Source organism: Gordionus sp. m RMFG-2023, chromosome 5 (genome assembly GCF_954871325.1).
Source record: "Gordionus sp. m RMFG-2023 chromosome 5, tfGorSpeb1-WG-v2, whole genome shotgun sequence".
Taxonomy (NCBI): Eukaryota; Metazoa; Nematomorpha; class Gordioida; order Chordodea; family Parachordodidae; genus Gordionus; species Gordionus sp. m RMFG-2023.
The window spans coordinates 15,185,305-15,247,165 of record NC_088779.1 but is presented as its reverse complement, the minus strand read 5'-3'; the positions used below and the strand labels follow the sequence as shown (position 1 = coordinate 15,247,165).

The window sequence follows — 61,861 nt, the reverse complement described above, 5'->3', positions numbered from 1 at the left end:
TTATGAAATTGTACTCACAAATCTCGAGTAAATGGGTTAGCTCTTTTAAATATCTACAGAGATATGGTACTACAACAAATGAAATTCTTGATGAATTGGCAAATTCCCAACGAAAATTAAAATTCACATTATAATTATAATATTTAAAAAAAAATTTGTATAAAATTGTATTTGAAAAGAAGTTATAAAAACTTGTCTTTTAAATTATTTTCTAGTCAATATTTAATACACACTACAATTTATTCAATAAAAAAGTTGTTCTACTTATATTGTATGAGAATTTTCTAAGCTAAGGCTAGTTTTTAAAGCAAATATAATAAAAAAATGCACTACTTAAACTTTATTTCAATTTAACATATAAAATTTTCTTATTTATACAACTTAAAATAATTAAAAATTTGGTTATAACCTTTATTTCTTTTTCAATATCCATGTGTGAATTATTAAATAAAAGCGAAATATTTTGATATGATTATTGAATTATGAGTAGTTCAATAGAATATAACAGTGGTTTGGGGGGGGGGTCCCCTCCCCATAGGAAAATCTTGGATATGCCATTGATCTGAAGGCCCATTAAGAATTTAAATGGTATGAAAGATTCATTTTTATGGATAATCTTCCAAAAAATACAATGGAAGCATTGCATATATAAGTTTTCCAAATATATTAAAATTAGAGTACCCCTAACCCTAAAGGGTGTGATATATATCTTAATATTAGGATATATTTTGGCAATGATATAATTAAAATTTGGTTATAACCTTCATTTCTTTGCGTGAATCTATTATAATAATCCTCAAAACCTTCAATCAAATTTAGCCAATAGTGTTCTTTTAAAAAATATTTGTCTAATAAAAATCATCATACAAATGTTTAGCTAATAGTAATTTCTATCATGTGATGCTAGATTATGTATTTTATTTTTAATGGTGATTTTATATACTACCCAAGATACTTCACCAGAAGACGTTAAAGATATTGGTAATTTATGTTACAGATGATTTTATTTTAATAAATATTTCATATTGATGCCTCAGATTTAGATAAATTATCAAATTAAGAAATATAGCCTACCCATTTCATCAGTGGGTTAGGATTTAGATTTTCACAGTATCAGTGTTTAAATTCTCAAATACATTTTCTTACAATAAAGATCTTTTTGAAGAATGAATCCATGTCATGAGAAGATGTGAACTTACTCAAAATTCGGGAGAACAAATAACGAGGGAGTGCTTTGTGACTTCCATTATTAAATCCCTTTAAGAAAGGATCTAATCCAACAATCTAATAAATATTTGAATTTTATAAGATTATATATTTTTTAATAAGGTAATTTTTACGTATAAGAATTGCTAGCTGATACATCATCAAGATTGCATGGAATTAGAATTTTTTCCTTAATTTGATGATGGATGAATCAAAAATTCCCGTTTATTGATAGACAAATTTGAAATAAGCCTATATGAGGTGTGAATAAATTTTCATTATTCTTATTATATATGTATGAAGTATATAAATTTATTACTTTCAATATAAACAAATAATTGGAAAATGTGTGAATATGCTTTTTTCCTTATTTTTTTTTTAAATTTACGTTAAATTCAAAACCATGCTTTATGAATTATCACTTTTATGTAATAACCTAGGTCTGTAATTTTTCAACTTGGTAAATCAATAAAATCATGGAAGCATATTTTGGTTTTGGACTAATTAAGAATGTATCTTAAAATTGACTTCAAAGAAATTTAAGATTTTAAATTTTTGATTATAAGTGAGAAGGATGAAAACCATCGCGTCCAGATGTAAAAAATTTGTTAATAGAATTGATAAATCCAATTATTTCTTTATTAGATAAAATTCATATAACTCACAGATCATATTTTTTTTATTCCATATTTTTCATAATATATTTGGCCTTTTTTCTAAAAATTTATAGAAATCTTGGCAGAATGCACACAGATAATCTATTCCTCTTTGTAGCCCTGCGATTATGCGCTGACATAGGAAAAAAATGAATGCTATAATAGCAGTTCGCTACATTGTTTAAGGATTGGAATATAAGAGAAATCAGACCAATTTTTGGTGAAGAGCATATTTTGCATATTCAACACATCAGATTTTATTTGTAATAAACAATTTAAAGTTGCAAAATTGGTTGAACAACTTTAACTCATTTAAAGAAACATTTTTATTTTTTTAACTATAAACTTTTCTAAATCTGACTACTTGTGAATATTTTTAATTTCTATCCATTGGAAACTTTCCAATCTAGAGGTTCTGACTAAAGAGCAAAATATAAAATTTATGTCTTTATACATTAAATTAAATAAATTATCTTTCATTGCACCTATTTAAATTTTTTTGTCCATTTTTAACATTTATATCAAATATTGCTAAATATTGCTACTTAATGGATTTTTTAAAAATGCTTTAAAATTTCAATCAGAGATATTCATGGGCCGGCTTGCGACCTATGGGGTGCCAGGTATAATATTTTTTCTAACGCGCTTGGGTCAGGTCTGGGTTTTTGATGCAAAAATTTAATGGCCTTGGGTCTTAAAATATTTTATTTGAATTTAGCTTATTAAACTGTAACTTAAAAATATATTGTATTATTTTTCTTCTAATAATATTAAATTTCAGTAAAACAAAGTGATTGCCTAAATACAATGAAATATTGTTTTTTTTTCATTCAAAACAATAAATGAAATTTTTGGATATGGGCTTAGACAAAATATTTGTAACTTAGGATGGGCTTGGATTTGGATTTTCTTATCAAACATGGACTGAGCCTACAAATTATTTTTGTTGAGGCCTGATGAATAAATTAAGCCCATGAAGGTTAATTTCAATAATTGAATTATTTCATTTTTCATCTGACTTTATTTGAACTAAAGGAATGGACAAACCACAGATATGCTTTATTTAAATCATTGCACAAATTTCTAATAATTGCTGAATTGTTAATTGAAAGAAATTACGTGAACCTAAAATCCTTTTTATTTATTTCATTACAAAAAAATTTTCTGACCTATGGTGAAAATACCTTCCCACTTTAGCTTACACGCTGAAAAGACTCCACCATCTCCAGTGACACAGACTGCAAATTCTCATCCACCTCCAATACTCCACTATTTAACTTTATTGCTGCTGCGGGTCTATCCCTCTACGTAATTGGTCTTGATGCCTCATTCCCACTTTGCCATCTTGAAAACCGACCCTACGCAACTTCTTCCCAACATTTTTAATCAACACATCTGACTGTCACTTCCTCCTTTCCCCATATACTCTTGCCCACACTGTCTGTCCCACAGTGAATTTTACTGTACCATCCTTCTTTCGTTCCATTTTTGGACTATCGGACTCCGGTTTTAAAGCATCCAATCCAATTCTGTTCTGCGTCCTACAAATTTCTCTGACGGTTACATCTCCTCCCCCTTCCAACTGTTAATATAGTACGCCACAGATATCCACACTTCTCCTTTCCCGTACTTAGCCTTTCATAGCCATCCTTCACCACTCCAACCATCCGCTCAGCCTGTCCATTTGAGCTCGGATGAGCTAAAAGATGCTTGATCTCAATTTCTTTGCAAAACCTTGCAAACTCTGCACTGCTAAACGCCAGTCCACCATCCGAAACTAACACCTTCGCTACTCCGAACTTCGCTCATAGATTTTTCAATTTTCTGACCACAATTTTCGTTATCCACCCACCATCTCAAACTCCACCCACTTGGAATATGCATCTACCACGAGGAAATACTCTTTCCTTTCAAATTCAAAGAAATCTACATGGATTCTCTCCCAAGGTCTTGATGCTTTCAGCCATGTTATCTTTTTATCCCTCGCTGGCATACTTGCCCAGGTATTGCAAACAACACATTTCCTAGCTAGCCTCTTAATTTCTTCATTCATTCCCGGCCACCACACATACTCTCGGCCCCATTCATCCGTTTCCCTCCCTGATGTTCCGCATGTAACATCACCATTACTGCTTCTCTCAGCCTATTTCCCCGCACTACACAATCGTCCATCATGGTCAATTCTTTTCCTACATTCTAGTATCCTTTATCACTTTCTCGCCATGGCCTACTCTTCATTATACACTCCTTTATCTTGCACAAATCTCTGTCTTTCATCGTTTCTGCCCGAATTTCTTTCTAATTTAACGGGCCACCCTTTAAAATTCTTGACATCGCCCTCACCGTGGCCATCTCCCTTTTATCGTCCACTGTCTCACCTTTTTTTTCAACCTCCTCACCTGCTCCACATCTTGACATAATGTTCGGCAGATAGTTTTCTCATTCTCTTCGTCAAATCGAAACTTCCTACCAATAACAACCACCTTTGCAACCGCGGAGACATCATCAACTCTTTGTTATCCTTTTGAACAAATGTATCAAAGGTTTGTGATCCTTATATACAATGAACCTTCGCCCAATCAAATATTCCATGCACTTGGTCAGTCCAAAAATCACTGCCAAAGCCTCCTGTTCGATTACGGAATAACTCGTTCCCGCATTCCGGAATATTCTGGATAAAAATAATACCAGCCTCTCTATTCCATGTATCTCAGGTAACAACGCCCCTCCTACTCCTTTACTGCACGCATCTACCTCCAGAACCACCTCCAACTCATTGTTCAAATATACCAAAATTGGCTCCTCTCCAATTTTCTTCTTCAGACATTCAAACGCAGCATCCTGCTCATCTCCACACTCAAATCTTACCCCGGTTTTCAATAGCTTATATAACGGCGCTGCCATTTCGGCAAAATTCTCCACAATGATAGTAATTTACCATCCCTACCAAGGATTGTACCTCCGCCTTGCATCGTGGCTTTATCATACTTCCAATCATATTTTTATCTAGTGGTCTCACTTCTACTCCAATAATCCGATGTCCCAAGTATACAACCTCCATTACTCCTAAGACACTCTTCTCTCTACTCGCCCGCAATCCCTTTTCCTGGATTCTCTGAAATACTTCCTTAAATCTTCTATTGTGCTGCTCTGGCATAACCCCCTTTATTAATATATCATCCATATAATAAAACACTCCCTTTAATCCCTGAAAAGCTGTTGCCATCGTCCGTTGAAATATGTACGCCGTTACACTCAAACTAAACGGCAACCTTCTAAAAGCAAACAGACCCTTTGGCGTTGTTATAGTGAACAATCTTTGCATCTCCTATTTGCCCGTAATTGCAAATATGCTTTCGAAAAATATGTGTTCTCTTCTAAATTGGCCAATATTTCCTCTATCCTGGGTAACGGATACTTCACCTTAACTACACATGGATTCCATGTTACCTGAAAATCCGCACACAACCTCAACTTCCCGTTGGCCTTCTTTACGAGTACCAAAGGCGTCGCCCATTCGCTGTACTCCACAGGGATCACTATGCCCTCCTTTACCCAGCGATCCAACTCTTTCTCTACCTCCTGCCTCAACTCAAAAGGACGCAGAGCACAATATTTTGGTTCACATCCCTCCTTCATCCGTATATCCACTTCATAATCTCTCAAACAACCCAACTCTTCACCAAAAATTTCATTATAATCCTGGGCTCCCATTTTTTTAATTTGAAAATTCGCACTAATTATTTTGGACGCTATACTCCTTTTTTTACAAATCAACTCCCCCAAAGACTCCTCTGGTCTACTCATTTCTCTTCCTTGTTCTTGCAACTTCTCCCCTTGTAATTCTCCATTTCCTACACCTAGCACTTGCAGCCCAACTTCTTCCTTTCTCACTGTTGAACATCCCATTTCCATATTCCTCAATATTTGACCTTCTCTCACCGCATCTACACGATCCTCCATTGTAATCCCTTCACTTTCTCCCCAAAACATGAATTCTCACTCATCCACTTTTATATTGTCTCGGCTCCACCCATTCATTATTTCTCTTGGAAATTTCTCCATCCTTCTTGACCATCTTTATAATGTCCTCTCTGATATCTTTTTTGACGACCAGAAATACTCCCCACTGCGCAAATACTCCCCAAAAATCATACTCCGGCACCACACTCGGAATCCAGTCCCATCCCATCACTGGCTCTACTCTTCTATAAATTATCCAAAAATCCAACACTTTGCATCCATCACTCCCTACATATTTGCACTCTTCCCATCATCTCCATTTCAGATCCATCAAACTGACTCACTTGAATTCTCTTCCTAATTATTGCACTATTCGGCCAAAGTCTTCTAAAATCTTCATATCCCATCACCGAAATAGCCATCAAACAACATAGATATCATTTTTCCATTTATATTAAACCACACTTTCGGACACGGAAGATATACTTGTTCCTATTTACCCTCCTCCCGCAACATCTTCACAACACTTTCTTACTTCTCTGTTCTCAACTCCTCGGCCTGAATTTTCCGTTCCTAACAACAATATAGTCATGTCGCAATCTCTCACCCAATGTCCTCATTCTCGGCACTTAAACATATGATTTTGCATTCGGCCCCCATTTATCCTTTTGCTGATACATCGGACATACTCCTCACATTAATTGTATTCGAATTCTCTCCCCTTTGTGGAAATCCTCCTCTTGTTTCTACCCTTCCAACTCGGCAATCATTTTTAGCATGCCCAAACCTTGCACATCCTGCGCATCGTAATCTATTTCTTTTACTCGGACAATACGTTGAAATATGGCCCTTTTCTCCACATGCAAAACATTTGGCATCTCTACAATTCACCGAAATATGTCCCCTAACACCGCACTTAAAACAAACAATATTTCTATTCCTCAATTCCGCTCTAAACAACCTTGATGATTCTTTACGACCTCGATACATTTCCATTCTTCTATCTTCACATCCTTTCCCCTCTTCGCTCTTCTTCAAATCTTCATTACTCGCTCATCCATGCAACATCTCCTGCACAGGCAACCACGTTACTCTTCCATATCTATCCTCTTTCCCCTTATGTCCTTCAATCAACAGCGTCTGTCCACTTAATACTCCTGTTTCGGCACTTTCCGAAATATAGACTTCCCAACCAAATTAGCACCACCACCACTGCTCCCAGTATATTATACTGTACTTCCACATATTTTGCTATTTTAAAACTTTTCATTTACAATTTTTCAAAATATTTAAATTTCAAAAAAAAACTTCTATAAAAAATTTAAAATCCAAATAATTTAAGTTAGCACTAACTATATTTAAAATATTCTCCAATATTATTTATAAAAATTAATAATTAACTTTACCAAGAATATTTTCGTAACTTGTAAAGTCAAACAATAGGAAACAATTAATAAAACTAACACAGAAACGATACAACAGTACATAACACTGTTACCCACTTTTTCACTTCTACCAATAATAATTGACAGTTAATTGTTTTTAATTCCTTGTTACTACTTCCTCTAATTAACGATTACTTGTTTACAATTATTCGCTACTACTTCCAATAATTGACGGTTACTTGTTTTCAATTCCTCTCTACTACTTCCACTAATTGACGGTTACTTGTTTTCAATTCCTCGCTACTACTTCCCCTAATTGACAGTTACTTGTTTTCAATTCCTCGCTACTACTTCCGCTAATTGACGGTTTGGTTACGGCACCACTTTTACATTATGCCGTATTACACAGAAAATAAAATTACTCCGAATTTTATTATTAAAATAATATGAAAATTCAAATTAATTAAATTACAATTTCATAAACGCAAAAAAATATGAATGAATAAAATTACAAATAATTTTATAAAATATAAAAATATATAATTAAAACAAATCCATAACACAATCCATATTTAACATAACACATTTATTCAAAATTATATTTATCCATAATAAAACAACAATCTAATACCTATCCATTAAAAAAATATAAGATTATAAATTATCATAATTATTCAGCTTCATATATTCTTCATCCCATAAGTCCATTCCTTGTTCCTCCCAGCTGATATCTGCTCCAATTAATCCAATATCTTCACTCCAAAATAGCTAACAAAGAAATCCTTAAAAACCAGACATGTAATGATCACGTTTTCCCCCTATCCACCAGGAAAACTTAATTCCCCTGTCAGAAAATAACTGACATTTGATGTATTAAATACAATTTATTTCTTCTTTTTTTCAACAGCTACAATTAACGCGATTAAAATAAAATTAGATATAAATCATCATGAATTAACTAAAAACACATAATTATTTTTGAAGGAGTAAAAAGAACCTTTATAAATGAGCTTAACCCGGTTTCCACCAAAATAAAGTAAAAATTTTACTAAGGTTTTAATTTTATATATTATTTATAAAATTTTGGCATTTGAGTGTATTTTAAAACATTAGTATTAGCCTTTATTAAGAAAAATAAATTTTGTGTTGTCTTGAAATGCATATTTGCAAAGTTGTTAAAATCTGTTTTTTTTATCATTTCCTATATGTGAGGCTGATAATCTTTAACTAATAATAACTATATGATGTGGCTTTACATATTGATGGTGAATTCTAATTAGTTTATCAATATAATAATCTTAGAATATTTGTTTGTTCTGACCTTATTTATGTTGATAAATTTATTTATTACCTTTAAGAAAATTTAAATGGTTCGAAAAGAGTTAACCCAATTCATTCATTTTTTACTTATAAAATTCCCTTAAATAAATAAGCCTGTAATATAAGTGCAAATCATATTTAAAGTAGACCATGGAGCTAATTTTGTTAAGAATTTTTAAAGGCATCATTCAAAAGAACATGAATCTTTAACTATAAAAATATTAAAGCTTTCCAAATCTATTTTGCCATCAATATCAAAATCTAGCCATAATTCTGATCAGGGTTATAATGGATAAAAACACATTAAAAAATTCTTGCACAGAGTTATGATTCTTATATATTTTTTATATAATATTCATATATACTTATAATAAAAATAAATTAAAACGGTATACTAACTTAAGTGGTGACAAAATTAATAAAATCATATACGATGGTGTTGCTTCAATAAAAATAATTTAAATTTTTTTAAATAACCGCAATGAACCTTTACAAACCCTTACAATTAGCCGAACCAAACCTTTACAAATTTTTTCTTAATCGAACGGTAATCATTATGAATATTTTTATATTGAACTGTAACCAAACTGAACCATTATAAATAAGGTTCAGGTCCCTGCTTTTTTTCTCTGAGAACTAAAAAAACAATGAGTGATCGTCGTATTGAAAAAAATATAAATCCTTTCAAAATAATTCTCATAAGTGGTAAGATGAAATAAAATAATTCAAAGGGTAAGATGGTCTCCAACTTTTAATTGCTATATTTCGATATGTTTTGAAGATCTTAAGCTAAAATTTAACATAATATCTTAAGACAGGCCAGATTCTACCTTCACCAATTTGAGGGGAGGGGGCAGTCAAAAATTCTGGAGGGGCAGTTAAAAAAAATTCCTAACATTATAGAACGAATATTTGAGTTATTTGAACACAAAAGAGAACTATATGATTTTATTTGAAAATGCCACATGTAAAAATATATAAAAAATCAAATAAGTTTATAAAATTAGAAGGAAGTTGAGAATTGACTTATAGCTGAAAAGAAATATGCTGATGATTCTGATGCTTAGACTCATTTTCCTAATTCTGAATCTTGACATCTTTATCATTTTCACTTTTATTCACCTTGTTCCTCAATACAATATAGGATGCAGTTGGCGCTATTAGGTATTTAAAGCCGACATATGAATTGTTTTTTTAAACTTAGTTTGAACATCAGTTATTTATTTCCTTTCATTCTTATTTTTTAAAAATTTATCCAAAAAATATTTTCCAGGCACCAAACGAATTTTTGAATATTTTTTTTGTAAATGTGTATGTGCGAAGGGCGGGGGGGGGGCAGTTAAAATTTTTATCAAAATAGGCCTAGATCCGGGCCTGAAAGAAAGAAAGAAAGAGGACTTTAGGCCAGGCCTTGCCAACTAATATTCATACATGCAGTGCACGGTCTCAGCATAAATTTTTATAAAACAATTTTTATATTCTATACATTTTTATTTTAATGATTGGTCAACATAGCCATTATTATTATATAACCTCACCAGAAAAGAAAGAGTTGAATTTCTTCGTCATAAAAGATGCCTACATTAAACTTGGCATTAGAAGTGAAAACAGAGGCATATTAAGGATTTTGCTAAAAAGGGGGGGGGGGGGCACTTTTAGGTGAATTATTTCTTCATAACATTTATTAGAGATATTTAGGTCCCCATAGTAGGCCTTTGGCTATATTAAATTTTTATAAAAATAATTTTGGTTTCACTTATTTTATTCAAATGTTTTTTTTTCTATTCGTTATTTTAAAAAGTTAATATCTTTTACTAAATTTTTTTCAAATTCTTCCTTAGGATATATTGTATACATTTTTGGTGGATAAAGAGGAGGGTGTAGGGAGGAAATTTTTATTAACTTAAAATGATATTTAGGAGAATAAGCAAATTTGCGATGGTGAGAGATTTCCCCATTACCTCCATTGACCTGAGTGAAATAGAAACCTATTTAATAGTAAATGATAACTCAAATATATTTTACAGAAAAATGTTTAAAAACCTTACGCTACGATTTCCTCTTTGAAATCTGTAAATAATATTATACAAGTATTTTAATTTAGATAATTAACTTTTTATATCAAAATTTAGAAATATTAAATATAAAATATTTGACAAGGTTAGCAAATAAACATTCTACATTAAGAAAAAATTATGATTAGAACAAGAATGCCATATTTCTCCCGGAAACCTCCATTTACATGACATGGCTGTTTTATATTTTTGGAGAGAAAGAGGATAACACTTTCATATCTATTAGCCAAAAAATTTTTGTATTCTGGCAATTTGCACACCTAGGGAAATTTTCTATCGGTGGATAGACGTTATATTCTAGGAATTTAAAAATTATTTTCATTGATAACTATAATATTAGAAAATTGAATTTATAATTTGATTTCTTTTCAGTAAAAAATCAATTTTATTTAAATTGAAATTTAATTCATTTTTTATAGAATTATATTTTTTAAATTTGATCTAAATGATTATATAATGATTTTTAGACAATTTAATTTTCCTTATAAAATAAATATTTTTTGAAAAATAAATATATTTACTCATTTAAAAATCAAAACACCTTCTTAATAAAACTTGATAATAAGAGAAATTTAGAAGCAAAGACTTAGATAATTTTAGAATTAAATAATTTTTACATGAAATATACTAAATTATACGAGTAAATTTATTAGATAAAAAAAAATATTTTGTATTTCATTGTTTCAATTTTTGACATCGTATACAATTAATCTAAATTTAGTGAGAAATTATTTAATATTCTAAAAAAAATATAATTAGTTTGTTAAATTTAGGGTTGTGAACCCTCCTTTCTAAAAAGGGTTCTGGTTCATTGATATCTCTCAACAAGAGACTTGAAATTTAATTGTTTAAAAGAAAAATAGTTACCCTAAACGATTTCTAAATTTGAAATATATTCCATATGATGAAAATACAATGAAGCTGTTGATTGTTTTATTATGAATTAAAGAGTCCTGCTAAGGCTAACCAACATTTTTTTTCGATCTGAAAACCTAATTCTATTAAACGAATCAGAAGTAGCTTGGAATTTTACCATGGTTGATAGATAAGATTGGTTGAAGATATAAAATTAGATACGTTTCATTGCCACTCATTATTTGTTAAATTTGAAATATAATTGGGGGTTTGATAAGAAATGTGTATTATGAAAATGTTGATTTTAAGATTGATGGATTATAAAAATAACCATATAATAATTATTAAAAAATAAACTAATCTAATTTCGATATAATTCATTATTTTTTTTTGTCAAATAACTAATGTTATGAACGAGTTCGTAAACGAAGTTCGTTTTTTTGAAAAAAATGATGAACGGCGTTTCTTTTATTTTTGACGAACTTTGAACGTGAATGCGTTCCTTTTTTATTATGAACGTGTTCAAATTTAACGTTCGTTCAATTTTAAAAACACTTTTTATTTTTATTTATTTAAAGAATTTAATATTAATCCGAATTTTTTAAGAAAAAGGTCTTATATTTCATAATCAACTGTTTTTCCTTTTCACATTTCAATTTTTTTTTAACATACCATTATTATAGATTATTAATTTGAATATTGTTTATATTTTAATTTAATAGATTAGCATAAGCATGGATATTATTATTATATCATCATTATCTGATTCTGAAAATTTAAAATCAGATGAATTAACATTACCATGGCCTAAATATGATAAATATTTTACAGTGACATCCTATATTGACTAATTCAATACTTACCAAATGTAAAATGTGCTCAAAAAGTATTATATCAGTTTCAAAACCTTTAAGTTCCAATTTAAAACGATATTTGATTGTAATATTAATTTATATAATATAACTAAGTAAAATCATTAAATTTGAAGAAAATATGCAGTTGGACTTGACCCCAACAATAACGATAGTTATTTTAAAATTAAAAAAAATTAGTGGCCTAAAATATGGTCAACGCTTGATATATGCAGTATTAAATAGGATTAATAAAAGGTATTAAACCTATCACTATCAAATTAATTACATATATTTTATTTTTTGAAGATTTGAACATATATATGAAGATTAATATATTCTTCCTACAATTATACATCCAGTATTCAAGCTTCAAGGCCATGGATAAAACTTCCACAGAATGAACCTATAAATGCATTGAAAACCATAGAAATGATATTGCTGAGCTGTTAATTTCGAGATATCCTTTGACGAGGCACTGCTGAAGCATTAACTTATTACTTACAAAAAAAATATTACAATGTATAATATTTTTTAGAGTTTTCAAAAAATACTTTTTAAATGGATCTAGACAGATACAATTTTTATTGTACTTACAAGGTTCGCCGTTGTTCTCGAACAGAAAATCTGATTATGAGAGCACAAAATATGTAAATTACATTTTAATATTTTTCATTCAATTTGAAAACCATATAAAAAAATGTCAATACCCCTATTTTTATCGTTCTTTTGAACAAATTCTAATGAGCATTCATTAAAAAAATTTTTTTACATAAAACCTAAAATTTGTTAATTAAATGAACTGAATATCTATTATTTAAAAAATACTAAATAAATTTATTTGCATAAAATAATTTTGTACATCAATGGTATGTTTTTAATAATTTATGGGTGTTATGGCTAAGCAAAGATTTATATTCCTTTACATGCTAAAAATATCCTGCACAAGTTGAACTGATATCTAGAGATTTAAATTGAATAAAATATGTATATTTTTTTATTATATTAGTCTTAATATTTTATAATATATATTTATTTAAATTATATGTTCATATGAGATAAAATGAATTTTGCTAAATATAAAGAGTTAAATTTCCATCAAAATTATCTTTAAATATCTAAAAATAGATTCAGATACCTCTAAAATAGTATCAGATACATATATTTTTTATAAGATATTTTTCGATCAAACCGGTACTTCTCTAATTGAAATATTAGTATTTGGTTTAAAACGTGGTTTAAATCAAAAAATAACAAATTTTGCCAACACTATCTGAAAATATGATATAAATTTAACTTTTCTTTAAAATTATAATTAGTTATTAAAAATATATAAGAAATTTAGACGGCTAAAAGTATGCCGCCCCCAACCATTTAGATTTCTAAAACTAGCGCTAGCTGCTTATAGTTTCGTGAGAGCACACAGTTGTATAAGTATCTAGATATAAAAATGTCGAATCTGATTATAAGTTTAATGTAAAAAAAATTTTAAAAATATATTCTCGTTTTAAATGAGAATTTATTCGAAAGAATGATAAAAATAGAGGTTATTGACATTTTTTTATATGGTGTTCGAATTGAATGAAAACAATATATAAAAATGTTGTTTACGTATTTTGTGCTCTCATAATAAGAGTTTCTGTCGGGAACAAGTGTAATTCCTGTATATAAGTAAAATAAAAATTGTATCTGTCTTTAGATACATTTTTAAATTGTATCGGTATCTAGATCCATTTAAAAAGTATTTTTAACGCTCAGTAAATTAATCATAAGACATATTCCAAAATAAAATTTTAATTTTATATTATGAAAATAATAATTTTCAGATTTTGCAAAAATTATGATTTTTATTTTAAAATTCATATATAATGGGGTGTTTTTTAAGAATAACTCATAATAGTGATAAAAACCTATAAAATATTATACACATTAATTGGTTATTATAGGAAAACTAAGACACCCAATTTATTTTTATGTAAATTTAAAAAAGTCAGAAGGTTTTACCCTCCACCCCCCTTATTTTACCTTTCGAAGGTTAAGAAAAATGTCTGAACTTAACCATTAAAAAAAATATTTTTGGTTAATTCCCAGACAAATCAACATGAGGTTTATTTCAACCCGATCCAATCAGATTTTACTAAAAATTTGATTATACTATCATTATAAAAGCATAAAAATTTTAGCCTTGCACTCCCTTTAATTATAGATATCTTTGGATATAATTAAGAAGTGTCAGGTAAATTTCGTTATACAGTCTAATGGTAGGCCTTTAAGGTTATGATGTTTAATAGTTTAAAAAAATTAAATGTCAAAAACAAGAAAACTCGGAAATATAAAATCAAATTAGCATTATTTGTTCACTCTCAAATTCTTTATTCATAGCTATAGGATTAACTAATAAAATGCAAAATTATTTTTCCGAGCACAGGTTCTTAGGCGATATGGCATTTCAATCATTAGTCAATTGTTAAAATCCATAATAAATATTTGATAAATCATTCATTGCTTAAAGCCTTTAAAGATTTTATGTATTTAAATAAAAGACCGGTAAAAATGTGGGTGGGGTGAGGCTATTATTAATTTATGATATTTATTTCTTTCCCAAAATTCGCAATTTTTTTTCTTTTTTTAAACATTACATTCGATTTTGATAAACATATACGTTGTGAAGCTTAAGAAATACACTTCCTTTAATTATTACAAAATAAATCATTAATAATTAACGATAAAATTTGAACTATCTATCATAAAAAATTACATGCTTCGACCAGTATCCGCTTGAACATCTAAATGATTCATTATTATTAATGTGATAAAACAAGTAAGAAAAAAAGCTTAAGAGAAAAAGATATCACATATTAAAATTAAAAATCCAGGAAAAATTCAAGATGTTCTGAAAATTTTTCAGAAGTAATTATAATTTATCGATGAATACGAAATCATTAAACAAAAAATAATTGTGAAACAACACATTCTCAAAATGAAAAATTAAGGGATTAACGGTTTTCCAAAATTCTTGGCTAAAAACAAGAAGAATTTTCTACAGAATTCATGAAAAGGATAGAAAAATAGGTCAAAGAAAAGGGTGTATTTTATCTTAAACAAAGTATCCCCCTTACCTCAAAAAAACTTTTCTTGATTTTAAATAATTATCCTTATAAAATCAATCCTTTGACATATTACAATTATTGATGAATATTAAATAATTATAACGAATATCATATCTCCTAAACTGGAACTATGCACTTGAAAATTTTCATATTCATTAATTAATCCTTATATCCATAAAAATTTGAGATAAAAAAATGACATTTAATTTTATGATTTCCGGTTTTTAAAATTTAAAATTATTTATAATATTTAACATTATATAGTATTAAAGGCCTAAAGTAGGCTATATAAGAAATTTAAATAACGCTTCTAGATTATATTCAAAATTAAAAGGAATTGCATTTTGCTCAAAATACTTAATTTTTCGACGTTTATAGACCCATATCCTAGCCGCAGTTTGGAGGCAAATATTTTGCTTTTTTAATATTTATAATATATATACTTTTGTAAAATTTTTAGTTTGAAGGAATCGGGTTGGAAATCATGTTTCTTTTGTTAATTTGCCATGGAACATATTCCTATTTTTAAAAAAAGTATTGTATAAAAATAAAAATTCTCGCGAGGAGAAGAATATTTCCTTTCATCCCTTTAACTGGAAAAATATAGTCGACTGAGTTTTTTCTTATAATTGTCCAAATCATTTTTTAAAAGGTATATTTCTTGTATTTTTAAATAACCATAAATAATACAAATAATTATTATTCTAAATTTTATTTTAACATTTTTATTGTCTTTACATACACAATATAAAAAAACTTTTTACCTAGATTTTTATACATTTGTAATTGATGATCTAAAAAAATTTAATCTTGTTAGATGATGGGTTATCATTTATTTACTATTTATTATTGCTAAATTTTCTCACTTAAATAACGGAATACTCTTAAGTTTAAACATTATTTTCTTTTTTGAATTCACAGAAAAAAAAAGAATTTTTTGATAGTTTTGTTACCCAAAAGATTTATTAAATCTTATAAATAAGTTTATTTATAAAGGAATTTTATTTTTCAAATATAATTACATTGATTATATAATATCAGTTACTACTATTATCAAATTACTGTGATATCTTTCAATGTTTTTTTTTCTTCCTTAGTTAAATTTGATGGTGAAAGTTTAGCCTTCCTTACTACATTTAAGCAAATTTATGAAGCTAAGTTAAATAATAATTTAATATTTTGATTTAACCCTTTGACGCCCAACTTTTTAATAATTAAAAAAAAATATATTTTCTATAAATTATTCATTTATACACTCCATAGATGCCCAAAATTTTCCAACTTTTATTTAAAAATACACAGGTAAATAAAAATGATTATGCAATTTGATATCATCAGGAATATTGAAATATCTATTTTTTATGAAAATCTCGAAAATAATTTCTATATTAATTAAAACAAAAATATATATTACATTTTGCATATTTTGTTCTGGAGTATGCATAACTTACATCTTTGCCTCGTTTCGCAGGTATCCGGCCAATGACCAGTGTTGTCAAATCTGATATCAGATAGAGGTGCCATTATAGAAGAATTTTTTCTATAATGGTTCCTATATCTGATATATTATCAGATTGCTTCTAATAGTCCCTACCATAAATATACCGATTTCTTTTAATTTTTTAGCCAATTCTACTGATGGAAAGTAGTTATCGCAAAAGAGTTTATGATTTCAAAGTTTCGGGATTTTTAGCCAATTGGAGGACTATATCACCACTTTTCCCTAATTCCGATGGTGTCGGATTAGTTTGCTTTCTCGCTTAAATCTTAAAATTATATACAATACAGGAGGATCGGCTAATGGAAAACTTTGATATCCCATTTATGAGGCTTCGATTTTGTATATTGTTTTAAAGTACTCCGCCCTTTGAAGGGATGATTATTTCATCAACACATACTCTTTCCTCATCTCTAGTTTTCGCATATTTTATTGAATCCCTGAAATAAAAGGTCTAATTTTAAAACATTTATCTTATCCATCTTGATTTCTTTGGGTAAATTGAGAATTATCGTTAAAATGTAAATATTTTCGCAATATTTGAAACCTGCTACAAGACATAGTTTCCGGAACCTGAGGGAATGTCAATTCCGTAGACTAATATTGTCTATATGAAGAAACTCTAATTAAAGAAGAAAAAAGATGTATGCCTAAAAATTATTCTAATTCATTTATATCAAGATTTAGCGATCGATTTATTTGCTGAAAACTGAATAAATTATTTTATTCCCATATATTATTTAGTATATTATTTGAAATAAATAATTTAAAGTACTGATATTGAGTTAATATATTGGTTAAAGTGGAAAAGTATAATTTGTGTCCAATTGATGAATATCACCTGCTTTCCATTTTATATTATTTTGGATGATAATATTATCATTATTTTCTGGATCTTCTATCTCGACTTGAAGATTATTAGATGTTGGAATTGATGAAGTTGAAAGAGAATCATCGTAAAGAGTGTGCAAGATATCTTCTTCATTGTCTGATTCATCTATGTCGGCTTCGGAAATGTCTCCCTCGACTAGTATTAAATTATTTAGCATCTATAAATTATACAGAATAATTTTCAAAAATATAAAATTAAAATATGAGTCATGGACATAGGTCTTATTAACGTCAAATTCAAAATTGGTGTGGTCAGATTGGATTTGGAATACATTTTATGGTGAAATATAATTATAACTATAGAAAATCATTATAAATATAAAATAAATGTTTAAAAAAGGTATTCTAAAATCCCAGACTTTTTTGGCATCATACACTTTAATAAAAAAAGAGTAATAATTAATAAAAATTTTAGAATTATTAAATATTATCCACAGAATTCGTTATATTGCCGTTATAAAATCATATAATTCAGTAAAATGGTAAAGATAAAATTATGAATATAGGATTGGATGAAATTTAAAAATCGTATGATGTTAAATTAAATCTATAGGCTTTTATAAATTTAAAACATATAATTATATTATATGATGTCAAAACAAATCGTGAGACGTTAAAGGGTTAAGTGGCAAAAATATTATAAATTAGCAGGAGTTTATTATAATTAAAAGGCAGGTCAAAGAAGATGTTTTAATAAAATCTCATTTGATTCATATGAACTTTATTCCTATTGTTATTATGGCATAATATAATAAGAATTTAAATAAGGGAAATAAATTATAAAAAAATATTTATAGAATAATAAATAATCATTTCAATTGTAAATGACTGTTCCGTAGTCCTGCTGAATCTCTCCCTATTTGAGATATCTAATTTAATTAAAATTAATCATATAATATTATTCAATTTATATTATAACTTACATTACATATAGAACATAATTGTTTATTAAATTCTGGCATATAATTAGCATTGCAATATGGGCACTTTATCAAATCTTTACCCCTAAAAATCTTAATTAATAAAAACAAATTTAATATAAAACCGATATATGGGTTTGTAAGTTCGAGCACAAATTGTAAACGGGTTGAATTCATCATAACATAGTGTTTCTTCATCAACTGGATTTTTTTCACATAGTTTGAGTATATTGCGCACCTGTTGATTATTTTGATATATAGATAATTACAAATAATCAATTATGTTAGTTCATCTGGATTATCACATTTATTAAAATCGCTGAGCTGGCTCTCAAGACCTTTAGGTTCAAATCCAAGTTATTGGGTTATTTTAGCCTTTGTATTACATTAAAAGGGTCTATGTTTAAGTATTATTGTCTTGTTAATGGGTAGCCCAAATTCTTTGTCACACTAAGAAAATAAATGTTTTCATTACCAAATATTTTTCAAATAAAATAATTAAAAACGTGTTTTCCCCCGTTCTTATGGAAATTTTCTTGCCTAATTAATTAAAAATTTAGGGGATTGAGGAGCTGGTTTCCCGAAACGCTAAAAATTAAAAGGATATTTTTTGCATTTTCTGATTTCTTGGAGTTCCAAGAGGTCTGAATTTCTGGAGGTAAACAAGGTGAGAGACATGCCAAACATGTCTTTTGCCGCCGAGCCAAGATGTTAAAGCCATTGGAAAGCTTGCCATTCTTATTTAATAGGCCTACTACAAATTATTGGGGGAACCGGTGGATATCAAAGATTTGCCGATCAACCTATTCTATTCTGATAAGCATGTCACAATAGCGGCCGCCGACTTTAAGAGAGAAAGAATGCCTAGAAAATAGATCCACTTGCTTATAGCAGGGAGCTCAGACGGAATAAGACAACATAACCTATGGCTAATGGGAATTTGGAATCCTCGTCCATGAAAATTCCTTTCTCCTACTCGGGATCGCTTCTAACCAATGGCGGTTAGAAATTTTGAAGATTAGTTAGATAAGGAGATAAACAAAATTTTTCTAATGTGAAACATGGAAGTTATAAGGCCATCTAAATGAGTGGAAAAAGGGTGGTCGGAACCCTGGGAAACTAAAGTGCCAAGATTGTTTGGCCGATAGAAGGATCGCTTAACTTGATAAGCAAGGAAATAGTCATTAAAAAAATATTCGAGATGAAAGGAAACAAGCAATTGCCATTAAATTTGGGGGATGGGGGGGGCGTGAAAATCCAAGTTCCCCTCGCCAGCAAAGAAGCAAATGACCAAAAAACTTAAGAACTAGAAGGGGCTCGACGAAATGTTTAAATTTTAATTCAAAGGACTTATATTGGAGGACCGGGGAATATTTAAAGATGTACAAGAATTTAAAAAACCTTTAAAAACTGATATGTGGGAAGGTGAAGAAGATTTTTTGGCGAATTAAAGGAATTGAATCAAAGTTATCAAAATTTTTTAATAAAATGAAGTTGAAAACCGAAGAAGCTAAAAGACAGAGATCTTCATAAATATAATGTAATATGGGTAAAAAAAATTTAATTATAAAAACTTTTATATATCATATAAATTTAATCATTTATAAAATAAATAAATTTATAATAAACATAAAACCCTTGATAAACTTTAAAATAGTGATTAGATTATAATTTCAAGGAATCATACTAAAAATAAAAAAAATTTAAAAGATATTAGCAACTTTATTTCTATGAATTAGCATATAACATTTAATGATTTTTACCATAATATTTAATAAGCCTATGTAATACAAATAAATTAACGGGCTACTTATGATTTTATTATATAAAATAATAAATATTAAAAAAAAATTTTTTTGAATTAAAACTTAAAGATTTTTGAAACTGTTATACTTTTTGAACCTATTTTACATTGGGTAAGTTTGATATTACTATATTAAAGTTAATGTTTTTGTAAAATTTTAATTTAATTTAATTTTGTATTTTTATTTGTTTATTTTATCAACGAAAAAAGACTATTATATTTTATGAGAATTATTGTAAAAGAATCATTAAAATCATTAATGTTTTTTATGGATTTAAAAAATTTTTCTAATTAAAATTTTTATGGAATTTAGAAATAAAATTACAAAAACAGTTTAAAAAGAGTTGCAAAAATATTAAATAAAATCTTAAAAAATTAAGATCGAAAAGGATTGAATTTGTTCTTTGAATATAGGATCTTACTGTATATTTAGGCCGTAATATTAATTCATCTGATTCTGAATTTTTAGAATCAGATGATGATGATGAAATAATAAAATTCATGCATTTGCTAATCTATAAACTTTAAATAATAATATTTAAATTAAACTATATAATATAGGACAGATATAGTAGTGGGTTTAGAGGTCTGCATTGGGCGGGGTTTCGGCCCGCCCGGCCACAGGCGGATGGGCGGGTAAAAAATTTTTTTAAAGTATATATCGAATATTAAGCGCCAAGGTGGTATCATAAAAATTCTAAAAAATTTCAAGGGCCTATGAAAATAATATTGAAACTATGGGCGGGCGGGTTAAGAAATTTGACAATGGGCGGGCGGGTTAAGGAAATTTAAATTTTTTGTTCAAAAACAAACTAAAGAAAATCATAATTAATTATGATCAATAATAATATTTCTTTTTTTATTGTACCAATCGTTTTTTTAAGTGAAGAACACTTTTCTTTATTTAATTTTTCCCACCATATATAATGTCTCGTAATGGATGTCATTGTTGTAATACCCGGATGTCACGTTGCAATATATGCAAAACTCTTTTTTGAAGTGAATACGGAATGATTAATCTGCCATTCCAAAATAAAATACCGTCATCATTTTCTATTTCATATATTCTTGTTCTAAGCTTGCAAATCTGATTTTGTAAATTTGTACCATTTCTTTTCTTGATAGAGTTAATGTGTCATAAGTAAGATTTCTTATATATTTCACTGTTTTATTTTCACTTGTTATTCTATCATCATTTTTCTCTAGTGGGTTTCGCGATAAAGCATCTGCAATTATATTATTAGCGCCATTCTTGTACATTATATTATAATCATATGCAGATAATTTATAAACCCAACGTAATAATCTTTGGTTTGTTAATAAGCTTAAATCTCTGTTATTACCATATATCTTTATTAAAGGTTTGTGGTCTGTTCAAATTTTAAATTTTCGTCCATACAAATAGTTGTGAGATTTTTTTTGCTTCTTTGTCTATTCTAGAATAATTCTTTTCAGCGTCTTGTAAAGTTCTTGAGGTGTAAGCTATTGGAAATTCGTTACCATTATCATATTTTTGCATGAATACAGCTCCATGTCCTTGGTTAGATGCATCTGTTTCTAATATTAACTCGAGGTCTGGTTTATAAAACTGTATAGTATTTTGTTCTGTTACTATTCCGAATAGCATGAAACGATTACGAAAATAGCACGGTATTTTATTTTGGAATGGCAGATTAATCTTTTTACTCACTTCAAAAAAGAGTTTTACATATATTGTATATGGGACATCCGGGGAAGAGGATATACTTCAGACGTATATCCTACTTTGGTGGAAACGACAAGAGATTTGCCAAAGCTATCAAGATTAGCAAGAAAAATATTGGCAATTCCTGCAACTAGTGCTTCTTCTGAACGAAGATTTAGCATTGCTGGAAGGTTTTTAGAACAAAGAAGAACGTGATTGAATCCATAAAATGTCGATTCATTATTATTTTTGCATTATAATTATATATAATATTAATTTTATATTTATATTTATTTCATAAATATTCTATTTGATCAAATAAATTGTTCATAATTTAATTTAAATATTTTTTTATGCTTTCATTAATTTCCTAAATTATAAACTTTTTGTAGAGGTGTAATGCTGAAATATTTATATTAGATGCTTAAAAAATTGAAAAAATGGCCATTATTAAATTTTATAAGTGGACTTGGGTTAAAATTTTTTATAAATAATGGGCGGGTGGGTAAAAAATTTTAGACTAATGGGCGGGCGGGCAAGGAATTTAGACAAATGGGCGGGTATATATTTTTTGAAAACTATAGAAAAATTGAATGCTGTTCATCATTTTTTTCAAAAAACGAACTTCATACAGGAATCGTATATAACATTAGTAAATTTAGATGTTAGGGATACTCAAAATCTTTTTTTGATGACGAAGATAACATTTTAACAAGAAAGGTTTTATGGAAACACTCGACAAATTATATAGGATTTCGCTATAGATATGAGACCTGTGGAACATAGATCTCCTGAGTAGGAACTATTCCTAAACCCCCTACTGAATATTTTGAGTCCCATACTACATTTAATCAAATTAGATAATAATTTTATTATTAAAAATTATAATATAAAATCTTATATAAAAGATATTGTGATAAATCAGTTAGAATGCCTTATATATTAAAGTGTTAGTAGATAGTATATAAATTCAGATAAGGTTTGTATCTGTTTTCATGTCTGCTATTATCGAGAGCGATTACTTTGTGTTTAAAAATATTTATTTTGATTTAATAATGAGCGGTTATTTAAACCCCTTAAAATCAAAAATACTAAATCCAATAATCATAAAAATTGATCCCTATGACGAAAATTACTGAAATATTAATGATTAATGGTGAAACAATGTGATATCACGTATAGTTCTAAAAAAAGTCAGGCTAACAGTTCTCAGCAAAAAAGGTAGAAAAAGTTCTACCACCCAAAAGAGATTTGAAATTTATAAAAAAAAAAATTTATTGATGGAAAACAAAATAGACATTCACGTACTAGTCATATATGCTTAGAAATTTTATTATTAATTGCAATAAAAAGATTCATTCGATAGGTTTTTCAATTTATAATTTAATATCTTAAAATCTATATCAAATTTTGACATTTTTAAGGAAAAGAGCATTTGTTGACATGCCAACAAAGCAAAAATGACTCAAATTGGCGAAAAAACATAAATGCTGGGGATGAATCCATATGAATACAGAAAATTTGTTGACATAATTATGGTTCCTTTTTGGGAATTAAAAAATTGAATTTTTAATTATATAATTTTTTAATTTATTATAAATTCTATTAAAAGCATAAATTAGAATGAAACAAACTGAGGGCACAGTTTCCGACATGATGGGCAAATGTACTATTAATTGAGATTCTAGAATCAAAAGTTGAAAAGATCAAGAATTCAATCAATCGAGATTTTCGATCTTACAATATATTGCGCATGTTAAATCTGTTTATGATGTAAAGAGTCTCGAACATTAATGGGCTTCAATTTGATTTTAATTCTAATTTTTTAATGTATCATATTAAGATTTAAAACTAATATTTTTGAATAGCTTATTATACCATATAAATTATATTATGAATATTGAATAAATTAAAGAATTTTAATGTGATAAATTTTGCTTTAAAAAATAATTTGCGTAATTTTTTTCAGCTGGGGTTGTGACTTAGGGTAGTATATAATATTGCAGCCCTTCGCCCATATTAATATACTAACGCCACTAGTTCACATCGAGTCCTATCCGTTACTAACAAAATAAACAAATAATTAAAAAATATATAAATTATAAAATATTAAAAAAAATTCCGTGATTATTCACTTCCGCTTTTATTATGACCTAATCTTAGAAAACCCAAAAATAAATTTAAAATTAGGGTCAGTGTTTAAAAAAATTCTAAATGTCTTATCATTATTAGAAAATCAAACAAATAAAATTATTTTCTGATGGACATTTATTTCTCTTGAATTTCTACTATTTCATTTAATTTTATTTTTAACCCGAATATAGTATTATCATAATAACATTCATTGATAAATCAATTGTTAAAAATAAAAATTCATTTAACTTACTTGAAGAGATATGTCCGGTTTCGGTGCCAATTCTAATAACTTTTTAGCAAAGCTACATGCTGATTTATAATTTTTTAGTTTGTAAAATTGATTTAGTGCAGTTCTTAGCGTCAATATTAAATGAATCGGTTGAAGACCACAATGTGTAAAATAAGCGGCGAGCTTTTAATAATTAATTTCAAAATTTTAAATCAAAAATAATATACTTCAGCGTTCCTTTTTTGATTATCTACAGATTCTTTGGATAAACCTTTTCTATATTGTTCCATCTTTAAGCCAATTATATATTCCTTGCAAGTAGATACCAATTCTTTGATCTAGAATTAGTGAATGCCATCATTTGATAAAAAATCTTAACTAACTTCATTAATTTCTTGCTTTTTTTCAACTACCAAAAGTGGAACATAGGTTAAAATAGTTTTAAAATAGTCAATAGATTCATTAAATTTTCCTGCAGTTGTTAATTGGTAAGCTATTTGAAGTAGTTTAATCAGTGAAGATAATTTGAAGCTTAAAATCGGGAAACTTCCCTTTAACCCAGGATCGTGTCTAGAGTATTTAACATATAAAATGCTTAATTGATAAATAAAAATATTTTATGTGATGCATATAATTTAAATTTTATTTAACAATATAATCTTAAAATTCATTTTCATTATATATAACATTCTGATAGAAAATATTAACTATCGAAAAGTTTCTCATACCTCTCGAGGATTAATTTAAGACTTAAATGCAAATCCATATATATATATATATATTTATAAATATAAGTAAAACTCACGTTATACGTTGGGGATAAGACGGGAATGGAGGAATAATAGACAAATTAGGAATCAGGTTTTTATTTCGGCTAAAGGTTTGAAGAAATAGTTGTTTAAATGGCTCAAAATTTACGGCACCAATTTGTGAATTTAATAACTAAAAAAAATATATTATTATAAGATTCATTCATTTTTGAGAATTCTATTTATTGAACCCGAAATAAATTAATTGAATAATAAATACATGAAATATTATCCTAAAATAATTATAAACATGAATAAGAATATCGAATAAATAATTCATACACTAAAAGCAGTTTCGAATGAGCCAGCCAATATATGATCGATGACAAATTCTGAAGATGCAGTCCATATTTGTGGTTGAGATATTCCTTGGGTAGGAAACATATTTGTTTCACCAATCAAACTATTCCTCTCGATCCCCTATACAAAAAATGAAAAAATATATACTATAAATGAAAGTACTGGATCGATAGTAGGGATGTCAATATCATCATCACCTACATCCCAGTCACCTTCGCCTCGCTCGTCTTCTGTGTTCCTCTTGTCATTTATCGCGCCATCATAATCGTCATCGTGATTAAGTATATCTTCCTCAACCCAAGCATCGCCTATGTTTTCACTGTTCGTTGTATTCACTAAAATCATCGAAGAAGTAACTTTTGAAGGCAAAGTTTCTAAAAATAATTATTTAACTATATGTAAAAATCAGCCGAACTTTTTACAAATAACATAGTTTCAAATACGCCTTTGGAATAGGTTAATAAGGGCCAATTTTCTTCATTTTTCATAAAAGCAACACATGGTTCTATATGGCTATGTTGTGAGGGGATGATTGGAATCTAATAAAAATCAGATAATATTTATTTTATTAAGAGAACATAATATATAATTTATACCTTTATTGATAAACTTTCCAATTTGTCTTTAAGTTCTTTAGATTCCTCAGTAATTCCATGAGTTATTGCTGATATGTAAGCCAATGTATATTGACCTTTAGATTTTAAAATTTTTATTTGTTCCAAAATATCATTCAAAAACATAGCTGTGCGAAATTGGTTGCAGGTTTCTTTTCTTATTTCAGCTTAATAAATTGAATCGATGTTATGTGTTAATCAATCAAAATATACTTAGTTTTAAACAAGGCAACAAATATGATCCCCATCATTAATTTTATAGGGAAAAATAATTTTAATTTACAAATATAATTTAAAACAAATTTTTGTAATTATACATTAAAATATATATGTTGCCATCAAGATGTATAAACAAATTCTGGGGTTTTCTGTGTGGTAAGTTTTATGATTTGTAATTCTTTAGTTTTTTATTTCCCTTTTTATTTAACCCAAGTTCGAAACACTATAATAAGATTTATTGGTTTAGTAAAAAAATAAAATCATGTTAATAATTTGAAAAAAATAATTTAATAATGATTTTACCTTTTATTATGTTTTTTTAATCAGGCACATTTTGACAAATAAATATAAATTTATTAATAATCTTCTCCAAAATATAAAATATATTTTTTTCATGATAATGATGACTTGATAAATTAACAAAAAAGATGACAAATACGCAAAATTAACTTCTCATTAACCCTTCAATACTCCGGTGGGGTATATGAGACCCCAGGCTTGCTAGAATTTTATATAAAAATGGTTTATTAATATGATCTGGAATTTTCAGTAGCTTGATCAAATATATCTTAGAATCTATATTCCAAATTTTATATATTTTGTCTAAATAGTTTTTAAGATATAAAGATTTTGCGACTGATTGGGGTTTGTGAGATCCACCAGAGTAAATACGTAATTTTTTTTATTTATCTCATTTTTCAAATTATTTTTATCATTTATTATGATTTTCACATATTCTGAAAGTAAATATAATAAAATTATTTAAAATGTAATATCATTTTTCATATATTTGAGTTGGATATGAAAAAATAACATTATTATCATATCCAAAGAAAGGGATGTCATAATGCTATCAATTAATATAAATGTTGATACAAATGATACAAGCAAGCCTGAAATTATAACATTTTATAATATGACTAAAGGTAGGTTAGATATGGTGTATTGAATGACAAAAAATGATATAATTTTAAGTCTTACACACTTCTTAACATAATATCAATTAATTTATATCATATAGCAAACACAAAAATATCCACTACAGGAAGTAATTTCATATGTAAAATATCAATTGAACTTATTAAGCCATATTTAGAAGTACAACAAAATTTATCAGATTGTCCTGACTTTTGAAGGAATCTATATGCAATATATTAGGCAAAGTTCAAAATATAAATCTTATCCACTCAAGAAAGGTGCAGTATGTGTCCTAGCAGTAAAAATGAGAAAATGAAATATTTTTGTCACATATGGGGGAAAAAATTATGTGGAGCTAATACTTTATGTGATAAGTCAAAATTAACATATTTCAATGTCCTATATTTTTTTTATGTTTGCATGTATAAGTGTAAATCATATTTTATATTGAAGAATAAATATCAAAATATTAAATTATAATGATGATATGATAGATAAATTACACTGTGTGACAAATTTCGACTTGATTTTTTTGGGAGAAAATAAAATAAACATGTTTTAAGACAGTTTTTTAGGCATATTCTAAATCCGCTGTCAGTTTTTTTCTAGCACGTCAGGTTTTTTATTTATTTTAGGTTAAAGTGGCCAAAAAGGTCATTTTTAGCACTTTTTGAAGGTTTATAACTTCGGTTCTAATGATCCCTACAACTAAAAAAACATCTTAATTTTTGCAGCAAACCTTCCTTATTATTATTATACATTTTTTTATAAAATCCTACTCAATTTTTAAACAACCTATATTTTTTAAATTTACCCTTATTTATAAAATCTTTTTTAATATAGCTTACATTTAATATATTTATTTATCATTTTACCGGATAAACAACCTACGAAATTTCAGGATAACGAATTTTCTTCTTATTTTTTTTGTTAAACCCAAATGTACTAATCGAGCAAAAATAACAATCCCGCGAATTATTTCTTGCTACGTGCCAAAATGCAGGTTTCGAATAAGGCAAATATGACCATTTTCCATTTACCCACGAATTAAAAGAATTATAACATGTTTTACATATGTAATTAGGGGCAAATGGTTTATCCAAATCGCAGAGTGGAATATTGTAATAAATTTCATAAATCCTTTGAATGATTGGAAAAATTGGACATTTTTGTGGGGGCAATATATAGCCCACACAGATGTAACAAAATTTAGAGACACACTTTAAACAAGGGGACCTCGGCATTAATTTTTTGTAGAATATTATATAAGGAGGGAATTTGAATAATATTTAAAATTCAATTTAAAAAAAAAAATTAATGAATTAAATGTTTATGAAAAATTAAGCGCGAAAAAAATAATTCTTCTCCTTTCTTCCTACTCGTTATTTGACATTATTATTTATTGCCCATAATATTACGGGTTCAAGGTACTCCATTGGAAAATCATATATTTTGATATAAATTGATTAAAAAAACAAATATTCTTAAAGACATCTAAAAAAGATAAATATTAATAAAAAATATGAAAAAATTACCAATTATTGCATTTTAAATGAATTTTGCTTCAAAAATGCTTAATTCAAAAAGAGTACAAATTAAAAAAGTGGGTACAGATATCTGATTTTGGAATAAATTGATCATAAATGCATAAAATATTACTAAATACAACTAAAAAAGATAAATATTACCTTAATTTTACTTTAAAAATGGTTTATGCAGAGAAAATTCAATAAAAGTGTACAAATTAAAAAGTTCGAAAATATCTGTAACGACTTTTTTAATTTATAGATTTTGGTTGAATTTTCATGGCATAGAATACTTTTGACACATAATTAGAATTAATATATAATCTTGAGCATATTTGAAGCAAAATTATATAAAATTTATCTCATAAAGTTAATAATTTTGATAGTAATTTAAATTGAAAACTTAAGACCCCTAAAACGAAATTCTTTACCATTTTTCTCAAAAACCAATCGATAAAAAATTATAAAAATTAGTAAATTTATATAGAAATATAAGTTTAACACTATCACCAATTTTCAGGGATTTTTATTCGATACTTTTTAAAATTTATCCGTATAAAGACCTAAATTTTACCATTTTTGAGATTTCGAAAAGTTGTCTTTATAAGGTAATATTTTTAAAACTTGACGTGTAGGGAAAATTTGAAAAACGGATTCGAACTCAGCGTCAAATTCTGCACCAAAACTTGTTTTTATTTTCTTCTCCCATTTTTCTTGTCACACAGTGTTATTTTTTCAATTTAATATTTAAAATTTAATAAAAGTAAAACCTTTTTTTGAAAATGTTGGCACAAATTATAATTATCCTCATTATTTTTAATCTAAGCATAATAAATTAAAATAAATAAATAACTTATCAAGTTTAGGGTTTGTTCTATCTTATATCCAAATATTAAATACAAAAGGAGATATAAACATTTGAAATTGGGGTTTATTAAACCCCACTAAAGTACTAACATCATTTTTTCCACCGGAGTATTGAAGGGTTAATAAAAAAAATCAACAATAAATGAGCAAAAATAATTTCTCCCCAATAGATATTTATATAACAATAAGTATCATCATATAGCCTGCCTAATCTCTGTAACATCTTAAGTGAGGCTGTAATAAAATGGAGAGATTATAGGATCATACATGGCCAGTCGATGGAAAAAAACGTGATTTTTTGACAACCATATTTGGAAACAAATGAAACTTCTTTTGTTGGTTATATGGGTTTAAATTCTATAATAAATTTAGAGTTCTAATTTAACTTAAATCTGAAGTTATGGGTTTTAAAAGTCCAGATCAGTCGTGATTAGTGGAGTCACTCGCCTTGTTTTATGGATCTTACATTAGAAATGATTGGCAGACCAGTCGTATCTGTCTTAGACCAAAGCCGATTGACGAACCGGCCATATCCATCTTAAACCGGACCGATCTTTTCCAAGGACCGTGTTCAGGATAGATCTTTTAATTTTTTCCTATCCGGATTGGTCTAATATATAAGTTTGCCTAATGATTCAATTCATATAATTTTCAAAGTTATTTTATTATATATTACTTTTCTAGAGGAGTTACTTTAGTTTTTGTGATTCTTATTCTTTTTTACTTCTTTTCTATTTTGCAATATACTATGAAAACAAAATCAAAAAAGCATTTTACTCATAGTCCCATTTCAGTATATTAGACAAATATCGAGACCTGTAAAGGTACCATTTGCACGGCATGGCCAGGAATTTTTTTAAAATATGTTTATATTTAATTTTTATAGTTAATAATGGCGATTTTAAATATTTGGTTTTAAAATATATGGGCTGGCCCGGGTATTTTTAAAAAAATTTTTAGGACCCATTGCAGTTCTGTTAACAGACTTAGCATTATTTAAATACAAGACGAGTTAGACCGTGGTCCTGGACCTATCTTTTGTTTGAGGGTCGTGATTCCGGTCCTGAAGGCCAAGAACAGAATGTGACCTTCACTCAAAATCTTAATTTATATCAGAGACCTGCAGGCCCGGCCCTAAACCCGGCCCGGATTTTAAATTTTTTAAATATACCCAGGCCGGGCCGGGCCTAAAAAATTTTTTTTAAACATATCCGGGCCGGGCCTAGAAATTTTTTTTAAAATATATCCGCGCCGGGCCTAAGATTGTTAAACCCGGGCCGTGCCGGGCCTTAATATTTTTTATAAAAATTTTTACATTATGAGTTAATGAAGATTATATTATATTATAGTTATGATTAATATAATATTGGGTGATGGTTAACACTACCTAACAACCCGCAGATCGATCTAATTATTAATTTCCTGCAAATTTATTCAAAGTATTAATATATTTTTTTATAATTCATATCTAAATTTTTACAACATATTTTACCAAAACAATCAAAAAAGGAATATCTTAAATAAGCCCCAATATTCAAGTATTATTAATATATTTTTTTATAATTCATATCTAAATTTTTAGAATATATTTTACCAAAACAATCAAATAAAGGAATATCACTTCTTAAAGTTTGTAATACCTTTCAAAGCGAAAAAGGAGAAATAAAATTGATTTTACTTAATATAAAGAATTTTTTAATCGAAAAATTTGTTTTACACAAGTATCATTTTATTTCTCTTTTTCTCTGTCCCAAATTCAAGCAATTACGTATGTTGTCAGGGACAGATCGCAAGATGACGGAAAACTATATAAAAGATTATATTAAATTACAAGAGGCTCAGGAAGTAAATGAAATACCATCGACCAGTCAAATTACGACTGTTGTTAAACAAACTGAATCGTTTTATGACAAATGGGGCGATGGTAATTCTGGTAATATGTCAATACCCGATGATGAATATTATAATTACATAAATAAAAAAATAGATGAAACATTTAAAGTGGATAATTTGTTAGAGTGGTGGGCGGCTCATCAAAGCGAATTTCCAATTTTAGCAAAATTGGCAAAACGGGTATTGGCAATTCCTGCTTCAAGTGCAAGCTGTGAGCGGAATTTTTCCACTACTGGGAGAATTATTGAAGAAAGAAGAAGTAATCTTCAACCTGAAAAGGTAGATATGCTTCTCTTTCTTCTTGTGAATTTTTAATATCTTTATTGAGTATAGGGTTTCGTCAATCATGCTGGTTTTTTACTTTGCAAACTGTCAAATATTTATTGCATTTATTATATTTACCTTGAGTCATGAAAGTTTTTAATACAACATTTTTCATTATTTTTTTTTACAATTATCTTCTTTTGTTAAAAATTTATATTATAAAATTATATTAATATTGTGCAATTAGATTATATTTCCAAAATACTATTTATTATACATGCATTTTTTTAAATAGCAATTTATTTTTATTTTATAAATTAAATAGTAAATTAAATACAATATATTATATTCTCAAAATATTTTCCATTTTTATAAATTAAATATTAGTTTTATTTTTTTTAAATGCAATATAAAATATAGTATATGCTCAAAATATTATTACCATTTTTATGAATATTAGTTTTATTTATATAAATGCAATATAAAATATAGTATATGCTCAAAATATCCATTTTTATAAATAACAGTTTTATAATTTTTATAAATTCAATATAATATATTCAAAATATTGGCTTTTTACATGTATTTTTTAAATAATAAGCGATAATTACTCGCTGAAAAATATGGTAAAATACCTCATAGGTGAATTTTTGTATATACCAGGTCGAATATAATTTTAAAAAATATCCGGGCCGGGCCGGGCCTAAAAAATTTAAAACCGGGCCGGGCCGTGCAAATGGTACCTCTGCAGGTCTCTGATTTATATCAAAGTAATCCAAAAATATGACTCAAAAAGTTACAAATAAGACATCATTTTGTAGCCCCAAAAATTTCCTTCGGAAAATACAATTTGGAAAAATATATTCATTGTTTAAATATTTCTGCTAAAACGATTTTTTTTACTTTGAGCATTCTACACATTTTTATGCCAAAACTCACTAAGTCTTGTATAATAACTTAATTAGTGTTGTCAACAGGCGTGATTTAGCTGATTTTTAAAACGAATAAATCAAAAAATATTGCCACACCCTAGACCTGTGTGCTGCGCTGCAAATACTTTTTAGAAATTTCACGACGCTGTCAATTTTTTTAATCGACGTCTGGGTGGTTATATAATTTTATATCGAACCCAAAATCTGTATAAAAATATATTAAATAAAAACTTATACTAGTATCAATATCATTTACATTTCTTACAATGTTAGATATAATGTGATCTCTTATATATATTTATATATGTCCTATATATATATCGAATTATTCATTCATTTGTTTTATTTACTTTACATCCATCTATTAGACGTTCCAAAATGAATTATCTGCATTATAAGTTAGATTGCTATAAAATTAATATCATAGATAGCAATTAACTAAGTATGGTAGGAAGTTTTTCAGCCAGTTCATACTTTCAAATAATAATAAGATTTCTATGTGTGTCGTAGATTTTCGTAAGAAAATTTTTACGGGCTTCGGCCAGGTTAGAAAATTTATAGACTAAAAATTCTAATTACCGAATTATTTTTCAAATATATTTGAAAAAATAGTAAAAAATTAAAATGCTATTTTCTTCATGAATCCGAACAAAACAATAATTTAAAAATGTGGCCCTGTTACTGATTCTTTAAAAAAAGATTTTATTCCTCATTGTATTTACATATTTTTTGTTTTTATCTTATTTATTTATGAAATAAAAAAATTAATTTTCTAATTTATATTTACTAGGTTTAATAAAAATATCTATTAGATTATCATGTTTAAATTAAATAAATTATAAAAATATAAATTAAAAAGATTTTTCTCTAAGATTAATATATATGGTTTATGATTTAATTTTTTAAATTTATAAATACCGGAACAAACTGAAAAAAACCGTTATAAATAATAAACCGAAATGGAACAAAACCTTTATAAAATTTTAAACTAAAAACCGAAACGAACCGAACCGCTATACTTAACGGTTCGAAACCCTGTGTTTTATTACTAATTATTTAATTCAATCCCGTATCTACTTAATTTTAATAAATAAACAGTAATATATTCATTCTTTAACTCACCTATTTTCATCATTTTCTTAACTTTTTCAACGTTGCCTGATATCAAGTAAAAAAAGGATAATTTTTCAAAACTTTTTGCACGTTGATAACACATTTCAACTATTTTTTGATCACCTTGAACTAAGGCAAGCTCTCCCAATTTTTTCCAATAAAAATTACTATCTAGTGCACGTGCCGATTCTAATGCAATCTGTATTAAATATAAAATATCTTCTAAATTAAAAAATAAATACCTCTAAATTTCCACATTCTAAAGCTAAGCCAAATCTAGTTTTTTCATCTTTAACAAAATATAAAGCTACTTCAGGATACCCTTTTTGACGTAGATAAGATATTATGGATTGTCCTATTAATTTAGAATTTTGAACCATATATAAAACCTAAACAGAACATTAACATCTAAATTATGCATAGTAAGTAACCTCTTCATATTGACGGTTAATTAAAGCAAGTTTAAATTTAAATTCAGTTGGATCTATGGTCAAAACCAATGGCTTACAACCACGATCCAAACAATATATATTATTATTGATTACTTTGGTAATATATATTTGAGTATCCAAAGTTCTAATTATGCCATAATCTCTTTTTAAATATGTTATAAGTATTTTTCAAATAAAACTACCCATTAGGTAATACATATTTGATATGATTGCTAGTATTGTATATTAAAACGCCATTTTCGTTAAATGCGCCGCTTTTAATTCTTACGTTTTCATGTATAGAGCTTAAAATATCCAGTCTGCGAGAACATATGGTCAGCACTAATAAATAAAAATTTTATTTATCAAAATAAAATAGAGGAGTAGAGTAATGTTTATTAAAATATTTTGTAAAAATTAATATTCTATAATAAATTTAAAAAATCGTTTTAGATTTTTTTTAGTGAATAGAATATAAGATACTTTTCAAATAAAATATATCGTCTAAAAACGGAATTCGATACAAATAACTAGTTAATATATGGGCATCTAGATAATTCAATTGTATCTGCACTACAATTAGTATATACAATTTTAGTCAAATATATTTTTATATAACTATATAAGGTGTGTATAATGCGTAATTTAGGACTTTATTGCGAAAATTCAAATTTTGAACCAAGCTAAAAAAAATTCTTGAATTTGTTAAATTTTAATTATACTAAATATAGAATTAAATGATAAATAACAATGTTATTACATTATCATCATCATCACCTGATTCTAAATTAACACATCCAAAATTAATAATTTATTTTAGATTATTTCACAGGCTTATTAAATTAAATATTATATGTTAGCATCAAAGTGTTTTTTCTGGTATTATTTTTTAACATTAGATCATTTTTTTCGACCAAATTTTTTTTAATTCAAAATTTTGATTTTACCTGAAATGTATTCCATCATGTTTGAAATACTCACCCTATGAATATCAGACAATTTTGTCATGATCCTCTGAACTTAATATAATATATCCTTATATTTTTAATAACCCAAAGGTCAACAGCAAAATCGACCACAATTTAAAAGATAGGTTTACAACACATGTTGGAATACATTTCAGGTAAAATCAGATTTTTATATTTAAATAATGATTGAAGTTGAAAAAATAACACTGCCAGAAATGACGCTAACATATACATAGATATAAAATAGTTAATATCTTTTAAAATTAATTTATCTTTAGTGTTTATTTGAAATTATAATCTAAGAGCTATATTTTTAAGTTTTTATCAGGGTTATATATTTTAATTGTTGAACACAATTAAAGTAATATAAATTCATATATCTTATAAATAATTAAATTTTATATGATATAGAAAATTTTTACATATTAAAAATTAATAAGAAATTTTTTTTTTAATTCCCTATATTATATTGTTTATATGAATAAAATAAAACTATTAATATTAAAATGGCTAATATCTTATATAAAGAAATATAAGGCATTTATTTATATTAAATTATTAAATGAAATTTAAAAAAAAATTATTCATAAAGTTTTGAACGAATGTGAAAGCATTCCTTTATTTGAAGGTGGTCTTTAAGGGTGTTCGATTTTTGACACTGAACGTTACGCGTTAGATTTTTTTAAAAATGTTTAAAGCACTATTATTTATTAATGTTTTTGATAATCCATATGCCTAACCTTATTCCCTCTAAAAGCATAGATACTTTTTAAAAAGTGTATCTAGATTCAGTTACACATTTTTGTATATAGATACTTTTAACTCTGGAAATAACCGTTAAAAAAATAACTGAGCTATATTTTGTTATAAAATTTTTGTTAAATTAATATAAATATGACTTAACGTTTTATAGCTTTATGCAATGCTATTTAACTTTATACAACATACTATTCTTATATACTAGAAACAAAAAATTTTAAAATAAGAATAAAATTTGGCATGATAATTGCAATTTTAATTTATATAGCGTAAAATTGTATAAATTCGAGCCCTACACCTTCTATTTTTCAGATATGCCCAGATTCGAGAAAAAATTTGTCCCACCAATCAAATTCTAACATTTTTTTAAAAGATCCGTATCCAAATATTAGAAATAAGTCTAGGTCAGATCCGATTCAAAATTATTTTTATTGAACTGTTTAAAAAGTGTTATTAAAAAATAAATGCAAAATTATAAGTGCTTAAGAAGAACAAACACTGAAAACATTAGGAATAATTAAATGAGATCCTAGTCCAAATAAATTTTTAAATCAAGGTTGAAATCTGACCAAATCCGAGTATCTGTTCAAGTCTTATTATCAGTCCGTGTGGACTATAATATCAAAAATCATATATATTCTTTTTACTATGTTTGCTAAATAATGCCAATAAAGAGTAATCATTTGACCATACAATATATTTCACTTTTGTTATTCTTGCGGATGCTAAATACCTATATATATTCAAATAAAAATAAAAAAGTTCCTAAAATTATTAAGTTAAGTAATTGAAAACAAAATTTAAGCGATAAAATGAATAAATAATTAAAAGAACAAAATAACCGTTTTTGCTGGACATCATACAAAGTAATAGAATCAGGTTCTTTTAATAATATACAGCCAGTACTGGCATAAAAAATATCATCACAACTAGATGGCACTTGAATCTTCTTCACAACTTCATTTTTTAAATTTTTTATCAATATCTAAATGCAAAATACAAAAAGGATCATGAAAATGACTTTACCAGAATATTACATAAATAAAATTTTAATAATATGTAACTCAAAATAATTTTTTGCAGATGTGTTAAGTAAATATATTTTTATTAAAAATAGCAGATCTTTTGTGGGATAAAAAAATATAATAATAATATAATATACAAAAACAGTGTCTAATATTGAATGAAAATAAGTTATAATCACGATATAGCAAGAATAATAGATAGTACAGTGTGTGATTTATCAAGCACAGCAAAACGATTTCTAGCGACCCAGACAGCAGATATTCCAGTAGATCTTTTGCCTTCACATAAGCTTGAATTTTCATCAGAAAGAAACGAAGGTCCTAATATGTAAACATCGTAAATACTATTCTCAGCCGCTCTACGCCCTATCAAAAATGCGTTCTCAGTTTGGTTATAACTCATTGAATATATCTATAGGGGAAAAAAATAATACAATTAAATGTAAATAAAAAGATTTAAAAAACTTTGGAAAGAGAGTGAGTTGACGTTGATGAAGATGTCAAAGGTGAGACAGAAGAAGAAGGGGCACTTCTTATTTGAAAAAGTGGTATATCCTTGGACGTCATAAAATCAAGGGCTCTTACAAATTTATTGTCTTTAACATAAAACAATGTTGTATTGGACAGTGTTACGTAAGCTGGTCTTTCTCTCTCCAACTTAAATATCATCATTCCACCATCATGTCCTTATCATTTTTTTTGTATATTTAAAATTTTATAAAACATAATCATAATATTAATATAAATTTTAAAATTTGTTAATAAAAAAATTAGTTTTTTTTCCAATTTATAGATTTTTTTGCAATATAAAAATGTATAATTTATACATGATATATAAGTTGTTTTTGTAATAGTAAGATAAATATGGAAGAGAGTTGATCAAAATTTACTAGAATAATATTTAATTTTTTGGGGGAATCAGAACTGTAAACCATATTAACCATTATATTCCTGAACCGGCAAAAATTTTGTAACCCGAATCTAAAACTTTAAAAAGGTATGTGAACCAGTTTGAACCTTGATATTTAAATTGTTTTAAGGATTATCAATCAACTTTGATTAGTCATTATAAGTAGATATCTGCAAATCACGGCCTTTATTTTTAAAAAATAATTCCGGTTCTAGCTGGGTAAGGCCTAATATTTTGAAAAAAATTCGGGCGGGTCTGGGAAATTAGGCCCAATGCATATCACTAATTATAAGTCACGGTTTAGACATTTATGAATTTAGCTAATGAATAGTGCCAACTTACCAAGTTGCATATAAAAGTACTTTCCACCTAGTGTTGTTAATTGGTTGGTTGCGTAAAATAGAAATCTGCAAAGTTAGGCCCGGCCCGTACCCGGCCCGAATGGGCTTCGGGCCCAATTCTATTTTAAATAATCGGGTTCGGGCCGGGCCTAATATTTTTAAAAAAAATTCGGGCCGGGTCGGACCTTGGAAAATTTTTTAAATATATCTAAATTTATCAATTTTATATTGAATTTTTTAAGTAAAATAAAAATTTTTGAATTTATTTATTGAAACTAAACGCCATATAACATATGTCTTTTATTTTCAGTAATTATAAAAATTAATTTCTATATTTAAATAATTTCGGGCTAGGCCGGTAAATTTTTTTAAAAAAAATTTCGGGTTCGGGCTAGGCCGTAAAAACTTTTTTAAAAAAATTTCGGGCCGGGCTTGAAAAATTAGGCCCGATGCAAATCACTCTGTAAAACCCAGACCCGGGGTTTGGGTCTAAAAAATACACCAAACCAGCTCTGTACACGAAACCCAAGCACAGACCCGGGGTTTATACCCTGGTTGTTGTGTTGTGACGATTTAATAAACATGTTGATAATTAAAATATATTTTTATTGTAATAGTAATAATCACTCATAGAGGGCGGGTCTAGGTCTTGGGTGGTCAGGAATATTTTTATCAACACAAAATATCGATATGGGTAACAAATAAAATCTAATTTAAATATCTTTAGATTGAAAGTATTCATTTTTTGTCTTGATGAGTATGACTTGGTCTGGGGGTGGATGGAGGGGGGGTGTAAAAAATATTTTTTTGATATGGGTATCAAGTAAAAGGTAATTAAAATATTTTTTTATTGTAATAATAATCACTCATAGAGGGCGGGTCTAGGTCTTGGGTGGTCAGGAATATTTTTATCTACACAAAATATCGATATAGGTATCAAATACTATTTTAAATATCTTTATTTGTGTTGATGAGTATGACTTGGTGTTGGGGTGGGTGAAGGGGGGGGGGGGGTTGATGTAAAAAATAATTTTATTTTATATTGGTATCAAATAAAATTATATTGGTATCAAATAAAAGGTAATTAAAATATTTTTTTATTGTAAAAATAATAATCACTCATAGAAGGCGGGAATAGGTTTTGGAGGGTCAGGAATATTTTTATCAACATAAAATATCGATATGGGTATCAAATAAAATCTAATTTAAATATCTTTTGAAAGTATTCATTTTTGTCTTGATGGGTATGACTTGGTCTGGGAGGTGGATGAAGTGGGGGGGGGGGGGGGGTGTAAAAAATAATTTTTTTTGATATGGGTATCAAATAAAAGGTAATTAAAATATTTTTTTTATTGTAATAATAATCACTCATAAAAGGCGCGTCTAGGTCTTGGGGGGTCAGGAATTTAAGAAATAAAAATATTTAAATATTATATCAAGCTTAATAGATCTATTTTATATCCAAATATCAAATGAAAATAATGAATATAACTGGAGATATATACATTTGAAATTGGGGTCAATTAAACCCCACCCGAGTACTAACGTCATTTTTTTCACCGAAGTATTGAAGGGTTAAATTGATGCCTACCTTTTTTTAAAGATTTAATTTATATCGAATCCTTATTTTTTTAGAATATATTTATATTAAAAAATAATCTAAGCATTAAACTAGTTGAAATTAATTTTTAGGGAAAATTTTAATAAAAATGTTTTTAGAATATTAAATACGATTTAAAATTTGATTTATATCCAATCTCCAAGATATCGTACGAGAAAAAATTTTAACAATTTAAATTAAGAAAATTTATGTTATCTCCACATCTAAATAAATTAATGAAATACTGAAAAATTATATTTGCATTATATATTTAGATTCGTCCATTATTTTCATTGAATTCATTAAAATAAAAACTAATTTCTAACTCTTACTGTTTTAAAAATAGGCGAGCCAATTTTTAAAAATCGCACTCCTGAAAAATTGAAAAACAAGTAGATATAAGAATGCAATTCATGACTGAAGAAACAGTAAGATTATAAGATTGCTATAAAAAAATAAAACATTTTAATTTAATTTATATACAGGTAATTATTAGAAAAGGGGAAATGTAGTAAGTAAAAGATTACCTGCGGCAAATAAATCGAGTAATGGATGAGAAGATAGGGTCCAGAAGCGTTCGGAATCTTTTCGGAAGGATTGGAGAACGGTTCGTTTGGTCATGTCCCAAACTCGAAGACTTTTGTCCTCACTGTCGGAGAGTATTAAATCTTTACGAGGATGAAAGGTCACACAAGACACGTTGTTGTAATGTCCACGACAAGTATCCACTTCCCAAGCTTTGCTATCGTTCATCCTCCACAATTTCACCTGCCTGTCATCCGCACCAGACACCAACAGGGGTAAGGTTGGGTGGAATGAGACCCAGTTAACGCCTCGGTCATGACCCTTTGTAAAAATAGCATGTTTGTATTTTATTTTAGTATCTATTCTTACTTCTAGAACATGTTTAACGACAACTTCCCCCGTACTAAATAATTCGGTTGAATTAGGTCCACGCAATTGATTCATAAGACCCTCGGGACCTGGCATGGCATTTTTTTTTCTCAACCCTTTTAATTAATATTTAGGCATGATTATTTAATTAAATTTATCAACCTGATATATCCCAAACGCGAACTGTCTGATCTAGTGAGGCTGAGGCAATTAAATCTTCTGTTGGGTGAAATTGTGCACACATTACATAGTGATTATGTCCGGTAAGAATACTTGAATAAATATAAAATATACATTGTTTAGTTAATTATTATATTGTGTTCTTGACCTATATGAAATAAATGTATGGCCTGATCTGGAGGAATATTTATATTTTGGATCAGGCTTTAAAAACCGAAGATGGGTTCTAATAGATATATCAGAAATTCATACTTAAATATATCGACAATATTAACTTTAAGTTGTAACAGTTAAATTTTTATTTGTCATGAATCAAATATAGCATTTTGAGTGTTTAATTTAATAATAAAATTTAATGTTGATATGTCACTAAAAAATTTATTTTCCAAACCTGATACAATTACGTGATTGCCAATTCCATATTCTAATAGTTTGATCATCAGAAGCACTCAAAATCCATGGATATTCTTGATGAAAAAATGTGGTTCGAATGTAATCTAAGTGACCAAGTAAAGTGAAGAGGCATTTTTTAAGTTTATAATTCCATATCTAGAAAGAATATGATTATTTATAATAGAAATTTAAGATTTAAATTTTTACTGATCTTAGATATTTATTATCAATTTGAAATACTCTATGAGGGTTCCACGTCTTTATAGAGAAACCATTATAGAGAATGTATTTTATAGAGAAACATTTATAAAGAAAACAATTATAGAGAATGTCTTTATAGAGATTTGTTTTATAAAGAATGTAGTTTATAGAGATTGTTTTATAGAGAATGTTTTATATAGAGAATAATTTTTATAGAGAATTAATTTATAGAGAATGATTTTATAGAGAATGCCGTTTATAGAGAATGGTTTTATAGAATGTCGATTATAGAGAATGATTTTAAAGAGAATTATTTTATAGAGAAGGTCCTTAATAGAGAATGACTTCAAAGAGAATGATTTTATAGAGAATGTTGTTTATAGAGAATGATTTTAAAGAGAATTACTTTTATAGAGAATTATTTTGTAGAGAATCACATTGTAGAGAATTATTTTGTAGAGAATTACATTGTAGAGAATTATTTTCTAGATCTTGATTTTATAGAGAAATATTATATATGGGACAATTATAGAGTTCAAAAAATTTATGCGGGATTTGAAAAATATATCAAAATTAACATTTTAATAATAAAATTCAGTTTATTTGTTGTATTTTTTTGATGACTTTATTTGTTTCAACAATGGTTTTTTTGTAAAATCTTTTTAGTTCATATCAAGGTTTAGTTTGATTATTAACTCAGCTAAACCAAACCGGAAACGATTTATTAAATATGTATTAACCGTTATTAAAGAGAATTAAAACTGAACCAACCATTTTAAAATTTTTATATATTGCATTTATATGTAAGCTACCTAAATTAGCCTATAGAAGGGTTCTTAACTTTACCCTTATGGATATTATATGACGGACGAGAATCTTGATTCTAATTTTAATTAAGAAAAGGTTTTAACCAGTTGTTTGGGTAAAAAATATGTCACATTCCCGTTCGTTCTGCGTTTTAAGAACACGTTTCTAAATATAATTTTCTTTCTATTATACAAATTTTATTCATAAATCTTTTTAATATAGATAACTAAGAATTCATTAATCTCTAATAATACACATTTAGATGTATGCGATGGCTTTAATATATTGAGTGTCGAAAAGTGCCGATCTCTATTTGGGGTTCCACAACCAATATTTTTGATTTAATAGAAGCACAATAATTTTGTCCTACCTAAAAAACCAAAACCGTAAATTGAAGGTTTCTATATAAGATATTATAGCGAATGCATTATCGCGAATGTATTATAGCGAACGCATTACCGCGAATGCATTATAGCGAGTATAATACAGCGAAAATATTATAGCGAATGCATTATCGCGAATGCATTATCGCGAATGCATTATCGCAAATGTATTATCGCGAATTCATTGTCGCGAAGGCATTATCTTAAATGAATTACATCAGTTGCGATATCGGGAATGGAGTTTGATGAAAACTACAATTTTATATTTATCGGCCTTTAGACAGACTTAGTTGAACCTGGAAATTAAGTTAAAGTCGGGCTTGGGTCTATTTTTTTTAAAAATAGGGTTAAGGCCTTTATTTTTTTGACTCAAAAAATATAAAAAAGATTCTAAGCAATAAAATAGATTTCTCTAAAGATTAGGGTAAGGAATTAAATTTTTATATTAATTGATTGTTTAAATATGCGTTTAGTTATATTTTTCAATTAAATTTGGGACAGGACAGGCTCAGGCCTAAATTTTAAAATTATGGCTAGGCTCCTAAAAATAAAGATTTTGGATGGAGCTTTGGCCGAAATAAATAATATTTGCAAGGCACTAAGAAAAAAAGTTTTATTTAAAACATTGAGCCAAACAGATAATTAGACCTCGGATTTATATTAATCTTTGACAAAGCATGCTTTAATTAGTGAGGGATTTAGTATGGACTTGATAAGCATTTTTTGATAATAAATTTGTATAAAGTTCTCTTATTGTTTAATCAAAAAGAAAAGGTCACAGTTTATCACAACAAGACATGAAACAATATTCAGCATCATAGGTAGATTGTCGAATTGAATTGCTATCCATCTCAGTACTTAATTCGTGTAATCTCTGATGATGAAATTGCCATTATTGTGAATCTGGAATTGGGTAAAAAATAGATTATTGATTTCCTTAATTGATTCTTGCTAAGTTCTTACTTCCTGACGAGTTTTTTTTATAATTATGTGATCAAAGACAAAATTGTATAAAAATGGATATAGAAATATAATAAATATAAGTAGAGCTAAAATTGAATGAATTGAACCATATATTAAAAAATAACTAAGCTATTTTTAACACAAATTATAGTATATTTCCATTTCAGTTCAGTTGCTATATTTTATTAATCTGATGAATGTCATAAATTTTATTAGAGTGGCGATAATAGTGATTGGACGTTACTATCATCGCTGAAGATGAGAAAATTTAATGGAATAAAAAATTTATTGTGAGTTGTACTTCAAGGAGTAGATACAAACCCTAAAAAATCGAAAGGTAGAAAATATCTCTTTTTTACATTTTCTATGCCTTTATATTTTTTTAAATGTATATTCTTCAAGACTAAAAGAGGTTTAGAAAAGAAAGATTTAAAATAAAAGTTTTAAAAGCAAGCATTGACGGATATTAAAATTAATTAAACAAGCTGTAGCGAACTTATCATTTATGATTCCACTTTTTACAGTAGAAAGCAAGGCTCTATAAAAAATATATAAGAAAAGTAAGATAACTGTCTCAGAGGAAGCTTAGATAATGAAAATCCTTATGTTATGCTGGAAATAAAAATATTGTTTTAATCATGAAATTTTTTTTATTAAGAAACACCCACCCCTCCTCCCAACAGAAAAGTTTGAATAAATAATTAGCCATAATGATACGAAAAAATTTAAATATTAATGATAATTATATTTGCTTATAACCAGATCCATAGACCGACTACCAATAATAAAAAGACGCTTAACCATTCAAACAATGTTAAACAGGACCTTTTACCACAGGGGAAGGGGTTATAACTCATGATTGGCATTGAAATTAAAATGGGTAGTTTGTATTAGGAATTCCGTTGTTCTAATTTTGATGTGGTATAGGAAATGAGGAGAGTGGGGGAAGAAGGGGGTAGTATTATAATATATGATGAAAAATCTTTTGATAATTAGGTATTTGAAATAACTTCTAAGTGTAAAAGAGTTAGTAAAATATTGTGCAATCTGCCGCAAATATTAAGCTTCGATATTTTCTAAAGAAAGACATTATAATGCGATGGAAATCAGTGTATATCATGATACAAAGCTTCTTATAATCATATGATGAAATACAAGTTTGTCTATGAACCAACCATATTTAAACAAATTGGTATCAATAAATATAATCCCTATATGTAAATAAAAAATTTCTTATAAATATTAAAAGTCTGATCTTCGGAATGTTTAACAAGTGCAAAAAACCTATAAAAAACATTTTAAACTTTTTAATTCATCTTTCTCTACACTGCTCAGGAGTTTAGGCTTGTAATAAGAAATTTCCATTTTACTAAAATCAATTTAAAGAAATAAGTGTATTATTTTAAATTTTGTCAATGTATAAATTTTAGGTAAGGGTTTGAACTATCATTTTGTATTTTGTAAATTCAGATACAATTATTTTCGGACCTATGACGATTTTGACAGAAATTGATCCAACCACCCCCTGGTCTTCCCTGCCTACCCTGTGAATATTAGACAGTACTCTAGTGATCTTTTAACTAAACTAAATTTTGGTAAGGCGATAGTTTGATGGGTATTGTTTTATTTTTTGTTATTATTTGCATTTAAAATCATTAATTGAGTGCGTTTTATTAAATTTAAAAATCTAATTTTGCCAGAAATGCACCTGAATAAGTGTAGAATACCCACACTTAATGTTGCGCAATCGGTTAATTTTAGGCAATTCCAAAACGGTTAGCCAAGTTTTTAGGTTAAAAAATCGGCTAAGCATAATTAGGCTTAGCATAAAAATAGGCGAAAACTAATTATTCAAAAATTAGGCATCGGCTAAGGAGCTCGCTTAATCGCCCGTCATATATCGTTACATAATAAATATATAAAATAATTAATAAAGGCTAGGCTTAGTTTTGCGTAACGTTGACGGGCGATTAGCCTAGCTCCCAGTCCCTACATTTTGTCTAATTAGTTTTAGGCGATTTTTCGGTTAAGCCAAATTATGTTTAGCTGATTTTTAGGCTACTAACACTACTTATAAATTTCAGATTGATGTAAATTAAAATTTCTTCAGAGGTTCAATATAAGATCTTCTGAAATTTATAGGGTGGGTATTCTACACATATTATAATGCATTTTCGGCAAAATCAGATTTAAAATTTAATAAAACGCGCTCAATTTATGATTTAAAATGAAAAAATACAACAAAATAAAATTATTGAATACAAAAAAATTTTGGCGCAATCGTATAAAATTCCCAGGGTAGATTCTTTTCAGAAATGGTAAAATCAGATTTATTAGGGAAATCATAAAAACGCATAAATCAGAGACCTACAGGCCCGACCTTAAACCCGGGCCGTTTTTAATTTTTTTAAATATACCCGGGCCGAGCCTAAAATTTAATTTTTTAAATACACGGGCCGGGTCAAAAAAAGCTTTTTTTTTAAAAAACTCTTTAAAACCAAATATTTTAAATCACCATTATTATCTAGGCAAATTAAAAAAATATAATATATTTTTTAAAAATCGGGACTGGGCCAAGCAGATTAAAATAATGCACAAAGCAACTAAATATTGACAAAATTTTCTAAAACAATTGGCGTTTGGCTGGCTTTGTTGCTAATAGTTTTTTTTTAAAAAAGCTACTCTACTAGTTAAAGCAAAGGACTAATAGAAACTGATAAAGAAGGAAACATTTTTATTCATAAGCAATACAAATCAGGAACGTGAATAATTTTTTTTAAGATTATTTTTTCCCTTTTTTTATTCAAGAGTTCCGAGAATTTATATGAAGGCATCTGGCTTGTTTTTTTGAGAAAATTTATTTCTAAAATAATACTTAATTCATTTTCTATAAAATCATTCTCTATAAAATTCTTCAATATAAAATTATTCTCTATAGAATCCTTCTCTTTAAAAATAATTCTCTCTAAAACAATTCTCTGTAAAATATTCTCTATAAAATAATTCTCTGTAAAACAATTCTCTGTAAAATATTCTCTATAAAATCATTCTCTATAAAATCATTCTCTATAAACGACATTCTACATAAAATCATTCTCTATAAATGAGATTCTCTATAATAGTTTTCTCTTTAAAAGTTTCTCTATAAAATAAATACTCTATAAAATCATTCTCTATAAACGAGATTCTCTACAAAATCATTCTCTATAAATGAGATTCTCTATAAACGACATTCTCTTTAAAGGTTTCTCTATAAAATAAATTCTCTATAAAATCATTCTCTATAAACGATATTCTTTATAAACGACATTCTCTACAATTGTTTTCTCTATAAAAGTTTCTCTATATTTGCATTCTCTATAAAAGATTCTCTGTAAAGACGGGATACCCTCTATGAGATACTAAAAAAATCTAGTGGAATTCATTCCCATGCGATTTTTTGATCTAAATTAAATCATATTTTTATGATTAAAAATTTCATAATTCAATTTTCTTAAAAATTAGATATAAGAAATAAATTTTAAACGTGTTAAGGTGTAGCTATGACCATATATCCTGGTTCATAATCGGGTTTTTAAGCTAAAAAATTTTTTAAATAGAAAAAAAAGAGTTGTACCTATTTATCTAGTGTTGTTAAACGGCTCTCGGGGCACGATTTAGTCGATTTTCAAATAAAATTTTAGCCAAAATAATATTAAGCAAACCTCTATATTTCGTGAAATCTTTCCATCTATAAGCAAAATCTTCAGGTTTGCATAATATTTTTGGATAAAATATTGGGACGTTAAAAAACTGAGGCGCTTAACAACAACTCTCATTACATATAAGATTGGTAATAGACAAAGATAAAGCCATATTTTTTAGATTATGAACCTAGCTTAAATAAAAATTTTGGCATAGATTTTTTAAAATAACTATGAGCCTGGAAAAGCGTAATCTCAAGAAAGGGGTAAACTTTGGTTCCAATGAATAAAGGTCATTTTATCAAGTTTGGATTATCAGCCAGAGGAAGGCTCAAGAGGGAGGGAATATCGGGGTCCTCGGAATTTAATATTTTGGAATAACAGCAGTGTCTAGGTAATCAATCTACTTCTTGGAAGGTGAAAAAGGAAACCGATATGCTAGGCTATCAATATGAGACTTAAAAGTCGATAGGGGGTGGGGGTTATGATGGTAGCCTAATTAAATGCCGAAAACAATCAATTATTTAGGGATGTACCGATATTTCGCCCATTTTTAAATATCGGTTATCGGCCAATACTAAAAAAATTCCGATCCGATCCGATAAAAAATGGCGTTTTTGAAAAAACCCATTTATTTTTATAAAAAATGGCTTTTTTATATAAAACCCATTTATTTTTATAAAAAAATCGAAATCCATTTTTATGTTTATTTTTATAAAAAAATTGATATCCATTTTTATGTTTATTTTTTTAATAATAATTAATTAAACATTTTGCCATATTGTTATTTTTTTTTCTCATTCTGTTTATAAGTGTGCGATAATTTTTAAAATAATCTTTTCTTTTATTTAATATTATTTGGAATATGTTTATAAATAAATTTTTTTTATACATTTCATTAAAATAATCTATTGTTTTATTTCGCATATTACATAAATTTCCGGTATTAAAATTAGTAAAATAATGGCTTCTTATTCGCTTATAGGATTATTTTAAATTGGATTCGCCATGTTCTAATTTTGCTAAATGTAAAGTTACTCTTGTACCGATAAAATTTCCAGAGGTGGTAAATGTCAAAAGTCTTACAACACCACAAACTTGAGGAAGCATCTCGAGAATAATCATAAAGATGCACTTGAACTTCTATTAACTAAAGAAAAAAGAAAAAAAATGGAAAAAGATCAAATTAAAATAAAATCTAAATTTAACCAAAAAACTTTGCCAGGTCTGTTAAATAAGCAGACAATATGGGACATTGATGACCCAAGATCCAAAGCGATATCGATGCATATAAACCATATGATAGCCGTAGATAATCAGCCGTTTTCTATTGTAGAGGATATTGGCTTTAATCGACTATTGAATCATCTATGTGGAAACTACAAAATTCCATCTAGAAAATATTTTTCGGAAAAATTAACCAACGAAATATATCAAGATATATTTAATAAAATTAAATGTCAATTAGATAGGGAAAAAATTCCCTTTAGTTTTACAAGTGATATATGGTCTAGATGTTCTGGGTCGGATTCACATATTAGCTTGACTTGTCATCTGATTAATGAAAATTTTGAACCAATTGCAAGATTACTTCATGTTGCAACTTTCAATGATTCACACACTGGACAAAATATTGCCGATATTATGAACAAAATGTTGACCAGTTGGAATACCAGTAAATGTAAAATTCATGCTATTGTACGTGATAATGCGCCAAATATAAAATCTGCTTGCAATTTAGGTAATTAAATTATATATATATTTACAAACCTTATTTAGGGAATTATTCATCTGTTTCATGTTTTGCCCACTCCCTACAATTAGTAGTAAAAGAAGGAGTTTTTACACAGAGAGCTATTATTGATATGTTATCTCGAGCAAGAAAGGTTATTGGTCATTTTAATCATTCATCTATTGCTAACAATAGACTCAAAATTATCCAAAAGCAATTAAATTTACCTACCCACAAACTTATTCAAGATGTTGACACAAGGTGGGATTCGACCTTTTATATGCTAGAAAGACTCCTGGAGCAAAAAAAGCCTTACTTATTTATTGTAATGATTTTACCCTCGATATGTTAACTCCAAATGAGTGGTGTTTAGCAAAAAAGGTAAATCTGGCTCTATTACCAATTCAACGCATCACTAAAGAAATTAGTGGAGAAAAAGCATCTATTAGCATAGTAATTCCATTTGTAGAATTACTTAAAAAGGAGCTTACTAGTCATGGTGAGTATGATAAAGGTGTCCAAACTATGAAGGATGCTATGAATAAAGATCTTACCAAACGTTTTTCCTCTATTTATAATGATAAAATATACTTTATAGCAACAATTTTGGATCCACGATTTAAAACCATCTTTTTTTCAATTCAATCTATATCTAACTTTTATAGACAAAAACTACTTCTAGTATGCTTTGACAGTAATCCTGGTGAGATAATTAATTCATCCAGCCTAGGTAAAGAATTAAATCATTTTAATAAATATTTCATTTAAATTTTATAATTTAAACAATTTAGAAAAGGATAATCAAAATATGGAGATAAAAGAAATTCCATCAACATCAGCAATGGATTCAACTGGCATATTTAATTTGTGGGGATCTTATGCTGATGTGGTTAAAGATAACGAGAAATCTAATAACATTACCGGTGTAAATTGTCCTTATTCCCTTGAGATTGAAAACTATATCAATGAACCAGTTTTCAAAGCACTAAATGATAATACCCCTGCGGATCCATTGAAATATTGGGCTGTGATTGCCAAAAATATCCAACCCTATCTAAACTTACTCGTCAATATCTAGCAACACCTGCCACAAGTATCTCATCTGAATCTGTTTTTAGTGAAGCTGGTGATATTGACAGTCCCCATCGCCGCAGACTGACCTCAGATAAATTAGAAATTTTGGTATTTCTAAAAATAAATCTTAGATATATTAATTTTAAATATTAATATCATAATATATGTGTTTATTACTTATTTTATTTTGTAAATAGATTAATGTTATTACTTTTTATATATATGTGATTTATCAATAAAAATATTTTATATACTTATTGAATTGAATATAAGCTTAAGCTATAATAACTGACCATTATAATATATTTAAATGACATATGTTATGGCATAGTTAAATTATAGATGTTATACTAATAAAAAGTTATTAAAAATTAAAACCATTGGTATCTTTATAGAATACAAAATTAGATATGATATAGGATCGGTTATCAGCCAAAATCAATTTAATATTGGGAATATCGGATCGGATCGGCCTTCAAAAAGTGGTATCGGTACACCCCTAATTATAAATATTAGGTCTGCGCCTGTCCTGACCCAAATTTAATTTAAAAATATAACTAAACCCCTATTTAACAATCAATTAATATAAAAATTTATCTTTACCCTAATTCTAGAGAAATCTATTTTCTTATAATCTTTTTTATATATTTTGAGTCGAAAAAATCAAAAGCCTTAGCCCTATTTTCAAAAAACAATGTTTTTTAGACCCAAGCCCATCTTTAACTTATTTCAAGGTTAATCTAAGTCTGTCTAAAGATTGATAAATATAAAATTATAATTTTCATTAAACTCATTTCCCGATATTGAAACTGATGTAATTCATTTAAGATAAATGTATTAGCGATAATGCATTCGATAATATATTCGCACTAATACATTCGCGATAATGCATTCGCGATCATACATTTGCACTAATGCACTCGCGTTAATGCATTCGCTATAATGCATTCGCTATAATGCACTTGCGTTAATGCATTCGCTATAATGCACTCGTGTTAATGCACTCGCTATTATGCATTCGCGTTAATGCACTCGCGTTAATGCATTCTCTATAATGCATTCGCTATAATAAATGGCCGTGACTGCATATAACACCTGTGATATTTAGTGAAAAAACTAAACATAACACCTGTGATATTTAGTGAAAAAACTAAACATAACACCTGCTATATTTTTTTAGTGAATAAATTAAATATCACACCTGCTATATTTTAATTTTTTAATACACTTCGTATATTTAAAATATTAAAGGATGTTTTTAATTCTTCCAATTTTTATTAAATATAATTTTTATTTACTTGAGCTATTAAGGTAATATTTTATATTAATAATCTAAATATTACTGTAGATCCCTATAAGTATTTTTATTGAAGTCTTAAGGAGTAATAATGAAGAGGAATATAAGATGAACTTAGCCATATTTTCAAATATCAATATCATTAAAAATTTTTTTAGCTGAATTCTAAAAATATAACGATGACATAAATTTAGGAATCTTGTAAGAATTAGGAAATAACAAATATAACATAAAGATACACCTTTTTTAAAGGTTACAATGACATTCAAGAAGACCTACTTAATAACCAAAGCTCAATATACACAACACAATCCCTTATAGCAAACAATTCAAATTTACAAACTGCTCATTAAAAAATATGAATATGGGTTTATAAATATTTTATATATGAATATAAATACTTTGATATGTATATGGGTTTATCAAAGCTATATGAATAAATACTTTTTTGATTATGCCCATTAATTGTAACCATATTTAATATGAAAAATATAAATAAAGACTTCTAAAAATATACTCACAAGTTTTATATGGTACAATTTTTTAATGTATTTTGACATAAAATTTATTTTTAGTTTTATAATCTGCAAATTAAAAAATAATTTGAACCCAATTTTTTTTTAAAACACCCTAATATTTAATCAAAAAATATTAATTTATAAAATTTTAATTGCATTGTCCTAATCTCAGACTCATATTTTTTTTAATAAATAAGAATTAAAAACATTTTTTTAATTATAATAATAGCTAGGCTTGGCATAAAAATAAATAAAAATTTTGGAGCTTTGGCTAAAATAATATAAATTTGCAAGGCCCTAGAAAAGTCTTATTTAAAACATTAAGCCAAACAGATAATTAGTCCTCGGAAATCATTTATATTTATTCTTTGACAAAATATGCTTTAATTGAGGGATTTAGTATTGACTTGATAAGCATTTTTTGATAATAAATTTTTATAAAATTCTCTTATTGCAAACAAAAAGAAATGCCACAATTTTGAGAAAAAAGTATACTATATTAAATTATGTCGATGTATAATTTATAGGTAAGGATTTGAACTATCATTTAGTATTTTGTAATTGTGGCAGAAATTGATCCAACCAGCTCTGGTCTTCCCTGCCTACCCTGTGAATAATAGACAGTATTTGAAATCTTTTGACTAAACTTAATTTTGGTAGAAAATATTTATTCAGATCGGTGAAAAATAATTTAATATTTTTTTAAAATTGTATTGTATTATTATAATTATAAATTATTTTTATGGTGAATGCTAAATATAGTAAAATAAATTTTAGAAAAACTGGTTTCAGTTTTGTAAATTTTATAAATCTTTATTTTGGTGCACCACAAACCCTGAACCTGATTCAAAGATATTTCACTGAACCCAACCTGAAACTTTTTTTAGAAAGAGGGTTCACAGTGGAGGTTTGCATTGGGTGGGGTTTTGGCCTGCCCACCCATTTAAATGGTCAGACAGGTGGGCGAACAAAAATATTTTTAAGAATGGGCAGGTGGGTTATTTTAAACTATGGGCTGATGGGTGGGTGGGTTAAAAAATTTAAACCATGGGCAGGTGTGTTAAAAAATTTAGATCATTTAAGTAAATATTAATAAAAAATTCTATGACCTTTTTTTGGATATCTAAAACTTCTATGAACTTTTTTTTGGATATCTAAAATTAAAATGTCCTTTTTTGGTATCATAAAAACTTTTACTTTTTGTATATTTAAAACTTTGGTGAAAATGAGAAGAGATTTGCCAAACCTATCAATATAAGCAATAAAAATATTGGCAATTCCAGCAACTAGTGCTTTTTCTGAACAAGAATTTAGCATTGCTGGAGTTCTTATAACAAATTACATTTTTTATAGCAAACTTAGGTTAAAAAATTTTTATAAATAATGAGTGGGCAGGTAAAAAAATTTTAGATTAATGAGCAGGAGGGCAGTTAAGGAATTTTAGACTAAAGAACGGGAAGGTGGGTAAGAAATTTTAGACCAATGGGTGGGCGGGAATATTTTTTAAAAAAATTATAGGTGGGCGGGTTTTTAAATATTGGGTAGGGAGGCTTATGGTACAAAAACGCACCCAATGCAGACCACTAGTTAACAGCCCTGCCCATATATAACTAATATATTATTATATTTCAAATTTGAATAAAAATTTCATTAGTGATTATAAAAAAGATATAATTGGTTGCAATATTTTATTTATTTAACTTCAAGAAAAAATTTTTAGATTTAATTTTTATAGCAATTAAAACAGCTAAGGTACATATAAAGTGTAATAGCAATGCACTATTTTTTGATAAAATAGCTCATCAGTTTGGAAATTAGTTGTGGCCATAGCAAACTAATTTTTTTGAAAGTAGTTGTAGCTATATAACGCTACTTTTTTAAGTAATGTTACTAAGATATAATAATACTAATACTTAGCATCAATTAATATTGGTACTGATTGACTAATGCAATGTTAATGGTATTTATTTATGTATCAATATTGGCTAATTCAAATATAATCAAAAAATTAATAAAAATCTTAAAATAATTTAATTTCAAGTAATTGTTAAATAAAATATTATGATTAAAAAAATAAATAATTTTTTTTGTATATTTATTAAAACTAAATAAGCTTACTTTGATTTTATAATCATCCCCACCTGATACAAATAAAGGCTGTTGAAGATGAAAACATATACCTCTAACAGGGCCTATACGAATATGTGTAAATATATACAAATTAAGTAAATACCTTCATGTTCATCATATTTATCTAATTGTGTACACATTCGATAATCCCATAATTGAATTTGGCCACTATGTAAACTAGTTAATATCCATGGTCTTTTAGGATGAAATGATAATCCTAATTTTCTTTGATTAACTGGGGGTTATTAATAATAAGAGAAACCTTTTACTCGAGCAGATTTGGTTTCTAGCTTAATCAGCATCGTATCACACGTTTTATATATTAGAATATTAACTAGGAATATAGGAAAATATATATTAATATGTTTAATTAATATTTAGTTAACATATTGTATCAAATTAGGAAAATAAATAATATATTTAGAAAATGTTGTTCTATTAATAAAATTAATCATATTCTACATACCCGAATTAAATTAAATCAATTTTTTTCAATTTAGGTGTCTTACGAATATAAGCAGTGGCGTAGCCACTAGTGTTGTTGAATGGTTGGTTTTTTACGACCCACAACCCGAGCCGAAGTCGTAGAAATCTGCTCAACCCTGAGCCAGGGGTGAAAAATTGACCACGACCCAACCCGACCCAATGGGCCTGTTGAGCTGACCCATTTGGTCGGCTACTGGGTCGGCTTGCTGGGTCGGCTTGCTGGGTTGGCTTGCTGGGTCGGCTTGTTGGGTTTGCTCGCTGGGTCGGCTTGCTGGGTCGGCTTGCTGGGTTGGCTTGCTGGGTCGGCTTGTTGGGTCGGCTTGCTGGGTCGGCTTGCTGGGTTGGCTTGCTGGGTCGGCTTGTGGTCGGCTTGCTGGGTCGGCTTGCTGGGTTGGCTTGATGGGTCGGCTTGATGGGTCGGCTTGACTGGGTCGGCTTGATGGGTCGGCTTGATGGGTCGGCTTGATGAGTCGGCTTGATGGGTCGGCTTGATGGGTCGGCTTGATGGGTCGGCTTGATGGGTCGGCTTGATGGGTCGGCTTGATGGGTCGGCTTGATGGGTCGGCTTGATGGGTCGGCTTGATGGGTCGGCTTGATGGGTCGGCTTGTTGGGTTGGCTTGATGGGTCGGCTTGCGTTAAAATTTGTCATAATCGTCATCTTTAAATTTTTCCAAATTTTTTTGAAGCAAATAGGTAAAAATAAATATTGTAAACATGTTAAATTAAATTTTCAGTGAATATGTACCTTAGAAAAGTGACAATTGTCATAATCGTCATCTTTAAGTTTTTTCGAATTTTTTTGAAGCAAATAGGTAAAAAATAAATATTGTAAACTTGTTAAATTAAATCTTAGAAAAGTGACAATTGTCATAATCGTCATCTTTAAATTTTTCGAATTTTTTTGAAGCAAATAGGTAAAAATAAATATTGTAAATATGTTAAATTAAATTTTCAGTGATTATGTACCTTAGAAAAGTGACAATTGTCATAATCTTCATTTTTAAGTTTTTTCGAATTTTTTTGAAGCAAATAGGTAAAATATATGTTATGAACATGTTAAATTAAATTTTCAGTGAATATGTACCTTAGAAAAGTGACAATTGTCATAATAAATAGTCATTTTTTTTTCGAATTTTTTTAAATTACATAGATAAAAAAATATATTGTAAGGATGTTAAAATATTTCAAATAATTTCTTATAGCAGGGCATAGGCTGGCATGAGATAACTTGCCTGTTGCTGACCTTTAATTTAAACATCTATCAGAAAAATCTAGAGATTTAGACAATATTTTTCTTAAAATATTGGATGTGATAAAAATCGGATCAAATCGAGCCGTTTAACAACCCTATAGCTAATATTTTTAGAATCTTAAACTGACGATTACTAGAACAATAGTTATTGCTCTTATATATATAAGTAATATGATTTGAATCCCATATTATACCAAATATATCGACTCAGGCGCGTACGCGGGAATTCGGTCTTGGGGGGGGGGGGGGATAATAAAATTTTTGAAGAAATATTATTGTTTTTTAAAAATATCAAGCATAAATTTATCAGGACTAATAACTATTTCTAATACACAATTTTAAATTAATGTGAATTATAAAAAAATTATATGTAAAAAATCACTTAAATGACCCAAAATAGAAATTAGAATTTTTTGAGCCTTTACACAAAAAGTTTCTTAGGAATAATTGCATTTTGTATGTTATATATTTACAATGTAAAATCCAATCTTCGTTGAGATTGAGCTAATTTTTCAATTATCTCATTCTTGCTTGTTGTCAAATGCCTATGAATATTCAAAAGATCAAACCTTTAAATCTACTTTCAGATGTTGTACTTCTTGGTATGTTTTTCGGAGACCTGATTTTTTTAAATATACCCGACCAGGGCCCGAAAATTTTTAAAAAAACACCCAAGCCGGGCTGTATTTTTTAGAACAGCCTATATTTGAAATCGTTATTATTCGCTATAAAAATCAAAAATAAATAAAATTTATTTTAAAAAAATCTTGGCTGGGCCTGAAAATTTTATTAAAAGCCGGGCAGGCCTGAAAATTTTATTTTAAAAAAAGCCGGACCGGGCCTAAAAATTTTTACAAAAAAGCCGAGTCGGGCCTAAAAAATTTCTTAAAAAGGCCGGGCAGGGTCTGAAAATTTTATTTTAAAAAAAGCCGGACCGGGCCTAAAAAATTTTAAAAAAAAGCCAAGTCGGGCCTAAAAAATTTTTTAAAAAGGCCGGACCGGGCCTGAAAATTTTATTTTAAAAAAAGCCGGACCGGGCCTAAAAATTTTTAAAAAAAAGCCAAGTCGGGCCTAAAAATTTCTTAAAAAGGCCGGGCCGGGCCTGAAAATTTTTTAAATAAAACCCTGCCGGGCCTTAAAAAATCTTTAAAAAAAATTCGGGTCGTGACCGGCAAATGGTACTTCTACAGGCCTCTGTTATTCTTCTTAAAAAAGAGAATGTTCTCTCATTAGTTTATTAATGGGAAGAGTTTATAAACCCTTTTAATACATTGGGAATTTAATCTAAAATATGTTTGAAATAATGCAGAGCATCCATAGCATTTTTTAGTACTATATCAACCATAGTTAATCTTATAAACATAGTTATTCAGCTAGTAAGGCATCATAAGATACTTTAACATCTTCATAATAAAAATCTAACAAATATTTTTTTTTCTATCACCATCTAAAAAAGGTTGGGAAGGCTTTTGTGGAAGTAATATTTGCAGATTAGTAAGTGTTGCATGATGAATTAAAAATTCATTTATTTGGGTTATAAATGTATCTGTATTTAAGATATACTCTTCTACTGATCCTCCCCCCCCCCCGCTGCGTACGCCATTGAAATCAAGACTTAAAATATTGTATTCAACATGGTAAAAATTATTAACTTTAATTTTAAAACAAAAACACTTTTCAATATGATATATTTTAATAAATACTCTAACTTATTGTACCAACATGGTAAAAATCATTAATTTTAATTTCAAAAACCAAAACACTTTTCAATATGATATATTTATAATAAATACTTTAACTTATTGTACCAACATGGTAAAAATTAATAATTTTAATTTCAAAAACCAAATCACTTTTCAATATGACCTATTGTAACTATTTATCTCAAAACACACATTTCTTTTTTTCCTTTCTTTTAAATAAAAATGGTCAACAATAAAATAATCATTTTATTCAATTTATATTTTTTTATGACTTATTTTTAATAAATAACAAAATTACATTTCAAATCTTCCCTTTTTATCCATACCATAAACCGTCATTTTATTATCGGTGATATAGAAAATTATTTTTAATCCCACATGGGGGTATTATTAATTTAAAGGTTTGGTTTAACAAAACGAAACCCTTCAAAATTATTTCAAAAAATATAATATTTTTATTACTTTTAAAATATAATATTTTTTCCTTACTCTTATAAATTAAAAAAAATTTTTTTACTTTTTATTATGGATTCCTCTCCATCTGACATTCTATCTTTTTTTATATGATTCCCCATTTGAAAATTCAAGTCATTCTCAATTTGGTGAAGATTTTCAGGTAAAATTATATTTAAGTTAGAGACCTTTATGGGTCTAGATTTTAGGACCAAGCCCGGCCCAGGCCAATCGTAAAAAAAAATTTTAAGCCCAGACCCGGCCCGGCCCGTTTTTAATATTTAAAAAAATTACCAAGCCCGCTATAATATTTAAAAAATTTCCCAAGCCCATAAAATTATTTTGTGTATACTTAACTTATGCTGAAATATTTTATTTAGTAATAATATATCATCTCAACAATATTTATAAATAATATGTAAATTTAAAGTGAATGGAATATTTACATTGTAATTGTATGGATAGATTTATTTGATTAATTGTTTAAAGGAATATTTAAAATTCAATTAAAGTTGCATCTAAATTACATTTATTACAATAAATATAAAACTCTAAAAGAAAATCTTTTTGCAATAATTTGATTATGATATCTATGTACCTTGATTTGATTTGCAAGATATATCATGTTTCATACTTATGATTTTTTATGGTGTATGTATATATTCATAACCTTTATAGTTTATGAAATTATGTCCTTTTTGAGTTTTCTAATTTAAATTTTATTTTCAAATATTATAAAAAGTTTACTTGAATATCTATTCTATTTGTCTACGTCTAACAATTGTTTTTAAATTTTCTGCTACTGTTGGGATTTTGCTTTGAATATGACGCTAACTTGGGAAAATAAATGTCATATCGAAAATGTTGGTCATCTTTGGGAACATTTTTGGGAATATTCCCTGATTTTCGCTGTTTCTTTTTTCGCTGTTTCGTGCCCAGGCCGTTGTGTTAATTTAAGTAAAATTATACCAATTTCCGATTTAAAAAAATATATACTCTCTCAAGGTGTATAGGAAATTTGATAAATAACACTAATAAAATCAGAATGATTTGTTATATTTGTCCTATTAAATATCCTTAAAATAAGCTAAATTTGAATTTAAAAATTTTGGCCCAAGCCCTATTGCAAAAATTTCCAACGAACCCAAGCCCGGCCCAGGCCCTCTAGAAAATTTATAATGCCGTGGGCCGGCCCGACCCATGAAGGTTTCTAATTGCAGCTAGCTAAAGTGACCATTAAATCCTGACCCATATATAAATCATACAAATGATATTTTTTTTAAAAAGATATTAGATCAAAGTTTGGTTCCGCTGAAATCTTCCAATGATCCTTGTGTCAAAAAAATTATTTTGGATACACCGAGAAATGGGAATAGAAAATGTACTTTTTGTAACAAAACCTATCGCATAAGTACATCATCAAGTAAATTTTTTTTAATATATAAAATACGTAAAATTAGCATAAAAATTTTTAACGAATGATTTAATTAAATATATTTTTTTACCTTATTGTACCTTTGTTTTTACTTAATAAAATATTAGTGTTGTAAAAGGGCTAAGCCGAACTCAGAGTAGAAAATTTACTCAGATACAAGCTGGCTCAATAAGCCATATGAGTTGGCTCAGGAGTTGCTCTAGCCGACTTTTCAGCAAAAATTTACTTTTGATTAATAATTTTTAAAATTATAATTATGTAGAAATAGTGTACCATCGCCATTTGGAGTGAAAAAATTTATTCAGATTTAAGTTAAATTATAATTATGTAGAAATAGTGTGCAATCGCTATTTTGAGTGAAAAAATTTATTCAGAACATGAGTATACTAGCTAAATTAGGTTGCTCAAATATTCTTTATAACTACAAGTTAATATATTAAACATCCCGGCCCGAGACCTATTTTATAAAAATCATTTAGTTCGGGCTTAATAATTTAAAAAATATAAACCGCGCCGGCAGGGGGCGGACTCGTTACGATACGGCCTCGTGGGCATTCATTTATAACGGCCTCATTTGTTCCCTTAAATGGTTTCTTCAAATTATATGATTTTTATAACTAACTATTTACATTTTTAAAAAAATAATAGTATGACATCATACTTATATATTTTGTTTTAAATTTATCATCTAAAATCATATTCATTGCACATATATATCTTGTATTAAATATACAACGATATATATAGCACTATAAAATAAAATATACATGTTAAATATAAAATACCTACTCAATAATCAATTATATCAGAGTTGTTAATAGATACTTTTTAAATGGATCTAGATACGGATACATCGTCTGAAAATTTATCTAGATATAGATACAATTTTTATTATACTCTTATACATAGTGTTTGCAATGGTCCGGTCCCTTTTTTCTAAAATAAGATCGGAATAATGGACCGTTAAGTCAAATGAGACCGGACCGTGTGACTATCTGTTCGGTCCGGTCGGTCCCATATAATTTTTTTTTATTAAGCTACAAAAGTTTTTCCTGGCAATTTTGCTAGTATGAATATAACATGACTCATTTTACTTAAGTAATTGTTTAGAATTTTTTTTTTCGAAAGGTATTATAAGTGAACACTTTAATATTAGGATTTATGTATTCAATCATTTCCATAAATTTAATTTAATCATAGTATTGTAAACTTTTATTTTCTTTAATCGGTCTTCAATCGGACCGGAACACAGAACCGTGTTGTGGAACCGGACCGTCCCATTAGACACAAGAGCATGATGGGACCGACTTGGACCGGACCGTCGGCCCGACGTCCGACCGGACTTTTGCAAACACTACTAATATAGTTTGTATAATCTTAAATTAGATTCTATTGTAAAAATTAATGAAATGAACTAAAAATATTGACTCGTTATCATATTTATCAAAATATAACTAAAATAATGATTTTTAGATTTTAATATTGTTGTTAAACAGCTCGCTCAAGCCGTTTAACAACACTAGATTTTAATTTAATATATGGAAATATTAGTGATGTTAAAAGTTACTTTTGAAACATAACTAGTTACTAGTTACATTGGCAAAAACATAACTAGTTACAGTTACTAGTTACATTTTTACAAAAGTAACTAGTTATTAGTTAGTTATTTTCAAAAGTAAATAGTTACTTACTTTATACATCATTCATATGCGCATTATTTATTTATTGAATGCATTTATTTAATAATAAAAAATTAGGATAAACAAAGTATAATCAGTTATTTAAAATAATATACAATTTAATTATATAAAAAAATATCGCAAAATAGAATATTTACATCGAATATAAAAATATATATTTGCATTGCAAAAAAAAACATTTATTTTTCATAAAAATTAGAATCTAGTAAATGTTTATTTGCTTTTAACAACAATTAATTTCAAAGTTATTATCTAGGAGACGTGCTCGTTTATCTCCAAAAATGAGCTTACCTAGACTGAACAAGCGCTCTACGGGAGCACTTGATGTTAGAACAACATTATATTTAATAAAGAGTAATTTTAACTTTGGAAAATCGTTATATAAAGAAAAAGTGTTGTTATTAGATTTGATAAAGTTTTCTATAAGTTCATTATCCAGAATATTTTGGCGCATTAGGTCAAAATATCCAACTACATCAAGTGATGTTGGTTTTGAGCATGATT

General features: G+C 27.6%; 2 protein-coding genes across 2 annotated transcripts; one reads left to right on the top strand and one right to left on the bottom strand.

Annotated features, from left to right (window-relative positions):
• Positions 1-18,478: 18,478 nt before the first annotated feature.
• On the bottom strand, positions 18,479-54,663 carry LOC135930044 (coatomer subunit alpha-like). The gene is made up of 26 exons (XM_065466823.1): positions 54,590-54,663; positions 54,431-54,544; positions 54,316-54,389; positions 41,538-41,695; positions 41,129-41,238; positions 40,967-41,082; positions 40,600-40,918; positions 37,687-37,907; positions 37,427-37,633; positions 37,039-37,181; positions 36,844-36,929; positions 34,673-34,811; positions 34,470-34,632; positions 34,281-34,427; positions 34,048-34,237; positions 26,289-26,473; positions 26,108-26,231; positions 25,855-26,066; positions 25,675-25,812; positions 25,389-25,525; positions 24,967-25,153; positions 24,811-24,921; positions 24,605-24,766; positions 18,856-18,968; positions 18,734-18,815; positions 18,479-18,679 (listed from the first exon to the last, which is right to left on the bottom strand). The coding sequence occupies exons 1-26, from the start codon at positions 54,627-54,629 to the stop codon at positions 18,620-18,622; spliced, it is 3,738 nt and encodes a 1,245-aa protein (XP_065322895.1). The 5' UTR covers positions 54,630-54,663; the 3' UTR covers positions 18,479-18,619.
• On the top strand, positions 48,548-50,639 carry LOC135929615 (uncharacterized). The gene is made up of 2 exons (XM_065466280.1): positions 48,548-50,038; positions 50,100-50,639. Exons 1-2 carry the CDS (start codon positions 49,654-49,656, stop codon positions 50,384-50,386), a joined length of 672 nt encoding a protein of 223 aa, XP_065322352.1. The 5' UTR covers positions 48,548-49,653; the 3' UTR covers positions 50,387-50,639.
• Positions 54,664-61,861: the final 7,198 nt, after the last annotated feature.

Coding starts and splice junctions, on each gene's coding strand:
- LOC135929615 (XM_065466280.1), top strand. CDS start 49,654: ATGTTAACTCCAAATGAGTGGTGTTTAGCAAAAAAGGTAAATCTGGCT. Junction 50,039..50,099: donor AATTAATTCATCCAGCCTAG/GTAAAGAATTAA, acceptor TAAACAATTTAG/AAAAGGATAATCAAAATATG.
- LOC135930044 (XM_065466823.1), bottom strand. CDS start 54,629: ATGCTGATTAAGCTAGAAACCAAATCTGCTCGAGTAAAAG. Junction 36,930..37,038: donor TATGATGTCCAGCAAAAACG/GTTATTTTGTTC, acceptor GAATATATATAG/GTATTTAGCATCCGCAAGAA. Junction 25,154..25,388: donor TCTTATCCCCAACGTATAAC/GTGAGTTTTACT, acceptor TAAATACTCTAG/ACACGATCCTGGGTTAAAGG.